This window comes from Salarias fasciatus, unplaced genomic scaffold, assembly GCF_902148845.1.
Source record: "Salarias fasciatus unplaced genomic scaffold, fSalaFa1.1, whole genome shotgun sequence".
Lineage (NCBI taxonomy): Eukaryota > Metazoa > Chordata > Actinopteri > Blenniiformes > Blenniidae > Salarias > Salarias fasciatus.
In genome coordinates, this window is record NW_021941402.1 from 62,419 (window position 1) to 134,507 (window position 72,089).

Sequence of the window (72,089 nt, forward strand, 5' to 3'; positions counted from 1 at the left end):
TGAGGTTCTCCAGCAGGCTGTTCCACAGGCGGGGGCTGTAGTGGCTAAAAGCTGCCTCACCATGGGTCTTGGTTCTGGCTTTTGGAACACACAATAAGGCACTGCCAGAGGACCTCAGGGCCCGCGAGGGTTGATACGGTAAAAACAGGTCAGCTAGATAAGAAGGCGCAAGGCCATTAAGACATTTAAAAACTAATAAGAGAACTTTAAAATCGATCCTGAAGCGGACAGGGAGCCAATGCAGCGACTGTAAAACTGGTGTAATGTGGGCCCGCCCCCTGGTCCTCGTCAGCACGCGAGCGGCTGAGTTTTGTAATAACTGGAGGTTTGAAATATTCTTTTTGGGAAGACCAGAGAGCAAGGCATTACAGTAATCTAATCTACAGGAAATAAAAGCATGCATTAGCACCTCTGTACTAACCTTGCATAGCAGATGGGCCTGCCTGATTCAGTTCCTACTGAAATATTTCCGTGGCGGACATATGAAACTGTCCATCTGGCGTGTCAGGCTACCTCTGTACTGGCCTGAGAGAGAAACGGGCAGACTCTGGCTATATTCTTAAGACGATAAAATCCAATCTTAGTTAAACAATTTAAATCTCAATTTCTCAAAATGTTTGATTAATTTACATTAAATGTAAATCAGTACGGCTTCTAATATAAAGTGTGACAGATAAACGACATGATTATGTCGACTCTTCAAGCCACAAAAAGACACTGGCCGTCATTTACAATCTTGTATAGAAACAACTGCAGGTCTAAGTATGACAGGACCCACGTGAGATTTATCTGTAGCGGAGCCAGAGTGGGGGCAGGGGGCGGTCGCCCCAGGGCCCACAAGGTCATAGGGCCCCGTTTCATGTGATGTGTTCACATTTACTCGTAAACAAATTATAATAATAAAATATGCAGTGTGTGTGAGAAGGTATACGCATATGATTGTGGGCTCCAATTTGCCAGTTCTTACATTACGACTGTCCATGAATGCATCGGAGCTGTAAGCCAGCGCTGATTGGCTGTGCGGCATGAACGAGTTTTTTCTTTGCACTTGATCTGAACTCTTTGGAGGGAAGATAAACAGTATGCTAAACACTATGCTAGCCGCTAGCTGTACTACCCAAAACCTAACATCGGAGCCACTGGTGAGTCAGTGAAGCCTTCAAAAATATTATCTTTATCAAAATGCTGTGGTCTTAAACACCTGGCTATTTGAATGTGCCCTGTGTTGCCCTCAACGATAAGAAATCAACGAGTCGATGAATTCCAGAAGATATATAGCTGTGTCTATATCTATCTGAATAGATTGTGTAATTTTAGACCAGCTGTGTTAATTTTATATTTAAGCTGTATCAAAGATGCTACAGATTTAGTCAGTGAGTTTTTATCTGACTTTTCAGCACCATGGACAGAGAGTGACACTGGTCACCTGTCACCTGTTATGTGTATGTGTGTGCGTGTGTGTGCGTGCGTATGTGTATTTGTTCTTCAGAGCAAGTTTGTGAACTGGTTTGTGACTTTATTCTGCTTTCCGAGGCATATAGGTTTGCTTGGCTTAATAAAAGTGAGCATTAGTGTGTTGTTTGATGGTAGCATGAGGGATTGTTTGAATGGTAAAATTACTATCATAAGGGCCCGTGGAGAATGCTCCGCCCCCTCTGTACTGAGACCCACGCTCCGCCTCCGAGATTTATGAAACTCATATGTGACTAATCTCAGCGTACGAATGATTGGCTGAAATCGATTGTCATGAACATGACATGCCCTCAAATATTCATGATTCAGAGGCCTCGCCCACTGAGGTCAAACACGGAGAGGAGAAACTGGTAAAAAAAAAAAAAAAAAACTTTTTTGAGTTGCAAATTGATCCACTCACGTCTGAGGAGGATGTAAAAAAAGATGAGTTATTTGGAAGTCTAAAAATTGGAATTAAAGGACACATACACATCTGCACGACTTGTCAAAACAGCGCTCCTGCTCCAAGGCAGGTTTTGCCAGTGGGGTTATTGAAAGTTGGATATCAGATATTTATTTCATAGATATTATGAAAAATGATTTAAGGTTAAATGTTAAAATGCACACACACTTATTTTCAGTTTAAGCAGACTGCTTTAGATGTGATATCTTCCTGAGCAGAGAGGAGGTTGAATGTAATGATAAGGAAATAAGGTTGTGCTTTCTTTAGTCTTTTGTTCAGTTCTTGCTTTGATGGAACTGTAAAGAGAGTCATATGGAGACAATCCTCTAGGACCCTGAAGGACAACCTGCTGATGAAGCCAAATGATAAGAAGAGGAGTGAATGACATCTGAAGGACACTGGCATCATGAAGGCGGGACCCTGGGAGAAGCTTGACCACAGACCAAGAGAAACTCAGGACAGACACTGGTTTTAGGATGGAGTGAAAGAACACTGTCTCAGACTCAGCTGAGGAAAAGCCAAGAGACTTGGCTGGAGACAGGATGGCGATGGAGCTCGAGAGGAGACAGACTTAGGATTTTTGTGAAACCAGTTTATCTGTTGTTTTCGTTTATGGCTGAATAAATGTAATGTTGACCACTGCTCTGTTGTTGTCTATCTCTCCCAATATTAAGAATGATAGAGGGACATTCAGGATAAAGAAAAATAAGTCTTACAGTTGAAAGTCATTGCGTACATGTTGTCAAAACCTGCTGTGACATTTGATCATACCGTACGCTCACGTCCAAACTGATAAACACCAACCCTAGTGTGGATATGCCCAGTATTATATCATACATTCATTTGATAATTGAGGGCCATTGTGTCCTCCTGAATGACTTACATTATCAGAACACAATAAAATACTGGTCTTATCTGCTGTTTGTGGGACATGAATCCAAGGGTCAACAATGCAAGTGATCATGCAATAAACTCTGGACCGATAAGAAGGAGCAACATGGACAATTCAGCCCTGTTGGTCAAAGTATCTTTTTATTTCTTTATAATTCTTTTCACATTGAATGTCTGATATTTTTAGGATGTCAATCGTTTGGGAGGGGGTTTGTTTGTTTGTATGTTTGTTTGTTTTTTAAAACACATTTTATTAGAACAAGTTCAGAAGATATACAGTGCAATTGGAATGTAGTCAATGTTTTTCTTTCCTCGTTCTACCAGAAAAAAAAAAAAATCAATATAAATTATCTGCCAACGACCCTCCCAGAACAACAGACCTCTTAGTTTAATGAAAAATTTAAATGCAAAAGTAGACAAAACAGAACTGAATAGAATTAAATAGATACGTGTGAAAAAAAGATACTGATATAAAAGTCACATCAAAAAGAATAGAAAACAAAACAAAAAGCCCCATATTAACAGGAACGAATGTTATGTGTATATACACAGGTACAAAGGAAACTTAGTATGACCTATAAGAAACAGTCATTTATGCATACTGCTCAGCTGATTTATAAAGACAAAAACAGCCACTCACATCTAAGCCACTATCTCAGTCAGTTAAGAACTCACATTTTAAAAAGCATATAGTCAGAGCCTACATTTTGGATATTGGTCATGCACTGATTACAGTTTTTCACGATTGTTAACACACATTTCTCAATACAATAACGGCTTTCTCAATACTGTTCACACAAAACTGAAAACTGCACACAAAATGCTAAACCTGACACTCCCTTTGCAGAAACACTCTTCCATCAAATCTCTACATTGTGTTCACAAAATGGAACTCATGTTTTCAATTGCTACACACAGTCGTATTTTCCAATGACACATGCCATTCATTGAGCACACACAAGTAAGCTTTTGCTGCACACAACCAAGCATTTACAGCACATCGTAGTGCAAAACTAAAAACACTACTGTAAAATGGAACACACCATATAAATGACAGTGACTCTGGAAAATAAGATATTTCTCCTTTCGTAAAAATAACTCAATGTAGCCTACTTTTTTCATTTAAAAAAATTTAAACTTAAAACAGCACACAAATATGCAGCCAAAAATATTTTATTTTTGGACATAGTTGAGGAATCATCATGATCAAGCATCATCATGCCTTCGGTTTCTGTCAGGCCAGAGGGCCTTGTCCACATCACAGGCCATGTTCTCCCGATGGAGACGTCTCTGGAAGAACCGCCTTGAGTGGCGCATGAATCCCTGAATGGACTCGAGGCTGATGTCACCACAGGCTCCTTCCATGGCCTCGACCAGTGGGACCTGGGTCTGGGGGTTTCACTCATACACCTTCCACCTCCAAGCAGAGAAGAACTTCTTTATGGAGTTGAGGGATGGAGATTACAGTGGGAAGAATAACACCATAAAGTGTGGCTGGTCCATGGTGGGGGGGGGTGAGCGATGCCGAGCAGTGCGCTGCTCACACTGGCTGTCACAGCAGCCAGTGTGAGCTGCCTCACACCGCCTCACACCGCCTCTGGCGGTGTGAGCACAGCTCTGGGGTGGGGGTGGGGGTGGGGGTGGGGGTGGGGGGCGCTTACGTGCATGCATGAGTGTGTTGGAATCCAGTTGCTGGCTGGATTTCGCCTGCGGGCCGCCAGTTGCCGACCCCTGGTGTACAGTGTACTGACCTGAATTTGTTGAGTTTTGAACACTTGTGTGTTGTAGGTTGATACCACTGAGATATGACATGAGAAGTGTGTGTAGCAACAGAACATTGTGTGTAGTGTTTTGACAACATATTAATGTGCAATCGATTGCAGAGTGTATTGTAGGTTGAAGCTTTGAGCTTTTACATGAGAGATGTGTGCAACAACTGAACATTGTGTGTAGTGTTTACACAAGGTGATGTGAGATTGGTATCAGAGTGTAAAGAAGGAAAGTCAGAGTCTAGCGGAGTCATAAGGGAGTGTGACGTAGTGACAATTCGGGTCGAACGTAAAGCATGTGAAGTTAAGGTTGTGCAAATTGTGCCAAAGTTTAGATTTGTGTGTGTTAACAATCGTGAAAAACTGTCAGAGTGAGGGCCAAGCGGTCTTAAAACTACAAAACTGTTTGTAGCAAAGGACTGGTGTTTGCAGACAGGTATTATAATACCTTATCAGGTAAAATTTTCTCCAAGTATTGGAGCAGAGATCCCCAGTGTGTGTAGAACATATCAGAGCACACTCTAAGAATGAATTTGATTTTCTCCAGCTTGAGGAGAGATAACACGTCATGCAGTCATGCCTTGAAAGAGGATGGTTGTAAAGATTTCCGTGAGAGAAGGATCTTCCTGGGGGCAGTTTTATTTGTTATAAAATAAGTTCAAAATTGCTGCACATTTGAAGATCCTCTTTCAGGCTTGGTACTAAATATTAAGCCTGGCTATGTCTGAGAGCTTGGAGTTACTCTGGTTGAACCTTCCGTCAGTTATATAAGATCAAAACTGTCTGTGATCTGCTTACGAGATTTCCTATTGGATTCATTTATACAAATCTCCTTATAGTATTACATCAGTTTTAAAATGAAAAGCTTGAAGAAGCTTTTTGAATGTAGCATAAAAGTCATTATTTATAGGAAGGTGGGAGATACAAAACTCTAAGCACAAAAGACATATGAGATGACAGCACAAGCTTCAGACCAATGCACTCCAAATCACATTCAAAGGGGCAGCATATCTGTTGACAATTGATGTCGTCTGTCATGTAAATCATGACCCTATCCCCTTTTCCTTCAGACCTATCACACCAAATGAGATTGTTGCCTGGTGTATGCAGTGCAACAGATGGAGAATTGTTGTGTAGCCATGATTCTGTCAGGCCTTGAATAATGTAAATTTTCTGAGTTTAGTACCCCCCCAAAGTGGTCAAACACTGAAATGATATTAAGGCTCCAACAATTACTCCAAAGATTAAAAATACAAAGAGGGCACTGGCCACACTTGAGTATGGTGTGGGAGAAGGTCCAAAATTAAGACTACTGCGCAAGTGGCAGCAGCTAGTATAATTTAATGTGATTTGATACGTGTATACCCCAACAAATGAAATTAATATGGATAGGTGGAATTTAATTTATACCGCATATCATAATTACCCTGCTGGTGATGATATCAAGTCCCAGGTTACACAATAGTAGAGTTAAATAGCTTTGGATAACAGTTGGCCCCATGATTCTAGTATATTTCACTGTCAAAATAGAAGCTCTATAAATGGCACCAAAGTCAGAGTTCAAAGGTCAATATCTCTGAGCAGGAGCACATTTAAACGTCAGACTGCCATAATCTTACTCCCCTGATCAAGTCCTTTCCAATGATATGTCATGTTTAGTCCTATGACTAATTTTTAATTTTGCCTCCACTGAATCCAGCCATATGTCAGGTGTAGACTTCAGAGAGACGTGTGAAGCTCAACTGGATTAAATGAAACTGAAATAATTTTGTTGTACATTGTGGACGAATTCTTCAATGACAAATTTGTTTTGACTTCCTGGAACCTTTGAGAGTCATTTTTTACCTTTAAGTCTACATCTACATTGGATTACTATTGCAACTATTGGGAGCTCCATTTTCACACCTTCTTCCTATCATTGAGGAGCAGAATTCACCAAGTGTTGGATTGTTCACCCCCAAATTGGAAACGTGAGCTGGGACTAGACTGTGGTGAGACATAATTGTTTTACCCGACTGATGATGGGTCGATGCAATGGCAATGCTAATGTAGATGTTGACTGTGTAGATTGAAAGGAGAGGTACCAAGTTTACTGGCCAGGTAAAGGGAGAAGTTGCCTTGTCATTAACCTGAACCACTCAGTTACCGATGTGGGCTGATGAGTAGCTGTCTTTGTCATGGATCCAAACTCCAACAACTACCAGTTGCACAATAGTCTTAATTTTTGCCCTTTTCCTGTGCCACACTTGATGTGGCTGTCGCAGTAAAAACAATAATATTGGGGTTTTTTTTTTGTATAATATCCACTGTAATTCAAGTCAATGTTTTTTGTTGCAATAGTGCCCCTGTGTGGTTGAAAAGATTATTGTTTGCATGGATTGTGTTTAGCTGATTGGTTGAGGGTGAGAGAGCGGAAGCAGGAAGCAGGAACGCAGCAGCCTCGATTCAGCGGAGAAGTTGTTTGCAAAAGAGAGCAGAAAATAAGGAAATGCAAAAGGAAACATGGACGATCAGCAAACCTAACAGCTCCCACACATTTGAACAGAAGGCGCACACGGTATGACTTTTATTTCTGGAAATGTGGATGTTTATTTGAGTTTGACATTTTATTGATGAATATTTTTTTTTTGTGTCTGTTACTTTTCAGTTTTTCACGTTGCTTCTTGCCCAGCTAAAAAGAAATAAAACGCTGGCAAATTCATCAGTTGAAGCGTGGCCTATTTCTGTGCAAATAAATAACCTGGGAGCGGTTATAGTGAAAAACGTGTCCCCTGCCGTTATCAACGAGGAAACATCGCTGCACCGGCGTGAGAGGGGCCAGCCAGCGAAAGAGCGACGAGTGAGCAGCGTGGCTTCAGCTTGACCATGCTCCAAGGGAAAGAGGTCTACGTGGAGTCCATCACCAGCCTCCATGGTTCTGCAGCAGCTGGACGTCCAGACTTCAACAGCTTGACCATGCTTCAAGGGAACGAGACCTTCGTAGAGTTCATCACCAGCCTCCATGGTTCTGCAGCGGCTGGATATCCAAACCTCAAACAGTTTTTCCAGTGGAATTGAAGACTAAAGCTTCACTTCAGCACAATGCAAGTCTACAGTAAGCCCAAGCTTCACAAGGATACCAGGTCAGACTGTGTCTATAGACTCTAAAAAAAAAAAAAAAAAAAACTCAAATACAAAGAAGAAGAGATAAAGAAAAAGAGTTCAAAGGAGTTAAGAGAGTTAAAATTGTTTACAAAGTGTTTTTGTTTATTTTTGCTGTGACACTGGTATTGTTTGATATTTTAATATTGGGTTAACTTTGAAATATTTGAAGTCTATTGTGCAACACTGAGATGGAAGATACTTCAGAAACACGTCTGTTAGAAGAAGTAATTGAAGCATTAGAAAAAGAGAAGGCTTCATTAGAGGTAAAACTAATGGATGATCTTGAAGACAAAGAAAAACAAGAGATTGAAATACGCCTAGGTGAGATCCATGCAGATCTTGAAATTCAAAGAATAGGCCAACGTCCAATCCAAACTTTACCTGGAGTTGAAACAGAAGTGAGGCGCTCAGACAGAGAAAGAAACCTAACTGAGAAAATGTTGGAACTGAAAAGAGATGACATACTGAGCAAAGAGAGAAGTTTTATGTCAACCTACTTGCACTTTAAAGCTGAGGTTCAACTCACAAGGTCAAAACTGAAAGGAGAATGCTCTAAACTTGAGTTAGGTGACATGATTCAAAGGGTTGAAAAATGCGAGTCAGATTTAAAGCAAAACTATGTATCTTTACGTGCACTGACCGCACCATCCCAAGACATAAGGAGAAAAATGGACAGTGGCAGTTCGGTTTGTACTGATATCATAAAGCTTCTGAAAAGGCGTTATGCAGATTCTGACAAGGAATTTAATGCACAAGCTGCAAAGGAATCAGTCTTTCAATTACTGCAAAGAGAGGATGCGAAGTCAATTTATGGCTCAACTGTGTCAAGACAGAGAAGTCAACACAGGAGTCTAAGTGAGCACGAAAGCCAATTTTCTGCAAAAAGGGCTGAAGCAGCAGCACGTTTAGCTTCAAAACGAGCAGAAATAAAAAGAGAAATGGAAATCTCAAAGCAAAGACAGGAGATTCTTGCTCAGCAAGAGAAGCTGAAAATGTTGGAGAACCAAAGAGATCTTGAGGCAATAGAGGCAGAGTACAATGTATATGCTGAAGAAGAATCAAAGATGGATGCTGAAAGAACTGCAAGTGAAATAAAGGTCACTTCAAGTCAGCTTCCAAAACAGCAGCAGAACAATGTCTCACGCCCAGAAGTTCTTTGTAAGCCAGCGCCAGCTTTACCTGAGATTAAAGGTGAAAAGATTTTCCAAAGGGTGTATGTCCCACAAACTTGTGACAGGAATCCAATGCCAAAAGACACTGAAGTAGCATTAGTCCAAGCGTTAAAGGACTCGTTGACAATGACAAGACTGCCAGCTCCTGAACCATTTACATTTAGTGGGGATCCGCTGAAATTCATTGAGTGGAGCACTTGTTTCAAAGCTTTAATAGAGACTAGCTGTGTTGATCCAGCTCACAGATTGTTCTACCTGAAAAAGTACATAAGTGGGGAAGCACTTACTGTATTAGAAGGAACATTTTATAGAAGCGATGAGGAAGCTTACACCCAGGCTTGGGAGGCTTTGAATAAACGTTATGGCCATCCATTTGTTGTCCAGAGAGCGTTTAGAGGAAAACTAAGCAGTTGGCCAAAGATTGGGTCAAAGGAGTCTCTGAAACTGCGAGAGTTTAGTGATTTCCTCATTTCATGCAAAAACGCCATGCCTCATGTACAAGGTCTCAGGGTATTAGATGATTGTGAAGAAAATCAAAAAATACTCCTCAAGCTACCAGACTGGGCAACAACACGTTGGAACAGATATGTGACTAAAACACTGGATGAAGGAAAAGAATATCCAAGTTTTGCGGAATTTGCTGACTTTGTGGCTGAAGAAGCACGCATAGCATGCAACCCAGTCTCGTCCTTGTTTGCACTGCGAACATGTGACAAACTAGACAAGGAGCAAAAGCGTCCTAAGGCGAGTGCCTTAACTACTACGATAAAAGGAAACAAGAATACGAAGGCAGCAAGCACAGCTCAAGAAATCAAATCTCCCCCTTCCACAATTCAGAACAAAAGACAAATTGAGTGCATTTGTTGCAAGCAAAGCCACTTTATTTACAAATGTGTAAAATTTGCTGAAATGTCTCTGGAGGAAAAGAAGAAGTTTGTTTCTGAGAATAATATGTGCTATAGTTGTCTGAGAGTTGGCCACATTTCAAAAAACTGTCGGCAAAAGGCTACTTGTAATGTGTGCAGGAAAAACCATCCTACTCCACTTCATGAGGACCGTCCACAAGTGGACAAACTTGAAACGCCACCACAAGAAGATGCTTCTGCAGTGTCGAACAATGTGAGAATAGACAATAGTGACCGTACTTCAATGATTGTGCCGGTATGGTTATCTTGTGCAGAAGGTAATGGGCTTGAGATCTTAGTTTACGCGCTCCTAGATACTCAAAGCAGCAACACGTTCATAGACCAAGACATTTGTGAAAAGATTCAAGCACTCACAGAGTCAGTTAAGCTGAAACTGACAACAATGACAGACAGGGGTTCAATTGTTCAGAGTCAAAGAGTGAATGGGCTGAAAGTAAGAGGCTACTATTCACAAGAGTACATTGAGTTACCTCCCACATACACTCGTGAATACATCCCCCTTGAACAAAGCAGTATTCCCACTCGAGAAACAACAAAGGGATGGGCACATCTTCAAGGTATTGCACGAGAAATGCCAGAGTTGCTTGATTGTCCTGCAGCACTTCTTATTGGCTACGATTGTGCAAGAGCTCTGAAACCAAGAGAAGTAATACCAGGCAACGACTACGATCCTTATGCAATCAAAACAGACTTAGGTTGGAGTATTGTCGGATCTATCAAGCCTTTGACAAGTTCAATGGATGTAACCGGAGCGTGCCATCGTATCACTGTTAAAGAGCTGCCATCCATCACTCCCTCTTCTGTGATCAAAGTGTTGGAAACAGATTTTCGGGACACAAATCCCAAAGATGGAAACATATCACAAGAGGACATTCAATTTTTGCAGCTCCTCAATGAAAACGTACACATCAATGAAGAAGGTCATTTGGAAATGCCTTTACCTTTCAGAGAACGTCCCCAGCTTCCAAACAACAAACAGCTCGCAATAACACGGCTCAAGCACTTGAAAGCAAAATTGGAAAGGAATCAGAAGTACAAAGAGGATTATGTGAAATTTATGAATCGTGTATTTGAAGATGGTGATGCAGAGGAAGCAGTCGGCATATCTGCAGATGATGTCACATGGTATATACCTCACCATGGGGTATACCATCCCAGAAAGCCAGAGAAAGTGAGAGTTGTGTTTGACTGCTCAGCGAAATTTCAGGACACATCTTTAAATGACCATCTCCTCACAGGCCCAGACTTAATCAATACGCTCATAGGGGTACTCTGCAGATTTAGAGAACACCAAGTTGCCATTACATGCGATGTAGAGAAAATGTTCCACCGCTTTCATGTCTCTCCAGAAGACAGAGACTTCTTAAGGTTTTTATGGTGGCAGGATGGAAACACCAGTACAGAGCCAAAAGAGTATCGCATGCGTGTTCATATTTTCGGAGCAGCATCCTCGCCAGGTTGTGCGAACTATGGCATGAAGTATCTTGCAAGTGAACATGAAAAGGATTATCCGTTGGCGGCAAGCTTCATTCACAGAAACTTTTATGTGGATGACGGATTAATCAGTGTTGATACAATCGAAACAGCAAAACAGCTGGTCCGTCAAGCACAAGAGATCTGTGCAAAAGGAAAATTGCGCTTACACAAATTTGTGTGCAACAAAAGAGAAGTTTTGGAGGTAATCCCAGAATCAGAGCATGCCATCAATGACAAAGATGTCAATCTGAACTACTCTGACATTCCTATGCAAAGTGTGCTGGGAGTCAAATGGAATGTGGAAACAGATTCATTCTCGTTCAATGTTGTTCTCAAAGGAAAGCCAGCCACTCGGCGAGGAATCCTGGCAACAGTAGCGAGTGTGTATGATCCACTAGGATTTCTTTCTCCATACATTCTAACTGGGAAGCAAGTACTACAGGAAATGTGCAAACGCGGCATAGGATGGGATGATCCTATTCCTCCTGCTCTGGAAAAGCAATGGAAAATATGGCTTAATGATCTGGAAAACTTGCCAAAGATTCAAATACAGAGATGCTTCATTCCCGAGGACATGGATACAGTGCAAAGGATTGAGTTACATCATTTCTCGGATGCAAGCAGCAGTGGCTATGGACAATGCTCATACATCAGGATTGTAGCAGAAAACAAGGTGCATTGTACTCTCGTTATGGGAAAAGCCAGAGTGGCTCCCACCAGAGTTGTCACTATACCACGTCTCGAATTGACCGCAGCGGCAGTTTCAGCGGGAGTAAGTAACTTCCTCAGAACAGAGCTTGAGCTAAAGATTGACGAGGAGTTCTTCTGGACTGATTCTCAAGTGGTGCTCGGGTACATTAAAAATGAAGCAAAGCGCTTTCACGTCTTTGTCGCAAACCGTGTTCAGAAAATTAGAGACTTCACAGATCCAAAGCAATGGTTCTACATAGAGACGGATCAGAATCCAGCAGACCACGCTTCTAGAGGTCTCAAGGTGGCAGAGCTCATGGACTCTAGTTGGTTAACTGGACCTAGATTTCTCTGGGACAGAGAACTTGTAACCAAGCCACACTCCCCAGCTCTTTTCTTGGGAGACCCTGAAGTAAAGGTTCTTGAAACTAATGCTCAAGAGAAAGACAATTTTCTTGAGAGATTCTCGAGATTTTCTGATTGGAACATGGCACTTAATGTTGTTGCAAGGATAAAGAGACTTAACAAAAGAGACAAATCAGAGCTCATTACTGTTGAAGAAAGACAAGAGGCTTCTCTAGCGCTTATTCGGCTAGCACAGAGAAGAACTTTTGAACAAGAGTTGGATCGAGTGAGACAAAAGGGAAACAAATTGCCAAGAACTCACAAGTTGCATCAACTTGATCCTTTCATTGATAATGATGTACTCAGAGTCGGAGGCAGGTTGAGAAAATCCTCAGCATCATTTGAGCTTAGACATCCTGCTATTCTTCCTAAGGAAGATATTGTCACAAAACTGATTGTTGATTATTATCACAAGAAAACACAACACCAAGGACGAGGTCAAACCCTAAATGCACTTAGAGCCAATGGCTATTGGATTGTAGGTGCCAGTAAAGTAGTGGCCAGTTACATCAAAGATTGTGTAGTATGCAGAAAGATGCGAGGGTCAACAGAAGAACAGCGTATGGCTGACTTACCAGCTGATAGAGTAGAGCTCTCCCCTCCTTTCTCTTTCACAGGATTAGATTGTTTTGGTCCTTTTATCACAAAACAAGGTCGAAAGGAGTGTAAACGTTATGGTCTTCTATTTACATGTTTAAGCTCCAGAGCTATTCACATTGAGATGTTAGAAGATCTTTCTACTGATGCGTTTATAAATGGATTGAGATGTTTTATAGCGATCAGAGGAGCAGTGAGACAGATTCGATCCGATCAAGGCACAAATTTTGTCGGAGCTCGTAATGAGTTTGAGAAAGGTCTCAAAGATCTTGACAAGGACAGGATTGCTACCTATCTAGCTAAAAACCAATGTGACTTTCAAATGAATGTTCCCGAAGCAAGTCACCGAGGCGGTGTCTGGGAACGCCAAATCAGGACTGTCAGGAATGTTTTGAGTTCAGTCTTGGCACAAGCCATAGGAAGACTTGATGACACCTCTCTAAGAACTTTCTTTTATGAGGCTATGTCAATTGTAAACAGTCGCCCACTTACCACTAATACTATTAGTGATCCAAAAAGTGCGGAACCTTTGACGCCCAATCATTTACTTACAATGAAAGAGTCAGTCCCTCTTCCACCTCCAGGCAATTTTGTCGGTGAAGATTTGTACAGTCGAAAGAGATGGAGAAAAGTACAGTATCTTGCAGAACAGTTTTGGCACAGATGGCGCAAGGAGTACTTAACCAGTATAAGTTTAAGACAACAGTGGCACACATCCAAACGAAATGTACAAGTCGGAGATGTAGTGATCATTAAAGAAGAGAACATTCCCAGAAATGAATGGAAATTGGCAAAGGTAATTGAAGCCAATAAAGACGATGATGGTTTGGTACGAAAAGTCAAGATTCAAGTTGGACAAAGAGATTTAGGAAGTAAAGGTGAACGTCTGAAACAGTTGTCCTATCTTGAACGACCAGTACAGAAACTAGTGGTACTAGTACAAAATGAGTCAATTAAGATTTGAAAGGTTAAGAATGGTTTATTTTCTTTTAGGTTGGAAAATTACCATGTTTTATTTTGTTGTAATATAAACCTGTTGTAATTTTGGTGGCAGTGTGGCTGTCGCAGTAAAAACAATAATATTGGGGTTTTTTTTTTGTATAATATCCACTGTAATTCAAGTCAATGTTTTTTGTTGCAATAGTGCCCCTGTGTGGTTGAAAAGATTATTGTTTGCATGGATTGTGTTTAGCTGATTGGTTGAGGGTGAGAGAGCGGAAGCAGGAAGCAGGAACGCAGCAGCCTCGATTCAGCGGAGAAGTTGTTTGCAAAAGAGAGCAGAAAATAAGGAAATGCAAAAGGAAACATGGACGATCAGCAAACCTAACAGCTCCCACACATTTGAACAGAAGGCGCACACGGTATGACTTTTATTTCTGGAAATGTGGATGTTTATTTGAGTTTGACATTTTATTGATGAATATTTTTTTTTGTGTCTGTTACTTTTCAGTTTTTCACGTTGCTTCTTGCCCAGCTAAAAAGAAATAAAACGCTGGCAAATTCATCAGTTGAAGCGTGGCCTATTTCTGTGCAAATAAATAACCTGGGAGCGGTTATACTTGAGTTGCCGGCTGTCTGCATCTTGACTTTATTTTTTTGGCTTATGCTGCTTTACACAATATCGCATTGGCCAGTGGTGTCACTGTAGTCAATCTCCCACTTTTCCTTTGCCAGAGTGGCTGTTAGCCTCTCAGCCCTGAGAGAAGGAGGGGGAGGTGCAATCAATAATCACGCACAAGTGAACATTATCATCCCTCCCCACTTACCTCTCTCCAACCACTCTCCCTCTGCCCTGCAGCCAAGCCAAATCACATGCCACTGCACATCCCCACCGGCCGACTCAGGCCGGGGAACCATCTGCCTTAGCTGGAAAAAAACCTGGAACCAATTTCAGAGCAGCTCTGGCCTACAAACATATTCAATATTAGCCCCCATATCATCAAACCATGTTTCTGCTCCACTACGTTTGGATCATGCATTTCAGGTTTGGTCAACCAAACATATTAAAACAGTTAAAGATCTCTATATCAAAAACACACCTCCATCCCTTGCACAGCCATCCCAAAAATTTTCCATCCCCAAATCACACTATTATTTGCAGATACGTAGTTTCGTAGCTGAAACGTTTCCTTCATTTGTGGGCTGCAGTACATGCTATATGCTATTTGTTATACACATATAAAAAATGCCTAATAAAGAAATTGAAAGAAAAAAGTAAATGGGAAGCTCCATTTGTTTCAGAAAAGTATGAAATGTCTCTTCCCAATGGTTACAGTGTTTTCCTGGTCCTCCTCTTGGTGTTAGGTTCCTAATTACAACATGTTCAGCTGGCTGCAGTAGAACTCCTCACTTTTGAATCAAAGTACTTGTCACTCTTTTCAGCAGCTTTCTGAGCTGCTGAGCTGTCGTTTGCAATTGCAAATGCTTCTTCCATGCCCCCCCCCCCCCCCCCGCCGCTCATCTTTCCACATACTCTTTCAGGTCACCACAGCCTGGGTCTGACTGCAGTCCAAAGATGATTATCAACAGTCTTGGTGACCTGCTGATGAGGAATTGGAATGAAGAGTAGCCTGTCACTTCACAATGGGGGCGATTATAAGCATGCATTAACTTATTCAGAGACTTTTTCCATGTTGATTTTTGAGTTTCAGTCAGGGTTTTTAACAATTACAGAAATGTTGTGTTCACATGCTCAACTTGACCACTGCCCATCAGGTGATAGGTGATGCCCAGGACCAATCTACCACTGAATTTTTGACTTGAGTGAACAACTGATTTTCAAATTCCTTTCCCCAAAGTCATGGTGAATGTGGGAGGAAAACCCAAACCTGAGAGCAAAATCATTGAAGATGAGGTTTGCCGCAGTTTTCCCTGATTTGGATGTAGCGGCATATGTTTGAACAAAGTGTGTGAGGTGGTCCTGAAAGACAAGAATATATTCATACCCCCTTTGCATTGGTCAAAATGGAGGAAGTCATTACTCTCCAGTTCAAAGAGGTGTGCAGTTATGATATTTGTCAAAGGGGCTCTTGTTTCATTGCATGAATTTTTCTGCTTAATGCAAGTATAAGTTTTTGTGACATAGTTTTCAGTATCAGTTTGCATGTAAGACCAGAAAAAGTGACAATGTATTAGAGATACTGTGCGATCAACTCATCCAGGACCTTTGCTTGGACTGTTGTAGGAGGACAACCTGGACTCAGTGGGTGCAAACAGTTGGCACCTGGGCATCAATCAAAACAGTCGATCAATTTTCTGAATGCTGAATACACACATCCACCTTACCTTACTTTGGCAATAATTACTTCAAGATACAGTCTAAAGTCTGCAGCCCTGCATCACAGTTTTACAATCTTATATCAACTCTTAAGAATGCCCCGGAGAAACGCTGCAGCACCAAATCAGATACCAGTTTTGTTTGTTCAAAGATCAAGTTATTCATCTGAGGCTGTCTTTGATGTACTGCACCAAAGAAACTAAAGAAAAAAATTGTCTCCAACAAGCAAACATACCCAGAATTGATTAGTTATTGTTATTATTTAAATTTCCAGAACATGCCCCAATTTAAGAGAAGAAAACTACAAATGCTGCACTGATGTTTCTATTGATTTGACCTATCTGATTAGATGCACTCATATTAGGAAAGGAGCTGACATTACTACCTCAGATACAGACTGCACACTTTGTTAAACTGTCAGACATCTTTTATGAATGTACAAAGAGAGAGAGAGCAGTGAGGACTTTTGTAAAACCTACACGAGCCTCATGGAAAACAGGTAAATTACATTTAGAAAGGCTCTGGGCCTACTTCCTGAAAGGTAACAGTGCTTGACAATACTCAATGACAGATAAGGAATGTACAAATCTTAACATGAAATACAGTTTAAAACTTTATTTCTGTAAATATTTCATGTACCTCATGTAAGTCAATATTGAATCTAATATAAAGAAAGCATGACACAGTAGATAAACAATGTGATCACGTCGACTCCAAAAGCCACTGTATCCTGCCACTGTATCCATTATGTCACTGTATCCTGCTGAATGACTCAAAGTGCTGGTTTGTTTGATTTCTGTGTTAGTGAGTTACCTCTGTTACAATGATTTGGAAAACGAGAGGGATACACATTTCAAGCCATTAGCTGAAGATAATTCAATGTAAGAATGACTACTGAATGACGTTTTGGTCAAGAATTCACACTCTCGTTACTAGAGTGTGAATACTCATGTCTAATAAAAACGTTTGAGAACCAACACATTCTCTCTACCGTTGTCCTGGATCAAGTCGTTTATGTGCTGTTCCAAAAATTAAAGAGGAAGCGTTTATCAGGCAGAGGGAAAAACCGTTACGCGTCACACACACATTTACTGGATGGGTGTGGGACATGATATCAAGGGTCACATTGTATGCAATCCCCATTCAGATCAACTCTTGGCAGACAGGAAGGTGCTATTTCACCATGGACAATTCAACATAGAAGGTCAGTTTTATTACTTTTTAATTCAACATTAACCTACAGCTTTTCTTCTTTTTACCTTCAGATTATTTATGAATGTTTTATTTTTTCTGTTCTCTTCAGTCAGAGATGGTGTGATCCGTACCGAGTATGAGAGACTGAGAGTGAAGTCAGGATGGAAAGTTTAAAGGACGAGGTAAACAAACTGGACAACAAATTTGATCAAAATATCTTTAATGAAAAAATTCAAAGCTAGCTTCTTTGAGAAATTAGACAAACTTATATATGTATATATATATATATATTTTTTATTACCTTTTTCACTGATTGGTTGAGCAAACGCTGTTGAAATGATTACCCTCCCTAGGTTCCTGTATATTTTTCAGAAAGTTCCATTTTTTGATCCTAAATTATTTTTCAAAGCTATGGACTCCCTAATTTTACCATTTATCTCGGGATACAAAACACACCGAATAACCATAAAACGCCTGCAGAAACCCAAGGAAATCGGCAGTCTTGGATCACCATGCTTTCAACATTATTACTGGCCAGCAAATGTTATGCAATGTCCAGAAAATCTTGAACCAAATCAAAAAAGCATGTTGCCAGATACCTCTGGCTACACTCCAATTTGGGGAAACCATGCATTTCCACCCTCTATGCAGGATATGGTCTTTCAGGAATAAAGTCAGACCAGCACCACTAAAGTAAATGACTTTTACATGAACGGACAGTTTGTGCCATTTGAGCAATTACATTCCCTCTTCCTAAGACCCACTTTTTTTATATCTTCAGGTGAGAGATTACATTCAGCAAAATAGTTCATCATTTCCCTGTCGCACCTGATGATCTCAAACTTCTAACAAATCCACCACACTCAAAACATCTGGTTTCTAATTTTGTGTCTTACAGATCTACATGATTGTAAAACTGATTAGATTAAACATTCTTGGAAGAAGGAAATGAACACACAGATTAGGAATGAGATTTGGGACAAAGGTCTAGCTGGTATCAGTTCATGTTCAGTCAGTGTAAGGCTGCAACAGAATCAATACAAGGTGATTCTTCTGGGATTGCCCTAATCTTTATCATTTCTGGTCCACCATTTTTCAGTGATGCTCTTCTGTAGTTGACCATCATTTCAACCCTACTCCACATATTGCTTTATTTGGATTTTCTTCACGGATGGAAAACATAAATCACAATGCATGGTCTGCTTTGACAAATGGGATAATAATAGCTAAACAATGTATTTTCAAAAGATGGAAATCAGAATCTGCTCCCACTTTTGAAAACTGGTTGAATGAGGTCAACAGGTATTTTGCATGGGAAAAAGCTGAGATATGATCTCTCTGGCAACCCACAAAAACTTTGAAATTTCTGGAACTTAGTGCTTCTTCACATGAACAACTAAGAGACATCAGGTCTTTGAAGGCATGCCTTCACATTTCTGACACAAATAGAGGAACTGCCCTTCTCATTGTACTGTTATGTCTGCAAAAAGTGCAGAATTTTTTTCATCTAATTATTTATTTTTGGTTTTAGTCTTGTTTGTTGCCCTTGTATTGTCCACTGTGTTATATTGACCTGGGTGAGAAGGAGCTAGCGAACGGGTGATAGTGTTCTTGTTGTTACGTTACTTTTTTGTTGTTGTCATGCATTTTGTAAATACCGTATTGGCCCGAATATAGGACAACTCTGATTATAAGATGACCCCTATTTTTCAAATATTTTGTGAAAATAAAAATATGTTGAAGACAATAAGGTTACTCATATATTGTACAATTATTCTAAACTCAAAAACTCACAACAGAGATAACATTTCACATGATTTAAGAGTATATATATATATATATATATATATATATATATATATATGTTACTGCAGTATTAAATAAGCAAAATAAGTAACATATAAGTAGCCTCAAAGGTTCCATAACTGCATTACTGATGTAAATAACTTTAGAACCAACTTCATGAGCATTAATCATTCAGTCTCATATAGGGGTTTTCAAAGTGTGGATAAGCAAGCCTCTCTCTCTCTCTCTCTCTCTCTCTCTCTCTCTCTCTCTCTCTTTGAAAACTGCTGGTCTAATATATCTTGGCCACTTCATCTTCCATCTTTCAGCTCTGTTGTTTGCTCACTTGTCCAGCGTTCAAGCCCTTTCGTTCCAGATGGTCACATTCCTCCATTTTTCATCAGATCACTGTGACTCTCCATTCACTTCCTGATCACCGGTACTTTGGCTCCATCTAGTGGCGCCGATGTGTAATGACAATCTAATCCTCGATTATAGTACGACCCCATTTTGGAGAATACAATTTCTGGAAAAAAATATCGTCCTATATTCGGGCCAATATGGCATGATAAAAGTTATAAAGTGGGAGAAAAAAATAACATTTTAAAAATATTCTAAATACTATGGTAAAAGACTGGTTCAAGCAATGACAGCTTTTTGTTTGTTTGTCAAAAAGGTGTCCTTTGATGCATTTGTGGATTTTGCAAACGGAGACTCAGCAGGTAAATCAAAAATGAAAATGAGTCCTTTGAAATGAAAACTTTATGAATTTCCAATGTCACCATTAAAATGTGAGATTGTTTTTTAATCTATGAAATATTTTTCTGTTCTCGTCTCGGCACTGATCCCTCCAGTCAAGATAACAGTCTCTGACATCAGCAGTGAGTCACTGTCTCTGCAGTGGGACACTCCTGCTGGTGAAGTGGAGAGTTTCACTGTGACCTGTTCCACTGGGGGAAAGACTGATCAACAAGTGACCACAGACACCAACAGAGTAACATTCAGTAACCTGAAGCCAGCAGTGTGTTACTCCCTCCATGTTTCTGCACAGCTGAGAGATGGAAGACAAAGCAGGGCGGCCACGACAACAGCTAAAACAAGTACGTTAAACACACAAGGACAATGAAAAACATGTCAAATTCCAATAAAATAGTGATTCCTGTATTTACTGAGAAACTCAAACTTGACATTGCAAAAATGATTGCAAAGTGTAACAACCATGAAAATGTAAATTTCATAATGTTGACCTTGAGTAACTTTCATGTGTGTGGAGCTGAGTTGCTGTAGGGAGCTACGTCCTGTACCTGTCTCTTCACATATTATACTTTGAGACAGATGTATCTGGCACTGCTGTGGTCTTAATTAAAAGTGTCAGATTTTTAGAGTTTTTCCACAAAGCTGATGTTGCCTCCTTCCCCAATTGAAGGGGAAAAGAAAAAAAATCACATGCAGCGCCACCGTTTGTTTTCTACACTGCATACAAAAAGAACATATTTGACTGTGTTTTTAAGTCTTGACCACATCGGACCAGACCCAGATCTAAATCCACAATAACTAGACTTCACTGTTTCAGACTTGTGAAACCTTTATTGGATTTGTGAAAATGAAAAGAGTGGATATTTGAATGTATTTGCCATAGCTACAGCTATAGCCATAGTTTTCTTTTAAATGAATCACAGGACTGAACATGATGCATCAGTGGAAAGGACTTGATCAGGGGAGTAAGATTATGTCAGTCTGGAAGTTTGAATGTGCTCCTGCAAAAAAAGATATTAACCTTTGAACTCTGACTTTGGTGCCTCTTGATATACTGAAATACTCTACGTACAATCATGGGATCAACTGATGTAAAAAATGCTTGACCTCTGCTTTCATGTAAGCTGTGGCCTGAGATTATCACTAGCAGGGATATCACAATATGTGGTAAACACTAAAATTCATCTGTCAATTTCATTTGAAAATTCAACCCCATAAGTGTGTTCTTCATCAATTTCAACCCCGAAATGCACTTGAAATTTCAGAAATCACTATGTTTAGGAGAAAAAAAAAAACATAGTTTGAAGAAAGAACTACAACTTCCAAAAGCATCATAATAAAATATGATTGAAAATGCAATGAAATATGTCATTCTTTTGGAGATTTAAAAAGTTTAATTAATAAACTACAATAAATCAAATAAACATCTGAAAATGTGCAACTGTTAAAGTATCGTATACACGTCGCATGAAAAAAATGTGAAAGTACATTGTGATGTGATAATTTGTGTTTTCATTATATCGGAAGTGTTGGGAGTGGAGGTTCACGCTCATTGCTACAGCAACCATGTTTTGCGTCTGTAGACTACGAAGTGAATGTTTTCACGTCTCCATTCTATCTTTTTTGTTCTTCCCATTCAATTTTTCACTATATGGATTGACTTTGAATATTTTTTAGCCGGTCCATTTGATGTCATTTTGGTATTCTGTTTGATTATCTTTTCATTCAGCTGGAAGGTGAAGAATAACTGGTTATAGGTCATAGTTTTGACAGTTCCCAATCTGTTTGGCATTTTGGTCATATGATCAAGCAATCTCGGCTTTGGGCACAGCCAATAATGTACTTGTTAAAAGAGCCGGTAATCAGAAAATAATTTAAAGTAACGATGAGCATGTAGCCCACTGTAAGAGCAAAAGCACATATTTTATCATAAATAACAGCTATGAAGGATATTGTTTGGATTATTTTTAAGGAACAAAGTGTTTCCATGGTGAGGAAAGACATGCAGTGGTACAACTCTGGAGAAGCTGTGGCAATTTTCTTTTTTTTTCACATTGTCCACTAATGTATACATACTCAAAAGTAGAGAGTGCATTTGGCTGAAATGATCATAATGCAGATTGATCCAGTGAATTCCAGGTTGCAGATTGTGGTCAGAGCTACTCTTGAGAATGTAACCATGTAGGTTACTAGGGTTGTAATGAAATGGTCAACCCACGAAGCGATACGAAACAGGACTCACAATACAAAATACTCGTGACACAAAATAAAGATTAAAGAAAATCCCCAACAGTGGGAAGTTGAGCAAAAATCTAATTTTCTTTATTATATTCTTTATGCAGACATACAAAATATAATGCTGCATCAATATAAAATAAATTTTCTTTGAAAAAAATATAAAATCAGTGCAAATACAAGCATAAAATCTCAATTAAAAAATGCTTTGTTGCTGTAACAAACAGGATAACTAGAGCATAACTACATTCTTGCTGCCTGTCTTCAGTTCAAAACAAAATGCTATTAGAAAAAGCAAAAATTGTAATGTTTATCCTTGGACTACAATACAAATAAACAAAAATGCAAAACGTGCTTTCTTGTTGTAAACAATTAGGACGGAACAGTCCTCATTCCTCCTCACAATAATCGGCGAACTGTAGCGGTATATTTTGCACAAGGTTCTTGTTTTATCTGCAATTGTCTCACCGTCCTCTTGTCGTTTACTTGGGAAGCCAAAATAGGTCCACACAACCAATTTATTTGACAAAGGAGCGCCAGCTAATTCAACTTCGTCTTCCTCCATTTTGCTACGGTAGGCGAGGAGGGTCAAAAATCAGTTCAGTGTTGTGCGGCGCCCTTTTGCGTTTTTTATTTCGTGCAATTATTTCTTGTGTCTTTGAATTTTATTTTGCAATTTTTTTATTTCGCGAAATTTCGTGGCACGAAATTTCATTACACCCCTATAGGTTACCGATATGTGTTTAGATCATACAGAAAAAGGCTGGTTATTTTTTGCCTTTTATATTTGAATGGATGAGGCTCACAATCAGCACTGATGTTCACAGAATGTTAACATTCTTAATTCTGTGTACACAAATCTTTGTTTTATTTCTTGCTATATTTCCAAAGTTATCTATTAGATTTACTAGTTGGGGAACAGGGGCATCAGTTTTTGAAGATGGTGGGGGAGGCTTAGCCACCAGGAGATGCACAGGATGTCAGCAAACAGAGCACAAAACTCCACAAACACCTCACATCGACTGATAAATTACTCACAATTTCATTTTGCTTTTTTAACACAGTACAAGGTCAAACTGGGATTCCCGGACCCCCAGGAGTCCATGAGCCATAGCTTGGTGGTCTGTGAAAAAATTTCAGATAAACTAACAAGACATTAACCATGCTGTACCAGTAAAATAAACAAACAAAAAAAGTATATATTCACATGCGGTTTTTTTGTGCATCATTTGAACAAACTAATTCCTCCCAATAAAACCTCTGACATGTATCATATCACACAGAGCTCCTGACGCTGCTCAGAGTTTCTAGCCAGTTACGATGGAAATATTCAAATAAGTCGTCATCATCAAGTGGGGCTAAGTCTAAACCAGCAGAATGACAAGATGATCTGACCATTATCTTGAGTTTGGTTTCAATTAGGAGTGTAACGGTACACAAAAGCCACGGTACAGTACATACCTCGGTGTAAGGGTCACGATTCGGTACGTTTTCCGGTGCAGTGGGGAAAAGTAACAAAAGCTCACAAATGTACCAGAGCATCTTTCCCAAGCTTTCCCATGCGATAGATGTATACGAGACTGGCGGGTCTACCAACTCCACACGCTGCATCTCTCATCGTTAGTTTCGGCTTGTACTTAGGCTCATTACCGCCACCTAAGGTTGGAATCAGGACTCGCTTTTTTTATTTATTTATTTTTTTTTAACTCACTCGTGCATTCGTCGTGTGATTGTGTGTACCGACCGATGACCGTACCATCACGGTACAGAACGAATACAAATACCGTTACACTCCTAATTTCAATGCGAACTTATTCACAACAAAAAACCAATAGGGTATATATTAAAGAGGAAGTGAGAAGAAATAAAGGGAGAAAAAGAGACAGGGATGATCTGACAATTGACAGTTTAGACAAGTAACAAACAGAAAAGAACAAACTTAAAGACAAACAACTAATATGACAAGACACACACACACACAGAAAAAGATAAACAGTGCAAGAAGCTGATCAACTAAAAACCATAATCAAACTCAGCCTCGTGGCCAATGGCGTGAACCATGGGCTGCTCACAATTCTGGTGGAGCCACAAACAGCTGAGACAAGCCGCAGCACAGACAGCAGCCTCACCCGGAGGCAAAACTGCAAGCAGACAAAAGTCATTCAGTTCACACTGAGAAATCAATCAGGAGTCCACACAGGACAGCATCAACAGTGGTGTAAACCCAGGCAACTCTTGCCTCGACAGCAGGACTGAAGAACAAAAAAACAAAACAAAACAGCAGCTCTGGAGGGAGTGGCTGCCAAGTCCACAGGGTCGCAGTAGTATTACCGTATTGGCCCGAATATAAGACGACTCCGATTATAACACGACCCCTATTTTTCAAAGATCATTTTGTGAAAAAAAAAATGCTGAAGACAATAAGGTCACTCATAAAACAACTTTTTAGTATATAATTATTATAAACTCAAAAACTCACACCTGAGATAACATTTCACGTGATATAAAATGAAAAAATATTACTACAGTATTGAATAAAAATATATTCTCTTTCTCAAAATAAGAAACAATAAGCAACGAATAAGAACCTCAAGGGGTCCAAACTGCATAAATGATGTAAAACTTTCCAGTGCCTTCAGCTGAATCACGGCTCTGGTGGTGGGCATCCGTCTTTCCGTTTCTCAGAGACGTATTCACTCACCCTTCTATCAGTCTCTCTGAAATCCGCTCTTGGGACCACAGAAAGCTTTTCTCATAGTGTCAGCATTCTGTAGGCGTTTTTTTCTGTGCTCTCCAATATCGAACGAGGCGCTCTGCTACACCATATCTCCTGGCGGCTTGGCAGTTGTTTGATGACTCTGCTGCGTTGATCACCATCAGTTTAAAGTTGGTATCATAATTTCGCCTCTGTTGTTTGCTCAGTTCTCCAGCGTTTGAGTCCCTTTGTTCCAGATGATCCGCCATTTTTCATCAGATCATTTGATCTCATTTCATCGCTCCACTCGCTCTCTGGTCAGTGATACTTTGGCTCCATCTAGCGGCGCGGATGTGTATTGACCATCTACCGTAAGTCCGCGATTATAACACGACCCCACTTTTGAGGATGCAATTTCTGGAGAAAAACATCGTCTTATATTCGGGCCAATACAGTAACAGTGCTGAAAGTGCTTCATTTTCATGGTCGAGGAGCCAATACTCACAGGTGAGCTGAGTGAAGGAGTCACGAACGGCTGGGGGGGCGCTTGTGGCCACCGGCCCGTAATAGAACACACTGGCCATTCGGGAAACCTCCCGAACTTCCCGATGGCCACCCCGCCCCTGTTCGGAGGTGTTCGCGGGAGGAACAAGCTGCTTCTGCGGCTTCTGCTTCTGTGATGGTCGCTCCAGCTGCATGTCTCTTCCTAAACAATGCTCTGCGCATGCGCGGCTTGAAACAAGAGCGTGCACAGAGGCGGCGACTCGACATGATATGTCATCACGCAAACGTGTTCCCACATTGATTGGCATTATGACTGCCCAATCACGAGTTGGAGCCACACAATTCTGATTGGTTCTAAGGATCCTCCAGTATGTCTTTAAGGAAGAGGACCATTTACAGTAAATATAACTGTTTTGAGCCCAGTTCTTCTTTTACAATGGTTAGATTTTTTTTTTTTTTTGTTTTTAGATTTTTACCTCCGCCAGGAGGTTATGTAATCATGTCGGTTTGTTGGTTTGTTGGTTGATTGGTTTGTTAGCAAGATCCTGGAAAAAGTAATGGACAGATTGCAATGAAACTTTGTGGAAAGGTGGGTCTTGGGCCAACTTAGAATTGATTAAATTTTGGTGATGATCCGGATCATCACGAATTTTTTAAAGAATTCTTTATCATTGACCGATAGGGTGTACCGCCCAGGGGAACTTTAGTTTTAGTTCGTAGTCGGACCTGTTTCACGGACGGAACAGTCGCGCAGCAGCGCGACAAAATCGCCACAAGTTGGCTTCTCTTCAAAACTTGATCAGAGCTCCATCTGTAAGTGACAGCAGAGGGTCTCAGTACTATTAAATTGATGGCAGGCAGGGTTTCCGCCAGACCTTTTCAGTCCGGGCGCCCCGCCCGCGCAATGCATGTAAAACAGTTCAGAGTTTGAACACAGTAGCACCTTCTAAAATAGTGAGCTGAAAGATCAACTGAACAGCATTTATGAACAGGATGCATCGATGTTTGTGTCTGTACTTTCCAAATTAGCTTTTTATTGTAAATTTTCTAATCCACTCAATTTCAGCTTCCACATTTAATGTCTTGTCTTTGGATCACTTTTCTTTCTCATTTGATTGATACTGTTGACAGCAGTCCCATTTTAAAACAGTCTAAGGCTATAAATAAGACACAGTTGATGCTAGGTTAATAGAAAATATTAGTCCAGTTATTTACTTTCTTAAACTGATTCATGACTTGCAGTCTTCTGCTTTAATACCCTTGCTGGTAGAGACATCAGTCTCCAACTGGAAAACTATGAGGGTGGACCCAAATTAAACTGGAATTTGGTCATAAAATACTAATAATAATGAGTTTCGACTTTTGGCTGTCAGATGTGCTACAGGTAAGCCTCATGCATATCTGTGAAAAATCTGAGATCCCAGAGTGGCACTGACATCTGTCATGCAGTGTTTATAGTAACAGAGTGCCGCCCCCCTCTGCGATTTTTCCACAATGGCGACATTGACTGGAAAGCTAGAGCAGCATACAAACAAATTTTGCTTTTTGCTTGGAAAAACAGCAGCAGAAACACTCACCTTGTTGCAGCAAGCCTACAAGGATGATGCTCTGGGAAGATTCAGGTCTATGAGTGGTTCGGGTGGTTTAAGAAGGGCCAGATGTCCATTGAGGATCAGCCCACATCAGGACGACCCTCCACCTCCCGCACAGCCGAAATTGTCGGGGAAATTGGAGTGGCTGTGATGGCGGATCGACGCAGGAGCTTTGGAGAGGTGGCTGATCTGACGGGGGTCTCCTGGAGTTCCTGCCAGAGGATCATAAACCAGGATTTGGGGCTGCGCCAGGTCTCTGTCAAAATGGTACGCACAAGGCTCTGCGCGTCACACAGTTTTTGACGAAGAATGGGGTGACTGTCCTCCCCCATCTGTCTTATTTGCTGGATCTAGCCCCGTGTGACTTTTTCTTGTTCCCCAAGTTGAAGAAGGAGCTGAAGGGACAGCGGTTTGCAGACGAAGAGGAGGTGCAAAAAAAAAAAAGCGCAGCAGGTCCTTAAAGGGGCGACAGTAGCTCAGTTGGTAGAGCAGGTCGTCTTATAACCGGAAGGTTGGCGGTTTGATCCCCGCTCCTGCAGGCGTAAAACTGTCGTTGTGTCCTTGGGCAAGACACTTCACCCACCTTGCCTAGTATGGAAGTTGTGAGAGTGAATGGTTGGTGGTGGTGGTGGTCGGAGGGGCCGATGGCGCAGACCTCGCTTCCGTCAGTCTGCCCCAGGGCAGCTGTGGCTACAGCAGTAGCTTACCACCACCCAGTATGGAGAGAATGAATAATGCAATGCAATGTAAAGCGTCTTTGAGTGTCCTGAAAAGCGCTATATAAAACCAATGCATTATTATTAAAGGCATAATTACGCACGAGTTTGCCGATGCATTTGTGAAGTGGGAAACACGGCTGGAGCATTGCATTACTGCGAATGGAGATTATTTTGAAGGCGACAGTGGTGTTTTATTTTGAAATGTAAGAAATAAAAAGTTACAACCAAATTCCGGTTTCATTTGGGTCCACCCTCGTACTGGTACATTTGCATAGGGGTGTTCCAATCCTGATACCAGCATCGGCGCTCGCACCAGTACTGGCCTGTTTTGCTGTACCCGTACTTGTCAAATACTCACTCGTGACAGCAACCGATGCCTACAACACATCAACCAGTAACTCTGCAGTGCCAGTATGAACCAGCTGCCGCAGCGCGGTGTCTCCATGTTTTGTGTTGTTAAGGCGGAAGCGGTAGCCTCGTAAACCAGCCTCGCCCACTCCCCATTCACATTTGGATTTCGGAGCTGCGGTGGGTCTGGAGACAAGGCAATACAAAGAGAATGCGACGGAGCAGTGCGACGGCCGAGCCAATCAATGTTGCTGCTTTATATTTTCAAAATTTTTTGCCGAATTCTGGTGGCAAAACCGGAAGTTACGCCATCACTGCACGTAGCTTTGTCCAAAACAGACATAACAGAGATTACGGAAATGAACATTAACCATCGTCTGAAAGCTGCAAAAGTAAAGTTATAGCCAAAATACCAAGTATTACAATAATCAAAGAAGAGCAAGAGTCTGCACCTGGTGAGTTTCTAACAGGAAAGGACGTTTTCACGTGTCTTTGCTTTTAGGGAAGTTAACGCATGTTGATGACGTATTTGTTTTGAAACGCTGATTGGCTGAAGTGCACTGTCAGTCAAAGGAGTAACCGACATCCCGTGCACAGGAGCAGCAGGAGGATTAAATAATCAAACAATGTCAGGAGTTTTTCCCTCCGTGCTTGGTCTCTTGGCTGCACGCAGGTAACTTAAACTGTCGCTCAGTTAACGTAGTAACATACTCTGTGACTGTAATGTGGTCGGAACTAGGTTTTTCTCAGTCAACCCTGAAGTTTTTCTCTGGCTCCGCCCCCTTTCAGCAACAAGCACTGTTTGATTTCTTCATTCATTCAGTCAGCTGGCGAGTTTTTGCGTAGCTGTCAAAATGGCATGTCCTTTTATCAGCGATCCTGTAGATGAAGGAGCAGCATTACTGCAGCGTGAATTGAATATTTGTTGGGAGATTATTTACAGACCCCGCATAGATGTTTTGGCGTTTCTGGACAGTTATCTTTTTGAACGGTACCACTTCACGTCTCAATCCATACGCTATATTCACAATCTTATCCGTCCATACATTTGCAGCATAACCAACTGTAGTCGCGCACTCACATCCCAGCAGATATTGTGTGTTGCGCTGCGGTTCTTTGCAGCACAGTCAGAGACACTATATGCAATAATCACTTTGGAGTTTAAATCACCACCATAATTAAACCAAAGCAAACAAAACACGACACACATTTCATTTTGTCTTCTTTATTTCCAACAAATAAAATAACTAGTTTAGTTCATGTTCCAATAGTGAACATAATTCACCTGTGCCCATGAACCCACCTGCAACTTGTGCTCCAGGAGCTCAATTTCCAATTTTGTCTTCTTCATCTGGAGGTCCAGATACTGCAGTTCTTTATGGGATTTCTCTATTTTGTTAAGTAAGTGGATTTTGTACATTTCTTTGACTGGTAACTGGGAATACATAGAGGACATTAAATTGTACAGCTGCACATGAATTGAATGAAATGAACCTCTGGTGTTTACTGAACATCCATCTCACAGTTTTGATCTGTGATGTGGAAGTTGAGGGACCATCCTGCTGCTGACCAGCCATGATCTGTTAAAAAGGATGACAATGTTGAATATTTCAGTGTCGGCTAAATGTCAAGCTCTGTGTTCCACAGGAGTATTCAGAATTTTAATGGGAAGAGAACAATCAGTAATGTACCTCTATATGACTTTCTGGATCCTCTGTGAAGGCAGCAGGCACGGTTTCATCCTCCTCATCCTAGATAAATGACATCTTTCAGTATATTTGCGTATATTTTTCCAAACTAAGATTTGGCAAAAATATTTTGAGTATATCCTATTGACAGTTTCAAGGTTGGTTGTAGCATGAAGGGGCTCCACCAGGCAGATAGAACCTTCACAATCTATGGGGCCAAAAGAAGAAAAGGACATGAAAGACAAAATAAATATTTGTATCAATTACATTTTTAAAATATTATACTCAGGCGCACACACACATTTTATAAACCCACTTTTGTCTTGGGGGGGGGGTTCCCTCAGTGGACGAGTTCCCTCCAGGGATTCCCTCAGCCGCTGGTCTTCCCATATTCTGGCTTAGGGCCAGCTCCTCTGCCTCCGTTAAAGGTGGTGGTGCGGGACCCCCACCGGTTTTACGGGCCTGGGCTTTTTTTCTGTTGGCTGTCAGTTTAAATAGGATTGATTATTTAACATAACATGATATAGATGTGACATAAAACAACTGTATCTAGGGGTGCCTTCAAATATTCAACGATTCTATGATTCGTTCGAAGGGGCCTGATTCGACGGCCAGTCATACAGTCGCAAAATGTGATTATGAAACGAGGACCTTTCCATTACAGCTGTATGGGGGTACTGAATGACTGATTTTACATAGAATTGCTTGTTTTTTTTTTGTTTTTTTTTTCAAATAAACATGATAAAGCCTGTTTGATATACAAGTTAGTCTATCAAATATACTGTGGAAAAAAATTACTTAACTTGTACTTTTATTGAATATTCTATCTATTTAGTGTTTGTGAATGAACCACCATGGTGAGTGGCACAATCCAATTTTGCGCAGAACACCATCACAGAGCAGCATCTTGGTGGTGATTTGGCTTAACTTTAAAAGGCTCAAAATGTCGGGAAAAAAACTTCAGCAGTGTGGAAACATTTTGATCAAGTCAAAGATGATCCAAAAAAAGTCAAATGCAAGTTGTGTCAGCAGCTCCTTTCTCTCACTTTCACTCTACAACAACTAACATGACTTTCCACCTTAAACGGGTAAGTAGCCAGATAATTGGGCTAATAAAAGACTATTCTGTCACTCACTTCTCATTTTTAATGTAACGCTAGTACGCCAGGCATCATCTCATGCTATGTGGGCTTATATATACAGTAAGTAGATATACAATTATTTTTTCGAGATTCACCCGCAATATCAGAGTGGCGGCAGCTCCTCAAGCTCATTAGTTTGTTTAGAGTTACCAACACTTTGTTCCAGTCTGTGTTTCAGTTGTGTGTAGGAAAAAAATAAGTGTTGTTTTACCTGCCTGCACTGTTTTTTTTTTAATTACTGCAACATTCTGCTGTAGTCTATATTCAAATGACTATAAAACAGAAGAAAAAAGATGACAGATTCGACTATCCGTCGACTATCGGCAGGATCGGACGAATCAGATTCGACTATGTACATTCTTAGTTGGGGACACCTCTAGTACAGTCCATCAGCCACTTAATATTTATGCTACTTTCCAATGTTAAACATGCTTAAAATGATGTACCTCAATGAGATTATGCCGAGGTCTTACCTGTTTGTACAATGTTTTTATATTTCATCTTTAGCTGCTGCCATGTGAGCTTCTCCCCCGCGGGATTACACCAAAATAAAATACCTTAAAGGTTGTACAGAAGATCTTTATTACTAACAAAAATGAATTAAAGCTAAAAAATGTTGTCATTAAGCTGTAGTAGCCTTGTTTTTATCGTGATAAAAAAGAAAATAAACCTTAATCAACTCTGGACATTGTAAAACCAATATTACTTTAGCCAATCAATAACGAGGTAGCCTCGTTATCTATTGGTTTTCTAACATGTCAATCAACCTCTCTACATTTGTAGCGTAACTGTCATGCTCCTACACCCTTTTCGTATCCCCCTCCCCCACGCGCTCCACCCCTGCTAGGCTTTGCTGTCACTATCAACACATTTTCACCTGTAGACTTGAAACAATTGCCACAAACAATGTATGTTTAATATTAAAACAAGACTTGTATGTAAAAGTCCGGAGAGTGAGAGGAGGAGGGGGTGGGTTTGTTTAAGCCTGCATGCTGCAGCGCACACACGGACCAGCTGTGAGCTCCGAGCATGAGTCTGCTCTAGTCATGCAGCTCCACACAAACCTCCCCCGTCCTCCTCTGATCCACCCGAGAGCAGGGATGGGTCAGGTACAGTATTTGGTCAAAAGGACAGGTTGGTAGCTACATGTTACCGCTATGATGCTACATGCTGCTCAGCTCGCACACGCTCAAACTTTCTCCGTGAGGAGGAGGCGTTCCTCCATAGAGAGCAGGGGGGGGGGGGGGGGGGGGAAGGGGGGGGGGGGGGTGGGTCACGCATGTGCAGCATTTAAAAAAGGACGAAGGGTGAATTCCAATTCTCCCCTTAGCCCTCGCCCTTGGTCCTAACCCTTCGTTTTGTGCGTTCACATGACGTGGTAGTGGCGTCCCGATTCTACTTCACACTCCTTCAGACCAAGGGGGAGGGCGGAGTGCTAGGGCTATCTAGCCCTTGAAAGGGAGATTATCCAGGGGCACACTAGGAAACGAGGGCTATGTGAAATTTCCCACATTGCGCTGGGAAATGATGAAGAAAACATCAGCGACAGCCAAAGAAATCTACAAATGTGAGTATTTTTTGTTAAAAAACAAACAAAAAAAATGCTATTTGGTCGCTGCAATATTACATGACAGCTAGTTGTGTAGCATTAAGTGCATCTGCTCGTTGACAACTTGTTTTAAGTTCTGCACGACCATGGCACGTTTTATTGATATTACCGCAGTCTGCTTTTCTGCTTTGAGTGTACAAGACACCCGAAAATATGCCATTTGTGCTCCCCTCGTAAAGTAAACTTTACTGGAGCATTATGCAGTATCACCTGTAACGGTAACGTCAACGAGTACCGCTGGGGATCATATGATTGATGAAGAATGAAACGTGTGGGTTGTGAACGAATAATTCCTTCACAACAGTGTTGCATTTCAACCAGACAATTGTGAAAACATTATATAATAAAATAACCACCCTGGCAGCATTTTACAACAGCATATTACTTGTGCTTTTATTCACATATAACAGCTGTACCCCTGTTTTGTGTCATAACTTTTCACTCATATTTCACTTTACTTTTTACACAGGGCGTTTCTCAGCGACCTGGGACTTCAGGGGAAGGTCACCCCTCAGCAGGCTGCAAAAAAGTGGGAAAATTAAAAAAAAAACATACAAGGCAATCAGAGGAATTTTAATGAGATGCATAACAGCTCATCATCCTGAAGTCCACTTCAGTCCACTATAAAATGGTCCTGAAAACATAATATGATTTGCAATGTGGGGTTTTATATGTGTTTGTTCCAGGACCTAAAAACTCCAAAAACTGGATTAGGAACTGATAGTGGGGAGACAACGGCTGCCACCTGGCAGTTTTCTGAAGACATGCAGGAGGTGCTGGGTGCCAGGCCTTCAATCGACCCTCCTCTGTTGGTTTCATCCTTTGTGGCTGATGAGGATCCTGTTCCAGTTCTTTTGGTAAGGCTACTGAAAAGCATTACAAAAATTAAACAGTGAAATGCTATGTTTATGTGGAATGATGTGATTAGTGAAACTACAGTTTTATTTTTGTGGCCTTATCACCTAGTTCTGGCATATATCTCCCTCTCATTTGTTCCTTTTTTCTTTCTTTCAGGAAATGGTTGAGGCCAGAATGATTGAGACCCCAGAGCCGAACCCCTCTATCACCTCCACTTCAGGAATCGCCTCTACCTCAGGGAGCACCTCTACCTTAGGCGCATCCATGGAAACCTACAGCTCACCCTCCACCATGGCTACCTCCACCCCTCCAACCCCTTCCCCTAAGAAGAGGAAGAAGAGCAACAACCTAATTCCCTTTTTGAAAGAGGAAAGCGCAAAGGAGCAGAAGTACCACAAAGAGAGTGAAGCCAAAACTGAGTGTTTTTTCAGCCTTTTTGCCAGATACAAATGATGAATCCTTGTCCATACCATGGTGTGTAAGACCCTTTTGCACATTTTATTATTGTTATGGTTAGGTAAATATATAAGAGAACATTTTTTTGTTTTACAGAACTACTGGTTTGACCAAAATGTTTATTTTGGTTGTTGTGCAGTATTGATGGTGGATGTTTACACACAGCCTCATCCGGTTACATGTGTAGACTATTTTATTAATTTTGGTGCAAAAAAAGTTAAAACTGTTGCTGGTAATGCCAATTGCATAATAAAATGTTTTCTTTCTAATTTGTATGAATTAGTATTAACATTTTTATGCAAGCACACAGAAAAAGCAGAAAAAAACAATCCAGTTGCTCAGGAGAGGGAGATTAGTGCAGCTGGAGACGCATCGTAAACAATACGGCGTCATTTTACAGGCGACTACTGATGACGTATGATGATCTCGAAGGGTTGTCCCATTTCTTAGGGGGGAATTTCAGGGCCTACCCCTTCACACTCCGTTTCAAGGGGTAGGGCGAGGGGAAGGGTTAAGGTCTAGGGCTTGGGGGAGGGATGAAAAATAGAATTGGAATTGGGCCTGTCACTGGATTTCTTTCTCCATGGAAAATCCTCTATACAACCTTTAATTGGTGACCATTCAAACAGTTTCCCTGTAATAATATTTAATATTTAATAATATTCTGATATGAAGGACTTCTTTTAAACTTACGCATTGACACGGGGAGCAATTTTCTACCACACCATCTCCCTCTCCTTTGCTGCTGCAGCGGTGTTGCATTTTTTTCTAAAAAAGTGTTCCAGCTCGCCATACGAGTGCATTAATATTTCCAGCTCAAGGGGCGTGAAAAATGTCATTCTCCAATTCTCTGTTGCCATGGCGACTTGTCGAATCGGCGCTCCATTGATGCTGGCTTTTTGTCATTGTCGTGCAAGCGCTTAACTCCAGGTGAAACTACTTGGAGTTGAGTAATCCAAGTCAAATCAGCTGTTGTGAAACCGAAAACCCAGCATTTTCCAATTCAGAGTAGATCAACACAGAGTTCAGGATTTCACTCAGAGTTTTCTTCAACCTGCTTTGTGAAACGGACGCCAGGTAATGGGGACTGAACTCTTGTGCATTGTTTACTTTCGCTTTGCACCTTATCGTCTTCAACATATTTTTATTTTCACAAAATGATATTTAAAAAATGGGGGTCCTGTTATAATCAGTCGTCCTATATTCGCGCCAGTACGGTAGATACTGTTTCACTTTTGAAAAATGGCAGTCAGAATTACTCTAGGTGCTACTGGCACAGATTTATTTCTGTTGCAGCACACTGAATTAGGATGAATTTCATTCTCGCCTGAATTTTTTCCCTTATAAAACACCTGGAAATAAGTGTGGCAGCACTGTAATAGCTTGAAAACACAATTTTGCTGAAGCCTGGGGTCTTACATAGTTCAGGTCAAAATGTCAGAGCAGTAATACAAGAAATGAGTGTTACACACATGTATTTGTACTGCTATGCGGTGTCAATTTTGGACACCCTCTGTACAATGGTATATGTTGGTTTTTAGCCCGTTTTTACATTATTTTCACTCCAAAAACTCATAAAGTACTCAAAAAATCACTTCAGATAGGCTTCAGTGTGGGATTGGGGACATAGACTGAGAGGAACAGAGACAGGTGCAGTTTTCAGCTCTCTCATACCCCTTTCACACTGGCCAAAAAACCCGTGTAAACCCACTAATTAACCGGGTCCTCACGGCAGTGTGAAAATGTTCACTTGGCATTAGACCCGGGTTTTTCAACCCTGCAAACGACCCGGGTTTTTAGCGGGTCGCTACTACCGGCTTTTTAGTGGGAGGGGCGAAAGGGTGTGAAAGGCAGACACGAGTCAACGCGGTAACTTACGTGATGACGTCGACGCAGCGTGGCTACGTTAGCGCGCTAGTTGTTGTTTCTGGACACAGCGTGAGATTTCCTTCGTCAAGATGACCCAGTATTGGCAAGATAACGAGACCAGAGAGCTCCTCTGGATCCGTGGGGAAGGGATGTGTACAGCATGTGTGTGGAGGAGGGGGTGTATTGCATGTGTGTCTGTGTGGTATGTGCATGCGGCTTGTGTGTGTGTGTGTGTGTGTGTGTGTGTGTGTGTGTGTAGTGAGGAGCGTCACAAAAAAAGTTGCGTCAGACTCTGCGAATAAGTTTTCTAAAAACAAACACTTGTTCTCTTTAAACACCTTGTACACATTACCATTATATAAATATTACACCTCTCTTCCTTTAAAACACGGGTTGACCCGCTAACAATCTGCAATTGACTCCTTGCCCACTGCCTGCAGACCCGGGTCTCACTGCCTGCTGGCGAGCTGTGTGGCTGTGTTTTCCCACACTGATGATGTCCCACGTTGATGACATCAGCACGACGGAGCACAGTGAAAGTAAATTCAGTGGAGCACATTCCCCGTTACCTGTCGACAAATCTCCTTTTCCCCACGGATCAAGAGAAACTCTCTGATCTCGCTATCTTGCCTGTGCTGGGTCATCTTGACGAAGGATATCACGCTGTGTCCAAAAACAACAACAAGCGCGTGAACGTAGCCACGCTATGCCGACGCCATCATGTAAATGTTTTAAAGGGGCTGTATCATGCTTTTCTAGCTAATCCAAACCCTAGAAATGGCATTAACATGGTAATAGTTTATTTTTGGCACTAAGGAAAAGTCATTTTGTGTGAAATAAAAGATTTTCTGGGGCTAATTCTGAAACCCGGAAGAGAAAACACTCTGTTTCACTGAAAATCTCGCCTCTTCCCCTGTGGACTTTGACTGACAGCGTACTTCAACCAATCAGCGCTTCAAAACAAATACGCTGGCTAGCTTTAGCTCTTTAGCTCTAGGTTCTTTACACACATTAGCAATATACTTTCCTTTTTCTTGGGCAAGATTAATGATATTAGATGAAATATTGTCCCCTCTCCTGCCCCCTCTGGTTGTTGTTTCTCTCGATGGTCTATCCTGGAGAGCTTTTCTCCTATAACCTTGTATCAACTCTCTAACTTGGTTTCAACTCTCTAACTTGGTTTCAACTCTCTAACTTGGTTAACCGTATGAAAACTTCCTCTTGCTCTCTTGATGTCCTACCAACATCTCTGTTTAAAGATGTTTTTGGGTCAATTGGTCCTTTGGTGCTCTCATGCTGTTATTCAGCCTCTGCTCAAGAAATCAAAGCCGGACTTTTCTCTGCCTCAAAATTACAGGCCATTCTACAAACTGCCTTTTGTTGCAAAAATCTTGGAGAAAGTGGTTGCAATCCAGTTCACAACTGCGTTAGATGATCACGGTATCTTTGATAAATTTCAGTCAGGTTTTCGAAGACTGCACTCTAAAGAAACTGCCCTTCTTAGAGTCTCTAATGACCTCCTGATATGCAGTGACGCAGGAGACTGTTCAGTGGTGGTGATGTTGGATCTCAGCTCAGCATTTGATACAGTGGACCACAGCATACTGATAGAGAGACTCGGTCAGTGGGTGGGTGTGACGGGGACAGCCCTGCAGTGGTTCTCCTCCTACCTCTCTGACAGGAGCTGTGCTGTTTCAGTTGGCAACTTCACCTCCTCATCTGAACCTCTCCGCTGTGGTGTGCCCCAAGGCTCAGTCCTTGGTCCAGTTCTATTTGCCTTGTATTTGCTTTCTCCTGGGCAAATAATAAATCAGTTTAAAGGTGTCTCTTATCATTGGTATGCTGATGATATCCAGCTTTATTTTCCTTTACACCCCACAACCTTCCCTCACCGTCAGTTCTAAGTGACTGTGTTACAGCGATAAAAAAACTGGATGGCCAATAACTTTTTGCAGCTAAATTCTGATAAAACTGAATTTCTTATCTCTGCTCCTCCAAGTCTTGTCCCTAGGATCATAAATGGTTTATGTCTCCATTCTTCCATGATTAAATCTTCTGTAAAAATTCTTGGTGTAACTGTGGACCAGGCACTGACTCTGGATCAACATGTGAAACATCTGATTCGTTCTTGCTTTTTCTAGTTGAGGAACATAGCCAAACTCAGGCCCATCGTGTCACAAGCTGAGATAGAGATGCTAATCCATGCGTTTACGCCTGGGTTACAGCAACTCGCTGTTTACCTGTCTCAGCAAAGCGTCTCTGGATCACCTACTAGTGGTCCAAAAGGCTGCTGCCACACTGCTGACCAGGACCCCAGGAGGTCTCATGTGACTCCAATCCTAATTTCTCTTCACTGGCTCCCCATTAAGTTTCAAGTACAAAATAAAATCCTTGTGGTCACTTACAGAGCTCTGCATGGTCAGTCACCAGCCTACATCAGAGATTTGCTACAGCTTTATGTCACCAGCAGGTCCCTGAGGTCCTCCGATCAGGGCCTGCTGGTAGTTCCTCGTTCGAGGCTGAAAACTAAAGGTGGCGGGTGTTTGAGCTTGTGGCACCCACTCTGTGGAACTCCCTCCCAATTAATCTAAGATCACCGGACACTGTCGACTCTTAAAAAGCAGCTTAAGACCCATCTTTTTAGACTTGCTTTTCTGTGGTTTGTTGTTTCTTTTCCTGTTTTTGTGTTGATTTCTGCTTGGTGTTTTATCCCTTGTTGTTTATGCTTTTGTAAAGCACCTTGTGACATAATGATCTTCAAAAGGTGCTATATAAATAAAGTTTATTATTATTATTATTATTATCATTATTATTTAACGTGTTGACACGTCTGTGTCTTTCACAATAAAACTGAGCAGAGGCGAGCCGATTAAAACCTAGGTCACTTGCAGGGTCAATCAACCCAGGTCAAAATGCTGTTTAAACTCTTTTCCACTGCCAAGAAGAGCCGATTATTAGCGGGTTTAAATGTTTTTTTGGCCAGTGGGAAAGGGGTGTTGAACTTGTCGTCAAGACCGTGTCACGGGTGCGGGGTGGAAGGACCCAGGCGCAGGCAGTAGGCAGAGTTCAGGTGGTTTATTGAAGGGTTCCAGATACAGGAACGAGAGCTGAGGTGCAGGCAGGGACATGGAACACGCGGACAACACACACAACGGACCGGCAAGGACAAGTGAGGGCTACGGGCTTTAAATAAGGTGGACACAGGTGAGGCACATTAGGGCGCTAACGAGGAAGGAGACCAGGCAGGAGAACATGAGGAACAGACAAGCAGGAGAGACAGGGCATGTAAAAATGGGGAAACAAAACCAAAACCAGTCCAGAGCGCCCCCACAAGGCTGGAGGGGCACGGGGCGTGACAGTACCCCCCTCTCCATGTGCGCCTCCTGGCGCACAAGGCAGAGGAGGGCAGGACTGGAACGGGGACAAGACTCGGACTGGAACGGGGACAAGACTCGGACTGGAACGGGGACAAGACTCGGACTGGAACGGGGACAAGACTCGGACTGGAACGGGGACAAGACTCGGACTGGAACGGGGACAAGACTCGGACTGGAACGGGGACAAGACTCGGACTGGAACGGGGACAAGACTCGGACTGGAACGGGGACAAGACTCGGACTGGAACGGGGACAAGACTCGGACTGGAACGGGGACAAGACTCGGACTGGAACGGGGACAAGACTCGGACTGGAACGGGGACAAGACTCGGACTGGAACGGGGACAAGACTCGGACTGGAACGGGGTGTGCTGCGCTCCTCGGCAGCCAGCACGGAACGGGGTGTGCTGCGCTCCTCGGCAGCCAGCACGGAACGGGGTGTGCTGCGCTCCTCGGCAGCCAGCACGGAACGGGGTGTGCTGCGCTCCTCGGCAGCCAGCACGGACAGGAACAGGATGGGTCGGGGCTGCACCACTCAGCAGACAGGATGGGATAGGGACGGGTCGCCGGCAGCAAACAGGAACGCCGGCAGCAAACAGGAACAGGGACGCCGGCAGCAAACAGGGACGCCGGCAGCAAACAGGGACAGGGACGCCGGCAGCAAACAGGGACAGGGACGCCGGCAGCAAACAGGGACAGGGACGCCGGCAGCAAACAGGGACAGGGACGCCGGCAGCAAACAGGGACAGGGACGCCGGCAGCAAACAGGGACAGGGACGCCGGCAGCAAACAGGGACAGGGACGCCGGCAGCAAACAGGAACAGGACGGGTCGGGAACGCATGGCGGCACACGATGGGGGGGCAAGCTTCTTTCGCCAGCGGGGGGGCCATAGGCACATGGTCCGGGGGCGAGCAGCCTCGCCGGCACACGCCCAGTGGGCGCGGGCTTCTATCGCCGGGGCGAGCAGCCTTGCCGGCACACGCCCTGGAGGGGCGCGGGCTTCTTTCGCCGGTGGGGGGCCATAGGCACATAGTCCGGGGGCAAGCAGCTTCGCCGGCAGCGGCCACAGGCAGACGATCCGGGGCGCGAGCTGCACCGGCGGCGGCCAGAGGCAGACGATCCGGGGGGTAGGACTTACTGCCTGCTGGGTCCAGACGTGCCGGTCCGTTCTGTCACGGGTGCGGGGTGGAAGGACCCAGGCGCAGGCAGTAGGCAGAGTTCAGGTGGTTTATTGAAGGGTTCCAGATACAGGAACGAGAGCTGAGGTGCAGGCAGGGACATGGAACACGCGGACAACACACACAACGGACCGGCAAGGACAAGTGAGGGCTACGGGCTTTAAATAAGGTGGACACAGGTGAGGCACATTAGGGCGCTAACGAGGAAGGAGACCAGGCAGGAGAACATGAGGAACAGACAAGCAGGAGAGACAGGGCATGTAAAAATGGGGAAACAAAACCAAAACCAGTCCAGAGCGCCCCCACAAGGCTGGAGGGGCACGGGGCGTGACAGACCGCCTAAACCGAGACCAAGACGCTAACAAGACCAGGGAGTCTCAAGACCAAGACCAAGACCAAAACCAAGAGCAAGACCGGGTCAGCTTGAGACCAAGACCGATACAAAAAAAGTGTTTTTTTGCCATCTTATATGAGTTCCAGAACATCAGCATCGTACAAGGTTCAGCTTCTCAGCATAAATATGAGATTCTATTCAACTCCAGACACAATAACACAGAGACAGTGCATGTTGCATTTGTGAACTCATTATAAACGTTGACATCAAATATGTGTGGCAACTGCATGATAGCTGTTTGAGGATTGACTCTGGAGTGCTGTTCAGGACTGAACTCAGTATTGACTCAGCGCCTCCCCCATGACATATGTTTGTCAATAGATGTAGAAATGAAACATTCAGATTGTTGTAGTGTTTCCTGTTGGTAATTTATTCTGTCAAGTATTCATTTATTTCATTAATCATATATTCAGCTTTCTAATCAATAGTTGAACATGATCTAAAAGTTACATGAAGTGGCAATCCAAATTCTTTGACATATTTAAACATGTTTTTACTAAAGTAATGCAAATTTACTTTGACGAGTAATTATTTACTTTAAAATTATTGTAACTCAATATTTTGCAAAATCAATAATTAATTAAAGCCACAAGCGGCATTGGTCGGGACCGAGCCTCCCCGCGGGCCCGCGACTGAGACGTCCACCCACTAACATGGGACTTGTTAGCATCTCCCATCCACTAACATGGAGTTGTTAGCATCTCCCATCCACTAACATGTAGCTGTTAGCATCTGTCATCCACTAACACGGAGTTGATAGCATCTCCCATCCACCAACATGTAACTGTTAGCATCTGTCATCCACTAACATGGAATTGTTAGCATGTCCCATCGACTAACATGGAGTTGTTAGCATGTCCCATCCACTAACATAGAGTTGTTAGCATGTCCCATCCACTAACATGGAGCTGTTAGCATCTGTCATCCACTAACATGGAGTTCTTAGCATGTCCCATCCACTAACATGAAGTTGTTAGCATGTCCCATCCACTAACATGGAGCTGTTAGCATGTCCCATCCACTAACATGGAGCTGTTAGCATGTCCCATCCACTAACATGGAGTTGTTAGCATGTCCCATCCACTAACATGGAGTTGTTAGCATGTCCCATCCACTAACATGGAGCTGTTAACATCTGTCATCCACTAACATGGAGCTGTTAGCATGTCCCATCCACTAACATGGAGCTGTTAGCATTTCCCATCCTCTAACATGTAGCTGTTAGCTTCTCCCATCCACTAACATGGAGTAGTTAGCATGTCCCATCCACTAACATGGAGCTGTTAGCATCTGTCATCCACTAACATGTAGCTGTTAGCATCTGTCATCCACTAACACGGAGTTGATAGCATCTCCCATCCACCAACATGTAACTGTTAGCATCTGTCATCCACTAACATGGAATTGTTAGCATGTCCCATCGACTAACATGGAGTTGTTAGCATGTCCCATCCACTAACATAGAGTTGTTAGCATGTCCCATCCACTAACATGGAGCTGTTAGCATCTGTCATCCACTAACATGGAGTTCTTAGCATGTCCCATCCACTAACATGAAGTTGTTAGCATGTCCCATCCACTAACATGGAGCTGTTAGCATGTCCCATCCACTAACATGGAGCTGTTAGCATGTCCCATCCACTAACATGGAGTTGTTAGCATGTCCCATCCACTAACATGGAGTTGTTAGCATGTCCCATCCACTAACATGGAGCTGTTAACATCTGTCATCCACTAACATTGAGTTGTTAGCATGTCCCATCCACTAACATGGAGTTGTTAGCATTTCCCATCCACTAACATGTAGCTGTTAGCTTCTCCCATCCACTAACATGGAGTAGTTAGCATGTCCCATCCACTAACATGGAGCTGTTAGCATCTGTCATCCACTAACATGGAGTTGTTAGCATGTCCCATCCACTAACATGTAGCTGTTAGCATCTGTCATCTACTAACATGGAGTTATTAGCATGTCCCATCCACTAACATGGAGCTGTTAGCATCTGTCATCCACTAACATGGAGTCATTAGCATGTCCCATCCAGTAACATGGAGCTGTTAGCATCTGTCATCCACTAACATGGAGTTCTTAGCATGTCCCATTCACTAACATGGAGCTGTTAGCATCTGTCATCCACTAACATGGAGTTGTTAGCATGTCCCATCCACAAACATGGAGCTATTAGCATCTGTCATCCACGAACATGGAGTTGTTAGCATGTCCCATCCACTAACATGGAGCTGTTAGCTTCTCCCATCTGCTTTTGAGAGTCACTGAATGAAGGCACTCAGTGTCAGAGTTTGATTGACAGCTGCTGTCAGCTGTGTAACTGCACCGTATGCCCATATATGGTCATGTCCGTTAGAGTGGAGAGAGGAGAAAATAAAAGCTTCTGTTTGGGAAACAACTGCTGCTTCTTCCTTTCCTGTTTGGCAAAACTGAACAAAAAATATCACGTTTGATAGGAAAATTCGTTGTCTTTCATTTGGTGAGGCTTTCAGAGAAGTCAGACTTTTAGTTTGGACTGTGAGACAAACGGTCTTGGAGGAGATAATTTTTTCGTGAGGAGTGATTTTGAGCAAAATTTTACTTTGAAAGGGAAATAGTGGACTTCCTGTTGGATTTAGGTCAGGGGTGTCAGCGTGTGAATTTTAGATCTCAATGAGACGAACGCGTGAGTGTTGGTTTGATCTCTCTGCGACATTCGTGCGGACCGTGGCGACAATTTTACTGTTTCTAGGTGGCGCTAGAGAGCAGATTGGGTTAATTTTTCCGTTTTATAAAATTTTTCGCCGGTCATGACATGCGTGCCAAATTTGGTGAGTTTTCGTGCATGTTTAGGGGGTCAAATTCGCGTTTAGTTGGTAGGTCAGTATAATAATGAAGAAGGAGAAACGAACGAAAAACAATAGAGACCTTGCCCTCTGGGCTCGGTCCCTAAATATATTGACAGGTTTCCCATAAAAAGGCGGAGATATCAACAGTTCTGGTTCTTCAGACGTTTAGCTGAGTACAAGCTGAGAGAACCTGACAGGTAAAGAGCAGAAGGTCATCTGATGTTTCACGCCATTGGCATATTATATTGACTGGTAATATCAGCAGGGATCTAAATTGTTTTCGTTTTTCACTTGAACATAATGCAATGGCATTATTTCAGTAGTGATGTTGTGAAAATATTTGTTTTATATTGTCATTGCATGTATAGATTGCCCAGACTAAACTAGAAATGTTTACTGAAATCTGTGGAAGCGGTGTCATGTTTGTTAAGAGAACATATGCTGAAAAAAAATCATAATTTAAATCTGTTATGATTTTATTAATTACTTCGATTGGTACTTGGGATCGGCAAGACTCAAATATCATTGGGACATCCCAAATTCTGACCTTTTAATTATTGTCCACAGAGACCCACCTGGAGAGCTTTCTGGAGGATCTAGGATTGGAGCAGTTCTACCCACAGAAATTATCACTCAGTAAGATACTTCAGATTGATAAGAAGACCACTGATGATCAACCTCTCAAGTGTAAATCAGACCTCCCTTGGTATTTTTTGAAGAAATTGATGATGGTAAATGCAACAGCCAGAAATGTGAACTGCACATCAGAAAGTAAAAGCGATGTGTCAGAGGATGATGAGTTTGATCTGGATGATCTCGTGAGCAGTTCAAACTCTGCTGATGTGTTGAACCCCCTCGACATAATCACTGCTCTCTTTCTGTGCTCTGATGGTTTTGTGCAGCAGGAATTAGCTCTCAAAATGTCCATGTGTCAGTTTTCTGTCCCTCTGCTGCTTCCTGACTGTGATAACAATCAGAGCACATTGATGGTGTGGGCTTTGAGAGACATTGTTAAAAAGTACAGACCCAAATCACTCTTTGAATCCAAAGGTTTCATTGAAGACAGAATTGTTGTGTCTGAACTACCAATGATCTCTTTTGTAAGACTGGGTGAGTGCTCTTTGTCCAAGTCAGAGATCCTCAACAAGCTCCTGAGCAGCTCTCAGCAGTACCATGACGCCTTTGTTCACCACAACATGGACTGTGGAGACAGTCCACGAAGAATATCCAATGGACTGACTGAGATAACTTGGTACTTTCCAGGTGGCAATGAAAACATTGATATTTTCAGCCACCCAGTGGCTTTAGCTAACCTCAGAGGAGACATTGCCTCTTTCCAAACACAGTTCTCCTTTTTGTGTCAAACATCTGCAGCAGTCTTTGTTTTCTTTGATTATCTCGACCCTGAGTGGAAACTACTGAAGAACCTGAACAGCAAGTCAGAGATATTCTTAGTGGGAAACCATGAGAGCAGGAACTTTAGTCCAGATGCTTTCAAACAAATAGCAACTGACATGTCCTTGAAAAAAAATAACATCATTTTGAAGAAGAAATCCATCAATGAAGCAGACTTTGTCAAACGTCTGAGACAAGCAGTTAGTCATGTAGCTGAGAAAACAAATATGAAGATGCGAATTGAGCAGATGGCTGAAGTTGCCCATGAACTGGGAATCTTGGTGGATGAAGACTCTCCAGAGTGCCAGACTGGAAGGAAAAATGCAGATGCCATCACTGCTGAAATTCAAGACATCCTGAAGTACAAAGAAGATCAGCTGCCATTGCAAGGCCAGATATGGAAAGACTTGACTTCCTTAGAGAAGGAAGAAGTTCGACTTCGAAAAGTTGGATCTGAAAACATTGAGAAGTACAAAAGTGACCTTCAGCTGCAGAAGAATAAACTGCGATTGAAACAAAACTCTTACGACATTTCCACAGCAATGACATCCTTTACCAGTGCAATATCAAGCAACTCTTTAGAGAGAGGCTTTTTTCTGAAATGGATGCAAATTAACCTTGATGACATGTCTTGTGTAAAACTGTCTGTATTGAGAGAGCAGTACAAAGAAAAGTGCAAGAACTCTGAGAACAATGCAGAGATAAAAAAAATTGACAAACAGCTTTCTAACAGTTCACTGGGCACTGAACACTTCTTCCGTGAGATGGGTCAAATCTATGAAGCTTCACTGGCACTTAAAATAACACATCCATATCGTCAGCAGTTAAAACATCTGCCCAAACTTGGTGCACAGCTGCTACTTGATGGATTTCCACTGGAGCTTGTAGATGGAGATGCTTCCAACATCCCTCTGAGCTGGGTCAGTGATGTTCTCTCTCAGCTCAGTGACTTAGTGGGTTCTAAGAACAGGATCCTGGTTGTTACAGTTCTGGGAGTTCAGAGCACAGGAAAGTCCACTCTCCTCAACACCATGTTTGGAGTGCAGTTTGCAGTCAGCAGTGGTCGATGCACTCGTGGTGCCTTCATGCTGCTCATCAGAATTGATGAAGAGCTCCGAAAAGAGCTCAAGTGTGACTTCATGATGATCATTGACACTGAAGGCTTGAGGGCACCAGAACTCACCCAGCTGGACAACAGCTATGAACATGACAATGAACTGGCAACACTTGTTGTGGGGCTGAGCGACATCACGATTTTCAATATTGCAATGGAGAATTCAACAGAAATGAAGGACATCCTCCAGATAGTCGTGCATGCTTTCCTCCGGATGAAGGAAGTGGGCAAAAAGCCACAATGTTACTTTGTTCACCAGAACGTGTCTGATGTTTCAGCCCACGAGAAGAGCTTAAGAGACAGGAAGCTGCTCTTTGAACAGCTGAATGAGGTGACCCAGGCAGCAGCCAGAGTGGAAAAGAAAGAGCAGAACAACAGCTTCACTGATGTGATGGCGTATGATCCTGACACTGGGAGCTGCTACATTCCTGGTCTCTGGACTGGAAACCCTCCAATGGCACCAGTCAACACAGGCTACAGCGAGGCTGTTTATGAGCTCAAGAAAAACATCATCCAGCTCCTGAGAAACAGAGATTCATCTGTTAACACAGTGTTGGAGTTTAAAGAGTGGATGGCAAGTCTGTGGAATGCAGTGAAGCATGAAAACTTTCTCTTCAGCTTCAGAAACAGCCTCGTAGCTGAGGCCTACATGAGACTCTGCACAGAATTCAACAAATGGGAATGGGAATTCAAAAAAGAAATGTTCAACTGGGTCACAAAAGCAGAAACCAAGATTTCTAATTTTGGTACCCTTGCTGCAAAGTCACAAATATCTAACTTGAAACAATTTCACAGTCAGTTAAAAACTGAAGCTGTCACAGTGATGTCTGACTGGGAGTCAAAACTACTTGACAAAGTAACTCAGTACTTTGAGCAAACAGATGGTCATGTCTATCTGGTTGTTGGATACAAAGAAGATTTTGCAAACAGTGCAAGAAGCCTTCGAAGAAAAACTGAGAGGTCTGTACTTGATCAGCTTCAAGCAGCAGTGGACATCAAACAGGGGATGGCAGAGATTGACAGAATTAAAGAAAATCACACAAAAGAAATTGAAAAAGCAACGAGTGAGCTGATTGATGAATGTCGAAAGAGAAAGGTTAAGATGACTGATGAAGAGCTTGACGAAGAATTCAACAAAATGTGGAATGAAACACTGAGCAAACTGACTTTTCCAAAACAACAAGTTAAAGATGTGTTTGGAGATGTTTTTCTGCATTTGCGAGAAAATCTGGCTCACAGGGGAAGTCATGTCCAACAAATATTAGACAAAACAAGGCTGGAAGATTGTGGGAAGGAGATTTCTCAATACACTGCAGAGAGATTAATCAAGAACCCGAATGACAAAATGTGGAATTTGTTCAACATGAAAAATCAACTAAAAATTGCACAAAAACATGCTGATGTCATTATTAACATCTCCATGCAATTTGTAAAGGAAAAACTATTAAAAAAAAACAATTACCACAACACTTACATTGAAGAAATACTCCAGATCATTGACCAGCATCTAGAAAACAATGAAGATCTTAAGAAGGACACAGAGTTTGAAGTTTCTCTGAAACAGCACATCTGTGGATTCGCAGCCAGACAGTTTCAGAAAATGCATGAAGATTTCTTAGAAGAAAATGATCCTCACAGATGTCTGATGAAGTACAAACCACAGTTTTGTACTGATTTCAAAGATGTGTTTCATGAACGAGATCAGTGCCAGAAGAAAGCTGAAGAGTTTGTCGGCAAATGCTTGAATCCTGCTGTTGAAGACTTCGTCAATCGTTACCTGGGTCTTTCTATTGTGGATGAAATGCTGAAGAAGAAGGAATTCAGCACACGAGTCGCTTTCCAGTACTGTGTTTTACTGGATTTGCTTTCAAAACAAAACTTCAATGACTACTTGAGCTTCACTTCCTCCTATGAGAGCTTTGTAAAGACGTGGATCCTTCAAAAAATGCAGGAAGATTTTTCAAGTTCCTCCAAAACATCTGAGTTTGAGAAGCAACATCTTGAGACAAGTGTCAGCCACATAAATGAAGCCATTGAAAAGGCCAAAACACTAAACACAAAGAATGTGAAAACTTTAGTAGAGGACATCTGTAAAGAGCTTGGTGATAAACTGGTCATTTCTCAGGATGCACTTGCTGCATTTATGTTCCTGAACAATGTTGACCAGGACAAGTTTGCTCACTACCTCGTGAATTCTGTGACGGAGATGAAAGAAACTCTGAGAGAGAAGTTCCACAATACTTCCTTTGAAGAAAAACTAAACTATCTCCACATGCAGCCTCAGAATGAGCTTTTCAAGAGAGTGATCGGATGTGGCAAACAGTGTCCATTCTGTGCTGTTCCCTGTGAGGCTGGAGGAGAAGCTCATACACAACACAGGGCCTCATTACACCGACCACAGGGTCTGGATAGATGTTTTTGGAGCAACACAACACAGCTTGTAATTGACATCTGTTCATCTTCTGTTGAAAGTGAAAAAAGTTTCTGCTGCAGTCAAACAAAGAATGAATGGCATCCTTTCAAGAGGTACAGAGAAATATTCCCTGACTGGGATATTTTTGCAGATGGAAGTCTTGAGGCTTCAGACTACTGGAAATACATCATGACTGAGTACAATGATGACTTTGCTAAAGAGTATAATGCAAAGTCTGCTGACATTCCTGAAACTTGGAGAAAGATCACATCTCAGCAGGCAGAAGAAAGCCTGAAAAAGTCCTTTTACATGACTTGAGACTTTTGATTTACCTCACTAACTGTGAGAATGTAGAGTGACAGCTTCATATTTTGTATTTTATTTTCCTCTTGAAACCTTAAATAAAACTAATTAATTTAATTATTTTGTTAATACACAGATATTTAATCATCATCACTTACACTGAGGAAAAAAAAAAAAAAATATATAGAAATCTGTTGTATCATTCACTGAATTCATACCAAAGGAGAGTCATGTTTCTGTCCAGCACATTGTGAAAATCCAAAATGTGATCAGGTGGAACTCTAATGAACTCTACCAGCTGAAGTAAACATGGCTGAGTTGTTCTGAAAATGAGGTGTGGTGTAGAGGATTTTTAGCATTCAGTAGAAATTATGGAAAGTACATCCATTTATGTATCATTGCCTCAATCTCAAAAAACACTTTCCAAACATCATGACACTGTCTGCATGGTAATAGAGGTAAAATCATCAGAGCACAGAGGTATTTTATCAGTTTGTCCTGATCTGATTACTGTAAACACTGTTTCATGAATGTTTCATAATTGTTTTGATGCGAAAAAATTAAACCCTTCCTTGTGTCACATTTTTCATTTTTTGTTGCATTTATGGTTTTATTGAGATGTAAACATGACACTGGAAGAAATCAGTTGTAACCAGATTAAGTTAGTGACATGTTATTTTTTTTCTTTCTTTGCTTGTTTTTGTTCTGTTGTTGAAAATGTGATCAGGTGTGCTTTTTTTCTCTTAAGGATGTAAAATTTCCTTCAGTTGAATTGTGGATCATCATGTTTAAAGAGATTGTGACTTTTCATGCTGAGAATTTTAAAACTGAATTTTTGTTTGTGTTCACTGTAATAAGAAATACTTTTGAATATGTATTCAGGGCTCAAAAAACAAAAACAAAACAAAAAAAAAAACGAAACTTGTGTCTGCAACAAAGGTTGAGTCAAACTCATGATGTTGCATGAAAATGTTAAACAAAATCTGAAAGTTTTTATTGATTTTGAATGTTATCTTAATCATACATTGTTGGAAATATTATGTTTGATTATCATTGCTAAATGCTTTCATTGTTTAGTGTTGTATTGAACACTGCACAGAAAACATGAAGTTGACTCAGTGGATGGTTAAACTGCCTGCAGTCTGCAAAATGCTGACTGGACACATCTTATCCCTTTCCTGTGTAGCTGTTTCCATCCAAAACAGCATGTTGAAACCAATCTTTACCCAGGAAACATGTGTAAATCCCACCCTTTGTCTGTTCAATAAAAACCGTAAGAGAACTGCGATAGGCAGAGGAAAGGAGCTACCATACGAGTAAGCTGTTTCTCTCCTTACAGGTGTTCCTTGCAAGTAAAAAGAATCCACTTTGTCTTGCTTCATCCTTGCTGGTGTCGACTTGTCGTAAATCTGACATACATGATGACATTTTTCAAAGATGTACAGAATAATGTTAATCTGTCAGAATGAATAAAGAGACCAGATGAGCAGACTGGCTATGACTTTCTTTGTTTCCCAGATCAGAATCCCAGCATACAGCATATCATAACTTCTAAATAGGGCTGTCAATCGATTAAATAATTTAATCATAATTAATTGAATGATTGTCCATAGTTAACTCTCGATTAATTGATTGCACATTCTTTTAATTTACTCTAAATGTACACTGAAGGGAAAATTTTCAAGTTGTTCATCCTCTCATCAACATGGGAGTGGACAAATATGCTTGCATTATGTAAATGCATGTCTACGAGGGTGGACCCAAATGAAACCGGAATTTGGTCATAAAATACTAATGATAATGAGTTTCGACCTTTGGCCGTCAGATGTGCTACAGGTAAGCCTCATGCATATCTGTAAAAAATCTGAGATCCCAGAGTGACACTGACGTCTGTCACGCAGTGTTTATAGTAACAGAGTGCCGCCCCCCTCTGCGATTTTTCCACAATGGCGACATTGACTGGAAAGCGAGAGCAGCGTGCGAACATCAAATTTTGCTTTTTGCTTGGAAAACAGCAGCAGAAACACTTAACTTGTTGCAGCAAGCTTACAAGGATGATGCTCTGGGGAAGCCGCAGGTCTATGAGTGGTTTGGGTGGTTTAAGAAGGGCCAGATGTCCATTGAGGATCAGCCCAAATCAGGACGACCCTCCACCTCCCGCACAGCCGAAATTGTCGGGGAAATTGAAACGGCTGTGATGGCAGATCGACGCAGGAGCATTGGAGAGGTGGCTGATCTGACGGGGGTCTCCTGGAGTTCCTGCCAGAGGATCATATGCCAGGATTTGGGGCCGCGCCAGGTCTCTGCCAAAATGGTGCCGCGCCTGCTCACACCGGAGCAGAAGGAGACTTGCGTGGACGTGTGCCGGCAGATCAAACAGCAGCTGGAGGACAACACTGGGCTGTTGTTGAAAGTCATCACCGGGGACGAGACATGGTGCTGCGGGTATGATCCCAGTGTTTCCCCTACCATTATATTAGGGGGGCGCCCCGCCCCCCCAACGACACCCCCCGCCCCCCCTAGAAGGTCAAGTTAAATTAAAATAATTGTTACTTTATTACACGCAAACTTTAGTTTTCCTGCATAAAGACCGCTCCACATGCTGTCCTGAACGCACTGGACGCGGAAGCGCAGCGCACGGAGTTTCTTATCGCCTCCCATGTTAACCTGTCTGACTGACCGCACGCAATGTGCAGGGGGGTGCTCCGCAGCTCGTGCTCTGCAGCGCGCCCGCTCCGAGCGTCGAGAGCGCCATTTGTTTCGTTTAAAGTGCTCTTTAAATGTGAAATCCGAGAGCAGACGGATCCAGCCGAGTGCAGTCGATGTGTGACCAGCGCAGAGAGCGCAGGCAGCAGACACGCCTCCAGTGCGAACAGCCGAGCGCCGGTGCCGAGACGTTCGCGGCGCGCACAGCGCTTCTGCGTCCAGTGCGTCGGCACTCGCTGCAGCACTCCACTGTGTCTACTCCCCCCTTCCTCCATCTTGTAAACAGTCACACTGCCCCCCCCCCCACCCCCACAGTCACCACACACACAAACACTAGTTTGCAGTGGCACATCTCCTGTTTTACTTTCTACAACAAACTACGGCCAAAATATAGTTATTTCAGCCATAAAATGAAGAAGCAGAAGAAAAACCACCTCTGATGACAAATGACGCGCGCCATGAGGGAATTACGACCATATAGCGGGGCCATGTTGTTGTTGTTCTCAATCGTGTCAAAGTGTGAAAAATGATAAAAGAACGAAGGGAAGTGGGACCCGCGATGAAACTTAAAGGTGCTGTAGGCAGGATTCGGCATCTCCGATGGGTGATGTGACCCATCTAAGATGGCGATTTGAAACCCAGCACAGCCAGTCCTGTCCTGCTTTCACACCCTTACGCAAGTTAAGCCCCTCCCACAAGAACGTGCGACAATGCCCCTCGACCAATCATAGTTAGAGCCTCAGGGGCTCTTCTGATTGGTCAAAGATACCTGGAGCTGTCAAGATTCCCTTTCAGCTCAGAACAGAGACAGATGGAAATGCTGCACCCTCGCTACACTCCTAAAGGATTATCTATGGATATTCTAACATTTAATCCAAAGAAAACACAGAAAAATTAGCATTGACTAGCAAAATCCTGCCTACAGCACCTTTAAAAAGATAAAAAAAAATTGTAATTTATTTTGTTACATTTTTTTCTGTATTATGTATATATGTTATATTGTGATTAAAACATATTATGACTCAAATTCCTTATTTCCAGTTTTTGTACAATGGCAACAACGACCGACGCCCTAACTCCCCTCAGCCAAAGAAAGCGCGTCAGGTCCGCTCAGCCATTAAAGCAATGCTGATCTGCTTCTTCGATGTTCAGGGTATCGTCCACAGCGAGTTTGTCCCTCCAGATCAAACTATAAATCAAGACTACTATATCGAAGTCCTAAGACACCTCCGTGAGGATGTGAGAAGGAAGCGGTCCGCGTTGTGGAGGAGTGGAGACTGGTGGATCCACCATGACAGTGCGCCAGCGCACAAGGCTCTGCTCGTCACGCAGTTCTTGGCGAAGAATGGGATGAATCTCCTCTCCCATCCGCCTTATTCGCCGGATCTAGCCCCGTGTGACTTTTTCTTGTTCCCCAAGTTGAAGAAGGAGCTGAAGGGACAGCGGTTTGCAGACGTGGAGGAGGTGCAAGACAAAACGCAGCAGGCCCTTAATAAGCCCTAGGCTATTTTTCAGAGCCTCTTCTCGAAAATGACATAACAAAATAAAAAGAGTATAACATAGGGATGGGAATCGAGAACCGATTCTTTTGTAGAACCGGTTCCTCATGTCTCGATTCCAAGGAATCGTTTGGCTGTCTCCTTAACGATTCCGCTATCGATTCCACTGTGTGCGTGACGACGTATCATGCGCGGAGCGCATGGACTCACACAGCACAGCTGCGGTCCGCTCTGGCCCTGCTACAGAGCCGCGGACCGGAAACTTTCAGCAAGGATCCTATTTTGCCTCACTCTGGAGCCCTGCTGCCTCAGTCTAAACAGAAACAAGTCGGGTGCTAGATGGAAACTAGTTACGTGTTCCAAAATCTGTGATTTCAAAATAAAATCTGTGTCGCGTTTTTGCCTTCACATTGTTTTTTGTAATTCTTCTGGTAGAATATATGATAAACAACGTGATCTAATCATTATATGCATTAGAAGAATGAACGATGTTGTACTTACTCTTTGTAGGAAAGTGAAACGACACCAAAATTGCACAAAACAAAGCTCCATGACCGGAGCGGCTGTGTTGTCAGATTGGGCAGGTGTCTGCACAATCAAGCGTCTTTTGAACCCGACGTGGGTTGATGGAATGGCAATGTGTTGGTGACGTGTTTTTTTTAAATGCAAATCCGGTTTTTACGGTTTTAACATGCATTCTCTACAGAGATGGAGGTTTGGATTTCGGGTTTTGGATTGGAGTAATGGTGATACTGACCTGTTTTCAATGATTGACAGACCTGAAGTAGCATCAGTCAACTTGATTGTTGTGTTGCGATTCAGTGAAAAAACACAAGCTGGCATCAAAAAGCTAAGTCCTTTTGTTTTGACAGCTGAGTTAAGTAACAAGCTGGGTGATATTGTGTCAGCAAAGGTTCTCCCGGATGGAAATTTGCTTGTGCAGTGTGCTGATGAAGAGCAGCTTAAAAAGGCTGTAGATTTAAAACAACTAGGCAAGTTTAGAGTGGACAATGTGGGACAAGTGGGTGCACAGAGGGGCAGTGGGTGCAGAGGAGTGATCACGGGAGTAGCTGTTGCGGTGAAGATAGATGAGCTTAAAGCAAAGATTAAAGGAGGCAAGGTCGCCCACTTGGAACGAATGAAGTCCACAAAAGATGGAGTAAAAGTGGACAGTGAGAGCATTCTGATCCATTTTGATGAAGACGTTCTACCTAGGAAAGTTTTCTTGGGTTTTATAAGTTTCCCAGTGAGGGCGTATGTCCCAAAACCGCTGAGGTGCTACAACTGCCAGAGGTTTGGGCACATAGCTAAAAACTGTAAAGACAAGAGGAGATGTGCTCGCTGTGGGGGGGACCACGAGTATGGGAAGTGTGGAACAGGGGTCCAACCAAAGTGCTGTAATTGTGGTGGAGCCCATAGTGTTGCCTATGCTGGCTGTGTGATGATGAAACAAGAGCAAACCATTCAAAAGGTGAGAGTGGAGAGGAAAATCTCATATGCAGAGGCAGCAAAAATCACAAAAGAATGTGCGCAGAACAAGTTGGTCAGTAGTCAGGGGGTTGCTGAGGCTCAGAGAGCTCCCCACATGAGCCAAAATGTCCTTGTCATAGACAAAAAGGCACTCATTGCAGAAGTAATGAACACCACAGCTGGTGTACAGTCAAAAAATGAAAAAATTCAGCTTATTGTTAAGGCAGCAGTTGATCATTTGGGGCTTGGAGGACTGACATGGGAAGAAGTGAGGGATAACCTCAACAATCAGTCCAGTCAGGAAACTTAATGTTGTCTTTTCTTATTATGGTTTTCATCCTTCAATGGAACGCAAGAAGTTTACTGGCCAATGGGCAGGAGCTGAAGCATTTCATTAAGGAACTTCCGGTTAAGCCTGATGTTGTTTGTGTGCAAGAAACTTGGCTGAAGCCCTCTTTAGACTTTGTGATTTATGGCTACTCTGTAATACGGAAGGATAGAGATCTTGGAGGTGGCGGAGGTTGTGCCACTTTTATCAGCCAAAACATCCCATACAGAGTCTTAGGGAAAGGTGAAGATCTGGAGTACATTTCAGTGGAGCTTTGGGACAAGAATAAATCAGCTGTCATAATAAACTTCTATAACCCCTGTCGCAGGATAGAGCTACATCAGATTCTTTGTATTGAAGGCCAAAATCGCCGTAAAGTTATTTGGTGTGGGGATTTCAATGCCCATAGCACGGTGTGGGGGGGTTTGCATACAGACCCTAATGGCAGTGTGATTGAGGATCTGATGGATGAGCGGGAGCTTGTGTGTTTGAATTATGGGAGGGGGACTAGGTGCAATATTGTGAATGGCACAGAATCTGTTCTGGATCTAACTTTGGTATCCAATGTTCTTTCAGGAAGGAGTCAGTGGCCCATCAGATCAGACACCACGTTAGGGAGTGACCATTATCCAGTCTTCTTTTCAGTCGGAGACAGGGTGCAGGTAACTCCTAGTGAAGGAATTAATAAGTGGGTCTTTCACAGAGCTGACTGGGAAAAGTTTAAGACTCTTTGTGAAGAAGCTATGGGTTCTGTTAATGATTATGAAAGCATAAACTGCATGAACAATCAGATGACTGAAGCCATATTAGGAGCAGCTCAGTCCTCTATTCCTGTGAGCAAAAACAAACGTAGTAGAGTACTTGTTCCCTGGTGGTCAGATGAGTGCCAACAAGCGATAAAGAACCGCAATAGAGCACTTAGGCTGTTCAAAAGGACACTCACCATGCAGAACCTTATCCAGTACAGACGAGCACAAGCAGTGGTCAAAAGGACAGTGAAACAGGCACGAAAGGCAAGCTGGAGAACCTTCTGCTCAAAAATAGGGAGAACTACTCCTGTGGGTGAGGTGTGGGGGATGATTAAAAGGATGGGAGGAGACAGGAGAGAGTGGGTTTATCCTGTTTTGTCCACAGCAGAGGGGGCAGCAATTTCTGATAAGGAAAAGGCAGAAGTAATGGTTAAAAACTTTGTTAGGGTTCATAGCTCTGAGAATCTGTCAGAGATGGCAAAGGAGAGAATCGAGCAGACTAAATTGCAACATCTTGAAGCATTACGAAGGAAGGCCAGTGTTGGTCATGACATGGATTCATTGTTTACAATGGTGGAGATGCTCAGGGCTCTTAAAACAACAAAGTCAACGGCTCCAGGGAAAGACCAAGTCTGTTATGTGATGCTGAAGAACCTTGGTAAGAAAGCACTGTTGAAGTTGCTGTGTCTAATTAACAGAGTATGGATCCAGGGAGAGCTCCCCTGTGGCTGGAAGGAGGCAGTGGTAATTCCAGTCAGAAAGCCAGGTAAGGACCCATCCCAGCCAGGAAGTTACAGACCTATTGCTTTGACTTCAAATCTTTGTAAGGCAATGGAACGAATGATAACAGAGAGATTGACTTTTGAATTGGAAAAACGGGGTATATTGGCTAATTATCAGAGTGGCTTCAGGAAGGCGAGAAATACAAGTGATGCTGTTGTTAGGCTTGAGAATATAATTCGTAAAGCAGAGGCAAATAAGGAATCTGTTCTAGCCGTATTTTTTGACATCGAGAAGGCATATGATATGCTTTGGAGGGAGGGTCTATTAATTAAGCTCCATAATCTGAGAGTTGGTGCCAGGGCATTCAACTGGATCAGGGATTTCCTCATTGGTAGGAAAATCCAGGTTCGAATAGGGTCTTCCTTGTCTAGTCAGTATGTAGTGGATAATGGGACACCACAAGGCAGTGCCATTAGTCCACTACTTTTTGTCGTCATGATTAATGATATTTTTTCTGCTGTTCCTGAGGGCATTGGCAGGTCTCACTTTGCTGATGATGGAGCTCTGTGGAAGAGAGGCAGGAACACTGAGCATCTAGTCGGTAAGGTTCAAGAGGCAATAAATTATGTTGTTGAGTGGGGGTTTGACTGGGGGTTCAGGTTCTCAGTGGAAAAAACTAAACTTATGTTCTTTACGAAAAGGAAGTTGAGTGAGGATTTAAAGTTAAAACTGTACGGTGAGGACATTGAAAGGGTAAGCACTTTCAAGTTTTTGGGTGTTGTCTTTGACTCACGGATGTCGTGGAGGGCCCACATTGATAAAATTGAGTCAAAATGTAATTAATGTCATGAGATGTGTGGCTGGGAGAGAATGGGGGGCGAGTTGCTCTGCTTTGAAAAGACTCCATCAGGCCCTGATAAGATCTGTGTTTGATTATGGTTGTGTGGCATACGGTTCAGCTGCCCTGTCTGTGTTAAAACGACTGGATGTAGTGCAAGCTCAGGCTTTGAGAGTGTGTTGTGGCGCTTTTAAAACTTCTCCAGTCAACGCACTACAGGTTGAGATGGGAGAAATGCCACTGGCCTTGAGACGAAAACAAATAACTGTTAATTACTGGATTCATCTCAGAAGTCATGGTGAGGCACACTCGACCAAGGAGGTGCTGTTGGATTGCTGGGATTATGGGAAAGGGCAGAGGGATCACTTTGGAAAGACGGCAAACCAGTTAGCCCAGGAGTGTTGTGTAGCTGATTTAAACATCTGTCCAGCTCTAGTTTTCCTGGAGTGCCTCCTTGGCTGCTTGTGTCACCGGTTGTTGACTGGCATCTTCTTGAACTGAAAAGGAAGACAAAAGGGAAAACTGATCTTGTTGCAGTGTTTCATTTCCATGTCCAGCAGCAGTATGTTACCTTGGTTCATATGTTCACAGATGGGGCAAAAAGCCCAGATACCAATAAAACAGGATTTGGAGTGACCGTCGCTTCCAGGAACATAAGTATTAATAGACGGACTTCTGATGCCCTCGGGGTTTACACTGTGGAGATGGCGGCCATTTTGGTAGCTCTAAAGTGGGCAGAGACAGCAAAACTGAGACGGGTGCTGGTGTGCTCTGATTCATCCTCCGTTCTTTCAAGCCTACAGTCTTTTTACTCAAAAACCAGACCAGGCATGTTATTTGATATTTTGCTGTGTGTATCCACGCTAACTCAATGCGGTAGCCAGGTTAACTTTCTGTGGGTACGAGCTCACATGGGAATTAGCGGTAATGAGAAGGTTGACAAAATGGCAAAGTTAGCTTTAAGTAAAAGATCTATAGACATGAGCATCAATAGTAGCAAGTCTGAGGCAAAGAGTGTTGTGTGGGGAAAGATCAATAAGGAGTGGCAGAAGCAATGGGATGCTGGGGCTAAGGGAAGGCATCTGCACCACATTAAGAAGGATGTGAATGGTTTCAGGGCTCAGAGAGGTAGCAGAAGGGATGAAGTGGTCATTACAAGGTTGCGACTTGGGCATTGTGCTTTGAACAAAACGCTGCAAATGATGGGGAAACACGGGACAGGGCTGTGTGAGGTGTGTCAGGAGGAGGAGGAGACGGTGGAACATGTGTTGCTGAGGTGTGGAGGCTACAGTGTGGAGCAGGAAGCTTTGAGGAACAGGCTGGAGAGAAGAGGGGTGAAGGTGTTCTCTCTTAGGAGCATACTGGGCTGTGGAAGTGGAGGTCAGGTGGGGGAACTGGTATCCTTTTTAAAGGAGACTGGGGTTTATAGTAGGGTGTAGTTTTGATTATTTATATATATATATATATATATATATATATATATATATATATATATATATGTATATATGTGTGTGTGTGTGTGTATATATATACACATTTTTTTTTTTTTTTGAACTAGATTGTGAGCCTAGTCTGACCCATACTCCGGTACGGTAGGTGGCGGTAATGCTCCTAAGTTGGTTGCCAACCGCCGTAAAACTCTAAAAGAAGAAGAAGAAGACCTTATTCAGGAAGTGCTCCTGGGCGGCACCATTTCTGAGAGCAACTTCCGGTTGGCCGTCTTTGCGCTGCAACAACATTGAGTCTTCTCGCTACTTTTGCTATTCTTAATTGTTCTTTTTGGCGATTTTAACATGTTTGGCATCAATTGCGCTGTCCGTGGGGGCCACAACAACGAGGGAAAGATGAAGCTCTCTCTCTCTCTCTGAATGGGGTATTTTCACAGCTTCACTACTTCCTGAAAATAGCTGTGCACATTCATTTCCTGTCTTGCATTATTGGCCAAACTGATTAATCCAGGTGTGTCTTGTTTAGACTGCTGCAACAAGACACACCTGGATTAATCATTTTGGCCAATAATGCAAGACAGGAAATGAATGTGCACAGCTATTTTCAGGAAGTGGTGGAGCTGTGAAAATGGCCCATTGTTTGGGGCACGGAAATGCTAGATCTGAATGCTGCGGACCAGCTTTTAAACTCTACCCGCCTCGTCTAAAGAAGAAGACCTCCGCTGCTGGCTCAAGGCGCTCAATTTAAAAAAGCCAGCAAAGCGTCCGGATGTGTTCTCCTGTCATTTTGTGGACCTGCATCCCTCACTACTTCATCCTTATCCAGAGAAATGGCTGGGCTGCAAGGCTGTGTTAAAGAAGCCACGGCGGAAGCTGGAGAGACATGCAGGTAACTAATTATATGTTAGTTAACAGCTGTTGCTGATAGAGTTGGGATAATAAACACTGTAAATGATAGTGCAATGATTATCCTTGGTTTGTGTAGATAATTGTTGTTACGACCAGGGCTCTTAAAGGAGGAAGGAAGTAACATAAAACCCAGATGTTGAAGGTAAACAGAGGTGTTTAATAAATAAAAAGGGTAACAGGAACTAAGGGACACCAAAAGCCGAACTCAACAAGATGAGGGGAAACAAAACTACTACAAAAGGTGATCCCTACTGATAAAGCAAACGCTAACTAAACGGCCACACAACTGCACAGGCAGTTCAACAAAACTCAAGGCCGAACACAGAGATCAGTTTTCTACAGCCGAGCCAGACGAACAAGGAGAGACAGGTCACTGATCAGACACAGCCTCTCCCAGACTGATCCTCCCGCGAAGCTTTTGAGGATGAGGCTCCTCCCATGGCCATCCGTGATTGGAGGCCACTGTATCCTCCCTGATGGTCTGGTGCCTCAGCCAATTATTCAATTATCACCTCCATTCCTGGAGGTGAAGCAGAGGCAGAGAAACAGCCACACCTGCACGTACACACACAACACAATACGGCAGCAGCCGTAACACCCCTCCCCTTAAAAGAACAACCCCTGGTTGTTATACAAAACAAATACACAATCGCAGCGGAGGTGTACTTTTTCAAAGTCTGGACCGGGCATGCGCCAAGATGTTTTTACCTCTTGTGTCGTGTTACCAGGTTGACCCTACACAATCAAGGCCCGGTGCAGCAGCCGTTGGTCATACATGCGGGCACGGGACCTGAGCGGGTCGTGATGGGTGAACACGGCAACCGGCCAGGGATTTGCTCCAACCCACACCTCAAAAATGCTGGAGTACACTGGTAGAGTAGGAGCGGGTGGTTTAACATCAGATTTTAGAGCATGACATTGAGCAGGCCCGACGCTGAACAAACACGGGAAACTGTCTATGAGGCCACCGACGTCACACTGCTGGCCAGGTGACAGGTGATTTAGTGCCGAGGGAAACTTCTGCAGGGTTTCAGAATTTGGGAGCCGAGCGCCCTGAAAAGCAGAATGGCGCACAACTAAGTCCTCTAGAGGACATCGGGAGTCTGCCACCATCGGAACACACGCGCCTGGGGAAAAAGGTCCTGTACTAACGGAGCGCGTCGGGATGACAGCAGCAGTCTCATCCTCCAACTTGATGGGGGAGACTGGCTTCTTCTCAGTCTTGACCGAAACTGTAAATTCTGACATGAGAAAAGTGTTAAACAGGGGCACAATGTCATCTTCTTTATCTTCCTTTGCCTGAGCTCTGGTGCTCACACAGGCTGGAAACAACTCGGAATCTGGTTTGTCAATGGTACTGGACTTGCGGTACTTGGGCACAACCAGCATCTCTAAGGTGGGAGTCACCTTGCCCCCAGCAATGTCATTTCCCAGCAGAAATGCAACGCCTTTAATCGGGAGGGCAGGGCAGACAGCCACCGGGAACACTCCAGACACCAACTCGGACTCGACATGCACGTAATGCACTGGTCGAGGAACATAACCCAGCTCGATTCCATGCAGCACCACACCATAACCACAGGCAGACTTTACAGAAAATGGCAGCACACTTGCGAGAATCACTGACTGTGAGCAGGCAGTGTCTCGCAGAATGGGCACCGGGCGCTGATCAGCAGGTTCACCTGGCAACGACACAGTCCCTTGGAAAATAAAGGGTTCAAAACATGAATCAGGCTTGTCACTATCACTGTCAATGTCCAAAGGTTTAATTTCACAATTAATCAAGCCGACACCTTTTTACTGCGGCACACTTTTGGACATCTGCTCCTTGCGTTTTAGGGCGAGGCAATCAGCGATGACATGTCCAGCTTTGTGACAATAGAAACACTCACGTTCTTCTTTGCGCAAGCCTTGGGATTTTAACACCCCACCAGCACTAATCAGGGAATTGCGTGGTTTTTCTACAGGAAAAGAACTCTTATGCGTGAGCACGTATTCATCTGCTACCACAGCAGCAGCAGTGAGCGAACTGGACTTTTGCTCATTCAGGTGCATAACAACACGATCTGGAATACAATTTTTAAAGTCCTCTAACAAAATGAGCTCTCGCAGGGATTCAAAATCAGTTAGTTTAGATGATGTAACCCACTTATCAAACAAAACCCCTTTATCTCTAGCAAACTCACAGAAGGTCTGGCTCGGTGATTTTTCGTTGTTCCTAAACTTCTGCCGGTAAGCTTCAGGAACTAGCTCATAAGCACGGAGGATGGCGGCTTTAACACTGTCATATTTCAGGCTTTCCTCTACAGGAAGTGCCGAAATTGCTTCCTGGGCCTTACCGTGAATTTTGCACTGCACCAGCAGAGGCCAAACCTCTGGCGGCCAGTGAAGAGCGGAGGCGATGCGCTCAAACGCGCTGAAATAGCTATCAACTTCCGACTCTCGGAAGGTGGGAACTAAGATGACATTTTTACTGACATCAAACGGGCCATGATCTGAGCTGGTGGGAGCAGGATACATACCAGCCGATGAGCAGAGCACGTGCGTCTCCCTCTGAGACTCGAGCTCAAGCTGGCGCATGCGTACCGCCGTCTCTGCCTCAGTCTCAAGCCTCCGAATCTCCAGCTGTTGCTTGAACTGTGCGTCTCTCCTCTCCGCCTTTTCCTGGGTTCCAGCTTCAGCCGGGCGAGCCTGACCTTGAGCCAGGCCTCGCTCGCTGACCCAGAGCTGGCTGAGGAAGATGAGGAGGAGCCGGAGCCTGCGCGGACATGCCTGTCCAGGCCTGTCAGCAGTGCAGCACTCTCAGCTTCACTCCTTGGAGACGCCTTTGTGTGAGGCTCAGCGTGCACGGTGGCACTGGAGGCGTCGCCTGAGGTACCATCCTGCAATCCAGCAGGTGCCTGTATCAACTCCCGCTCCACCAGAGTGCTAATGATTAAAGTTTTTAGATCTTTTTTCATAATTTGTCGAGGGTAATCCATCTGAAAACTATTCGCAATTTTAATCAAGTCATCTTTTCTACAACCATCAATGAACTCAAAGGAAGGTTCAGCGAGAAACTTATCAATGTTAAAGTGCTCCATTCTCCGCACTGTACAATACTACAAAAGAAGAGAATATCCCACACAACAAAACCCTAATTAATTTCAAAACACCTCCTCAGGAACTTTAAGGTTTTCCCGGACGAGCCCCCACTTATGTTACGACCAGGGCTCTTAAAGGAGGAAGGAAGTAACATAAAACCCAGATGTTGAAGGTAAACAGAGGTGTTTAATAAATAAAAGGGTAACAGGAACTAAGGGACACCAAAAGCCGAACTCAACAAGATGAGGGGAAACAAAACTACTACAAAAGGTGATCCCTACTGATAAACAAAGCAAACGCTAACTAAACGGCCACACAACTGCACAGGCAGTTCAACAAAACTCAAGGCCGAACACAGAGATCAGTTTTCTACAGCCGAGCCAGACGAACAAGGAGAGACAGGTCACTGATCAGACACAGCCTCTCCCAGACTGATCCTCCCGCGAAGCTTTTGAGGATGAGGCTCCTCCCATGGCCATCCGTGATTGGAGGCCACCGTATCCTCCCTGATGGTCTGGTGCCTCAGCCAATTATTCAATTATCACCTCCATTCCTGGAGGTGAAGCAGAGGCAGAGAAACAGCCACACCTGCACGTACACACACAACACAATACGGCAGCAGCCGTAACAATTGTCAAAAATATCAGGGCTCTTCATGGCGATGTAAACACCACAGACATTGAATAAAGTAAACACACAGCAATTCTACCAAAGTTCTGTTTCCTCTAAAGCCCTGGCTATGCCGTCAGCAAGGTAAAAAGATCCTCTCTCTGTTGTTTTGAAGCGTTGTTATGACTGCGGTTTGGTCAGAATCAGTTCTTTTTTTTTTTATTGCTCCAGGAATAGGGTATTTTTACAGCTTCACTACTTCCTGAAAATAGCTGTGCACATTCATTTCCTGTCTTACATTATTGGCCAAACTGATTAATCCAGGTGTGTCTGGTTTAGACTGCTGCAACAAGACACACCTGGATTAATCATTTTGGCCAATAATGCAAGACAGGAAATGAATGTGCACAGTTAATTTCAGGAAGTAGTGGAGCTGTGAAAATGGCCCATTAGCATTAGCTTGTGACAGGGTTAATAACACAGGAAACCACAGCTGTTTCAGAAATGACAACAACCTCCATTTGCATGTTTGATAACTAGACCAATGCAGAGTGATACAGGAGAGTGATACAGCAGAGTGATACAGCAGAGTGTCCTCCCAAGCAGACTCAGCCACAACTTCCACTAGCACAATGGTGACTTTGACATGATCTATGTAAAAAAACAAACAAAAAAAAACTCACCCAATAATAATAATAGTAAAAATCAAATATATTAATATTTCCTCATTTGTTTCAAATTAAATGAAGTGGACTTCTGTTGACTTTTAGTGAAGGTTATCTTACTAAAGTAAAAAGACAAAACTTGAACTGCAATTTATTGTGACATAAAATTTCATTATTGTCCATCCCAAGAGTAACTGGATTACAGACACACTGTTTTGTGGAAGCATCCACACATCACTTTAGAAGATACACTCAACCTTTATACACACCTTTTACGTCTATATATGTTGTTTCCATCCCAGCAGGTAGGAAAGACGTGATCATTGACAGAACATTTGCAAAATATTTAAGTGGGAAAAAAATATATTTCATATTATTTGGGGACTTGTCTGATACGATGTTTTTGTAACATCATACCTGAAATATACCCATCATTCTTTTTCCTCAGATGCATCGACCAGTGCTGGGAGTGAAAGTACTGCACAGCCACGCAACAAGCTCCAGGCTGAACCTTCTGCCTCCTGCCTTCCTCTGTCAGACCAGGACCATGCTGGAAGCCCTGTTCTCTACCAGCCATTCCAGTGTCATCCAGCGACACAGTGTTCAGCACCATCAGAGAGAAAGTAGACACTCTTTCATCAAACTGACAGGTTGACCTCTGAATGAACCCCCCCCTCTCCTCCCCATCCCTCCCCTCCTCCCTAGCTGCCCCCCCCAGCCCACCTCCCCCTCCCCTCCTCCCTAGCCCCCCCCCGTGTGCATGTCCGCGCATGTACACCCACCCACGCACACCCGCATACCCCAAGCGATTTTGTCGCACAAATGAATTCACGCACCAGCAATAAAACTCATATCTAGCACAGCTCAGTGTCATTGGTCAAGTGATTGCAGTCGCGTTAAATGCATCTGGTGGAAAAACACTGTTAAGGTGAAACATATTGTTTCTCACTGTGCTGTGAAGCCGCGTCCCCAGGGTTACCAGATCAGACTCAGTGTTTCCAGCCCAAACCTGACATAAAAACCCTGCCCAACTCAATAAAAACCAGCCCAAATCTCAAAGGCTGTTGAAACTCCTGTTAAAAGCATAAAATTCCTATTTGCATAATAAAGAACGCAGACTGTCACCATAGATTCTCTTGTCAGTCAGTAAAACGGGTTCCCCCAAAAACACAGACTGTCACAATAGATGCTCTTGTCAGTCAGTGGATCATTGCAACTGCAGGACCAAAGAAGGCTCACCTCTGCCGTAGATAAACAGTCATGCAGATGGCTAGTTAGAACCTGAGATGCAGAACCTCGGGGAGGGGAACGAACCGTGTTCTGGTCACTAACACTCACCATTCAGACAAATACCAAGAAAAATCTCCTGCAGCAGATGCGTAAACAACTGTGTGGCCTGGTTTGTTATGGTAGGCTCAGTCATGTGAATTTGGTGTCTGTTCTCAGTTTGGCTTGCTATCAGAATGGCCTGGGCTGTAACCAGCAGCAGATACACAAACAACTGAAAAAATTTCTCTCAGCATGGTTTGTTATGGTTAGGTAGCTCTCGTGACCTTAAGGTCAAACCGTTCTTTGATGAAATTCACATATTTGATCCGATTGCTTGGCCACCTGGCACAGCAGAACCTCGGGGGTCATGAGACCTGATCAGAAGAAAACAAAAAAAAAAAAAACACATAGAGTTAGAATCCCTTTTTATTGGCATTTCACAAATACACAGCAGTAGGCAGGGAATGAAATTTCGAGGCATTAGGCTTCCAGAATTGTAACAACACAACACAGTGATATTGTCAATAAATAAGTGCATAAACATATGAAATGCTTTTCACATCAGAATAAAACAGTTAAAACAATTTGAAGATGGGGCTATGCACGAAATATCAATTAACACTATCTGTATGAAGGAAGTTACACATGTAACATATTTACATAGAATAAAATATATTACCCCATTAGAAAATAGAAAAATCAGTCATGAGACAAAATCAAGAGCAGATTATTGTGGATATTCTAAGGATCCATTTTCTGCATTGTGTCTGAGCCCTAGACACACCCACACACACACACACACACACAAACACAAACACTCACACATATGCATATTAAGGGTGTCTGTGATCAATTGACTGACGAGGAAACCTGATGTCAGCGTGACTAATTTAAAGAGTGTCCTCCCAGAAAGGTTTTTCCCGCCAGTACCGGCCGAAACACAATATAAAAAACGAGCATTTCAGAGGTCTGAGACACAGAGTTTGGCCTGAACCTCCCCGCTGCCTCTCAAGACACTGCTAGACCGGCTGACTGATCACGATGCCAAAAGGTAATTTTTTTCAACTTTGATATCTTGCACTATTATTTGAAATCTGACTGTAAAATTGATACCTGTATTTATATATATATATATATATATATATATATATATATATATATATATATATATATATGTACATATATTTTTTTTTTGGAACAGAATTGAAGGTTTATGCGGAAATTCATGAGCCTCCTCGAAATCATCCTGAAATAATTGAGAGTAAGTCAAATTCTCTCTCTCTCTCTCTCTCTCACACACAAATTATTTTTAAAGTTTTTTTTTTTTATTTCCCCTTGTAGTTTCTGATGATGATGAATTGGATGGACTACATTTTTCACAAGTGGATCTAGGTAAGCGATAATATTTAATAACAACACCGAGACTTTTTTTCAACGCTATAAAACAAAACAAAAAAAAAACAAACTATGTGCTTTTTGTTTTTCTTCTTCTTTTTTAAAACATAGTTGCCCTTGATGACTTCGAACGAAACCTGCCCGACTCCCTAAATAGTTGGCAGTTATCCCCTGTCACCTCCGTAAGTTCGGAAGAAGAGGAGGGTGAGCGGAGCGATCTCGAAGAGCCGGCTGCAGCTGAAGTGAAAGACGAACCGGAGACCCGTCCTGCTTCTGCCGATCCTACCCTGGGTACTTCAGCACGACAGGCCGGTGCGGAGAGAGCTGCTGCTGCGAGCAGAGTGACAAGCGACCGGAGCGCGGATCGTGTTCCAAACAATCTGATCCAGCCTTACGTGAGAGGTAACTTCATCTTGACAGAACGCACTCCAGATTCAAAATGAGAGGTCACATCCTGTTTCAGGGAGTGTATCGGTGGAGGCTTTTTTACTTCCGCTGTCACGTCGCTCACTTAAATGAGAACAGCGCCGCTTGCGGATGGGGGGACGTAATCATCTTTTTTTAATCCGGTTTTTTTTTTTTTTTGTATTTACTTTTTTTCTTCAGCGGTCGCCATTAAGTCGGAGTCAAACGCTGTGGTTGGACCTTTAGTCAGCAGAAAGCAGAAGCGTGATTAGAGGTATGTAAACACTAATAATAATTTAAATTTTTTAATGGTTTATGTTTTCCCCCCTGAAATTAATGTATTTATTTATTTTTCTCCAGCGGTCGCCATTAAGTCAGAGTCAAACGCCGCGGTTGGACCTTTAGTCGCCAGAAGAGTGAATAAAGGTATGTAAAATAATTTTATTTATTTTTTATAAAATAATGTATTTTATTTATTTTTTCTCCAGAGGGCGAGTCTGACGCCTCGGTTGAAGAGGGATTAGAGGTATGTAAATTTTTTTTTTTTAAATGTCTTATTTTTGTTTCTTCTCTGAAATTAATGTATTTATTTATCGTCAAACTCAGCTGACAGAGGAAGGACAAGGAGAAACCGCCATCAACAGCATTGCAGAGTCGAGAGTCCTGCAAGATCATCCAGGGCTTTCGATCGTTCCCCAAGAAGCGTTCCCCGCTGCCGCCGCAGCTGCTGCCGTCACCGCAGCGACTTCAGCCGCTACCGTTCTGTGACCGACATCATCCATCAGCAAGAGGCCAAGGAGAAGAGAGATCTCTTAAAATACGTGTTGAAGAAGGTCTGTAAAAGGCTGCTGTAAAGTGTGTTTTTTTTTTCCTTTTTTTTTTTTTTCCTTTTCTTCTCAGTAAGGATTCAAACATGGAAAACTGGGATTTTGCCTTTTTGGTTGATTTGTGTCAGAGTGACATGATACCTGAGCAATTAGAACAAGCTGTACACGAACTTAACCATCTAACACCAGAGCTGCCGCTGCCTGTTTTTGTAGCATCAGACCCGACGATCGATGAAAATGTAAACGATTCAAATCCTTTTGATCAAATAAACCAAAGTTGTTTTGTCGCAAATTATTTTCAGCCTTTGGAAGCCGCTCTCCATCAAATCACCCAGCCACAGTCAAATGAATCATCAGAGTCACCGATTATGGCTCAAAATGTTGTCGATGAAAATGAATTAATAACCTCTCAGCAGGAAGGAGGAGGAAAGTTGATGTGTGAAGAGTTAAACTCTCCCTCCTTCTCCTCCTCCCCAGAAGTTGAAAACGATCAGATCAATACACACACCCCCTCTTCCGACCCAGCCCACTCAGCCCCCACCTCTCCCTCTGAGGCCTCCTCTCCCTCTGAGTCCTCCTCTGTGCCTTCACTAACCAGACCTGAAAATCACACTCCGACGATTGTAAGATGTGATCGCTTCAACAATCGTGAAATTAGGCAGTTTTTAAACATTCCCCAACCTGATGCAGTACCCGATTACGCATCATTTTACTCAAACATAATGGAAAACCTTCACGATGTGGCCGACCGAGTAATGTCAATGGTCCATCGAGATGATGTGATTCAGGTTGAGCTGAGAGGCGAAAATATTCACAGTCACGTTTGCGCCGGTATAAATGAAGAGGACTCGATCCTAACTACATTTGAATCATTACTCGATTGTCTGGTTCAGTCCAACATGGCAGTTATGCACGATCCCAGCTTGGAATTAATCATCCAGGTTGTGGAAAACCCCACAGGAGGCGGTAAATGTAAGTTAGAAAAAACTCTAGACTGTGAAATTCTTCACAGAAAAGCACGTCATTTGTTTGTAGTAAACAACAGAAAAGATCAGCTCTGCTTCGCCATCAGTTTAGCTCACCTCCTCCAGCCTGATATCACAGACAGTCAAGCCGCTCTACGAGGCAGAGAATTTCAGCGTCAGGTGGGTTTAAGTGATCAGACACCCGTCACTTTTAATGACATTCACAAATTTGAAACATTACTGAAACATAAAATCGTAGTGTTTTATACAAATGAGGATGATCGAACCGTCTGTCAGTTTGAGACAAACTATCCTAAGCCGTCAGACACTCTGTTTGTGTTTCTATTCCACGGCCATTACTATGGCGTGAAGAGCGTTACAGGGTTTTTGGGCTGCAGATACTTTTGCAATTACTGCTACAAAGGCTACATTAATGCTCACACGCACAGATGCGGTGGGCACTGTCCTGTCTGTCAGGACCTTTCATGTACGACCGAACAGTACAACCCGATCCTCTGCAAGGATTGCAACCGGTGGTGTCGCTCAGCCGCCTGTCTGCTCAGACACAAGACCCCTCAAATGAAACCAGTAGCACAAGTGCGCGCCAGTTATTGCAGCTTGCAAAAGAAATGCCCAAAATGCAGAATGTTGTACAAAGTGCCTGTGACTAAAGAAAGCAAAATACACAAGTGTCTAAGGTCCAAATGTACAATTTGCAAGGTAGACAAGTACAATTGCAAGTTGCAAGTTGCAAGTACAATTTGCAACCTGAGGGGTTTGATGTAAATGTTGATCGTCACCTATGTTACATTCAACCTTTGGCTCCTGCTACAGAGCACACAGAGAAATTCATTTTCTATGACTTTGAAACATTTCTCGCCCCCGACAGTCAACACGTCCCCTTTCTGGTGTGCACTAAAACACTGACGGGTACCGAGTGGGAGGCTTACGGTTTGAACTGTGTCAAAGAGTTTCTCCTGCGCTTTCAGAGACCTCTGTATGCTCATTCTACATTCATAGCTCACAATTCTAAAGGATTTGACAGCTATTTGATACTCCGCTGCATGATCGACCTGGGTTTAAAACCGCGCCTCCTCATGCACGGCAGTAAAGTCATCTACTTTGAGGATGGCGATTACGGGCTAAAATACATCGACTCCCTTTCTTTCCTAACCATGCGCCTGAGTGCTATGCCAAAAGCGTTGGGGTTCATTGATCAATCCAAGGGTTATTTTCCGCACAGATTCAGTTCAGAGGAACGTCTGAACTACATAGGGAAGTATCCTGAACCCCGTGAGTATGATGTAGATCGCATGTCTTTGAGCGAACGCAAAGATTTTTACAGCTGGTACAACGATGTGGGCACGGGCACCTTCAACTTTAAGAAAGAAGCCGTGCAGTACTGCAGAAACGACGTTGACATTCTCACCGAAGGCTGCATCCGATTCAGAAAAGAGTTTCTTGATGAAACAGGTGTTGACCCATTCAGCTGCGTTACCATCGCTTCAGCGTGCATGAAAGTGTTTGTCACCAATTTCTTGCCTAGAAATACTCTGGCGATCCCCTCACCCGATCACTACAGAGGTCAGTTCAAGTCATACTCAAACGCCTCCATCCAGTGGTTAGCGTGGGTTGCGCACAGTGAAAACATCTTTATCCAACACACCTTAAATGGCGGAGAAAAAAAGTTTGGACGGTTCTTTGTGGATGGTTACTCCGAGGTACGGGGGGAGCGACATGCGTTTGAGTTTCAGGGGTGTTTTTATCACGGTTGTCCGACTTGTTTTCGACCTCATGATACTAACCCCCTCACAGGCACATCCTTTGAGGAGCTGCATGCTGCCACTGAAGCAAGATTACAGACGTTAAAGTCTGTTTACGGTCTCAACGTGATTGTCATGAGAGAGCATGAGTGGACGGAGATGAAAAAATCACATCAGGGGGTAAAAGTGTTTCTGGCCCATCTCGATCCTCCCGAAGCTCTTATTCCCTGCCAAGCCCTCTATGGAGGTAGGACGGGCGCCATCAGGTTAAGATACACGGCGGGCCCAAACGAGCGTGTCATGTACGTGGATGTAACGTCTCTGTATCCGTATATCAATTACACAGGGACTTATCCTCTGGGTCACCCCACCGTCATCTACACAGACTTTGATGATCCTCGGAAATACTTTGGTTTCATCAGAGCCACCGTCCACCCGCCCCGTGGATTATTTTTCCCCGTTTTACCGTTCAAAACAAGCAGCGGTAAGCTGGTGTTTACATTTTGTCGCACCTGCGCTGAAATAAACAATCAGGAGGGGCTGTGCGAACACAGCGACGTAGACCGATCGTTAACAGGGGTCTGGATTACAGCCGAGTTTAACGTGGCGTTAGAGAAAGGCTACAAAATCACCAAAATCACAGAGGTCTGGCACTTTGAAAATCAGAGCGATGCCATATTCAAAGAGTACATGTGCACTTTTCTGAAAGGGAAACAGGAAGCGTCGGGTTACCCGCCCAAAGCTCAAGATCAGGAAAGCCGAGACAAGTACATTGAGGATTATCAAATCAATCAGGGGATTTTGCTTGATGCAAACAAAATTGCAGCCAACCCCACAAAAAGGCAAGTAAGTAAGATTTGTCTGAATTCTCTGTGGGGCAAATTTGGACAAAGATGCAATTTAAATCAAACGACCATCGTTAAAGAACCCGAAGAGTTTTTCACTTTCATGTTTTCGGGTAAATATACGATCAAGTACTTTGCTTTTTTGAATGTCAAAACCGCCATGATGCAGTGGAACTACAACAAACGATGCATCATACCCCCGAGCAAAGTAAACAACATCTTTGTGGCCGCCATGATGACGGCCTATGGGCGATTAAAACTTTACAGTTATCTGGACAGGGTTCATGAAAATGTTCTTTACTTGGACACTGATTCTTTGATTTATGTACTTAAAGATGGCGATGCACCGCTGGAGTTGGGTGACTACATGGGTGATTTGACGGATGAGCTGGAGGGTGACACCATTCAGGAATTTGCGGCTGCGGGTCCTAAAAGTTATGCTTATCAAACGCGAGACAAGAAAAAAGTGATACTCCGGGTTAAAGGTATCACACAGACGCAGGAATGCAGTGCTCGAGTCAATTTTGACAGCGTCAAAAAGTTGGTGGAAGGTTATCTCACAGATCAGAGGGACGAATCGATCGAGACCATCCAACACAATATTGAGCGTAATAAAAGAGGCTTCCAGCTTAAAAACAGATCATTCTTGAAAAAGTTTAGGGTGGTATTCGATAAAAGAAGGATCGTTTCTCAAAATTGTACCGTACCATTTGGTTTCTGAATCATAGTTTGATTTGTTTTTTTTTTTTGTTTGTTTTTTTTTTCGAAAATGTCACTCTTTGCCAATGTGGATGAGATTGATTTTGATCCTAGATTTCATACGCCTTTTTCATGTCAAATTGTAGGTCCGAGCGGCTGTGGTAAGAG

At 42.9% G+C, this 72,089-nt stretch overlaps 3 protein-coding genes and 1 long non-coding RNA gene across 4 annotated transcripts; all 4 read left to right on the forward strand.

Annotated features, from left to right (window-relative positions):
- Positions 1-6,879: 6,879 nt before the first annotated feature.
- Positions 6,880-7,762, forward strand: LOC115385748 (uncharacterized). Its single transcript, XR_003931164.1, has 2 exons — positions 6,880-7,132; positions 7,223-7,762. It is a non-coding gene; the product is annotated as an uncharacterized LOC115385748 (long non-coding RNA).
- Positions 7,763-8,606: 844 nt separating this feature from the next.
- LOC115385752 (uncharacterized) lies at positions 8,607-14,542 on the forward strand. The gene is made up of 2 exons (XM_030087828.1): positions 8,607-14,346; positions 14,436-14,542. The coding sequence occupies exon 1, from the start codon at positions 8,658-8,660 to the stop codon at positions 13,947-13,949; it is 5,292 nt and encodes a 1,763-aa protein (XP_029943688.1). The 5' UTR covers positions 8,607-8,657; the 3' UTR covers positions 13,950-14,346; positions 14,436-14,542.
- A 5,345-nt stretch (positions 14,543-19,887) lies between these two features.
- Positions 19,888-48,840, forward strand: LOC115385749 (interferon-induced very large GTPase 1-like). Its single transcript, XM_030087815.1, has 3 exons — positions 19,888-19,963; positions 20,096-20,341; positions 44,068-48,840. Exons 1-3 carry the CDS (start codon positions 19,888-19,890, stop codon positions 48,738-48,740), a joined length of 4,995 nt encoding a protein of 1,664 aa, XP_029943675.1. The 3' UTR covers positions 48,741-48,840.
- Positions 48,841-66,063: 17,223 nt separating this feature from the next.
- LOC115385738 (uncharacterized) lies at positions 66,064-67,672 on the forward strand. The gene is made up of 6 exons (XM_030087805.1): positions 66,064-66,073; positions 66,364-66,414; positions 66,529-66,819; positions 67,183-67,248; positions 67,311-67,348; positions 67,423-67,672. The coding sequence occupies exons 1-6, from the start codon at positions 66,064-66,066 to the stop codon at positions 67,588-67,590; spliced, it is 624 nt and encodes a 207-aa protein (XP_029943665.1). The 3' UTR covers positions 67,591-67,672.
- The last annotated feature ends 4,417 nt before the right edge of the window (positions 67,673-72,089 follow it).

Bases quoted from the DNA above. Each gene is read 5' to 3' on its own strand.
- LOC115385752 (XM_030087828.1), top strand. From the start codon at position 8,658: ATGGAAATCTCAAAGCAAAGACAGGAGATTCTTGCTCAGCAAGAGAAG.
- LOC115385749 (XM_030087815.1), top strand. From the start codon at position 19,888: ATGACAGCTTTTTGTTTGTTTGTCAAAAAGGTGTCCTTTGATGCATTT. The intron at 19,964-20,095 runs GTAAATCAAAAA...TGATCCCTCCAG, and splicing joins TGCAAACGGAGACTCAGCAG to TCAAGATAACAGTCTCTGAC. The intron at 20,342-44,067 runs GTACGTTAAACA...TATTGTCCACAG, and splicing joins CACGACAACAGCTAAAACAA to AGACCCACCTGGAGAGCTTT.
- LOC115385738 (XM_030087805.1), top strand. The intron at 66,820-67,182 runs GTAACTTCATCT...ATTTTTCTCCAG, and splicing joins GATCCAGCCTTACGTGAGAG to CGGTCGCCATTAAGTCAGAG. The intron at 67,349-67,422 runs GTATGTAAATTT...ATTTATCGTCAA, and splicing joins CGGTTGAAGAGGGATTAGAG to ACTCAGCTGACAGAGGAAGG.